Consider the following 69,971-nt stretch of genomic DNA (forward strand, 5'->3'; position numbering starts at 1 on the left):
CGTCGAAACGTGGCGCAGCCCAACAAGTTTAAATGGGCCGGCCCAACTAAAGGCCCACAAGATTTTGCGGACCATAATGGGCCGGCCCAGCTAAAGGCCCATGAGATTTTGCGGACCATAATGTGCTGGCCCAGCTAAAGGCCCACAAGATTTCACGGGCCATAATGGGCCGGCCCAGGTAAAGGCCCATAAGATTTTTGTGTGCCATAATAGGCCGGCCCAGGTAAAGGCCCACAAAATTCTTGCGGATCATAATGGGCCGGCCCAGCTAAAGGCCCACGAGATTTCGCCGACATTAATGGGTCGTCCCAGCTGTAGGCCCACAAGATTTTGAGGACCTTAGTAGGCCGGCCCGTTAACTGGCTGCCATGTTTTGGGCCAAATGTCGGCCCATATTTGATATGGTCTATTAATGGCCTGCCACGCTCCGGGCCTAATAGTGGCCCATATGAGATCCGGCCTGTTAAAAGCCTACCACGTTCTAGGCCAAATTACGACCCAGATCAGGTTCGGCCCTTTAAGAGGTTTTGGGCCTAATTATGGCCCATATTAGATTCGGCCCGTCAACTGGACACTATGCTTTTGGGCCCACTTGCTAAAGGCCCACTTAGTAATTCGGCCTGATATTAGTTTTGGCCTGTTAAGGGCCCGTTTAACATTTCGGCCCTATATTAATTTCAGCCTGTTAAAAGCCCGTCATATAGTTGGGCCTAACTACGACCCGGTTTGCATCCGGCCTGCTCGCAGCCGATATCTGATTGGGCCAAACAAGGACCGAGACAATTTTTTGGCCTGTTAAAAGCCCGTGATTTGATTCGCACAATCATGGGCCGGGGTTCATTTCGGGCGGCTGCCGGCCCGTGAGCTGATCGGCACGTTTCAGGCCCAACCTACATCGTGATTGCATGATGGCCCGATTATGTACCGTAATTTTATGGTTTGGTCGGTTTACTGTGAAGACAGGATATATATACAGTAAAATAACTGCAGCATCGTGAATAATAAAAAACCTATACTATACAATAAAGAAATTACGGCATATTACATCCACTAGGCATCAAAGTTCGCCACTATGACAATAAAGCATAAGCAGACAGCAGATTACATACACTGGGCATCAAAGATCGCCACCACTGCAAATAAACACGCCGACAAAAAAATATACAAAACCGACAACACTTCAATAGAGTTCAAGAAAGGTTAGCCCTGCTGGGGAGCTGCAGCGCAAGCAGCTGAGCAAGATGATGAGACTGCGCTTGTTCAACACTTATATTTCTTCACTCTGAAAGATAAACAAGCAGACAGATGACAGGTTTTGTACATAAAAGTATCAGTGCTGACAATTCATCACATTTCTTACTGATGAATAAAGTGACACAGTTTAAATTTGCATTAACAAAATATGGTATTGTTCAGGTCAAGACATGGCAGGAAATGACATTGTGAAGGAGTTGGCAGCTTCACAACACCACTGGATTACAGATCAAGAACTCATAAGTATCAATGGTTAGTGTGCTGTCAATTTATACCATTTCAGATTGGCAAATAAAGAGACGGTTTAAATAATAGTAGAATGATATGACATTTTTCATAGTTAAGACATTGCAGAATATGACATTGTGTTGTAGTGGGTAGGTTCACCACACCACTGGATTACAGATGAAGAACAGAAGCATACATGCAGTGCAAAATAAGATCACTTGCTCTGTATAGTTTAATTTACATGGTATGAAGAAGGAACTTGGTTGTACAACTGAAAACTTAAATTGAGAAAGGACGAACTTTTGTTTATGAACTACATATAATAAACTTTAAACAAGCAATTTGATGCAAACACCAAAAATAAACAGCTGTTCTAGTCATGCCTAACCAAATATATACAACAAAGTTTGAAGGCTTGAGATGGACAAACTTACATTATTGGTGAAGACAAGCTCTATAAAGGCCATGTCCATGCTGATGGGGGGCAATTCAAGAAGTTTACCACAGAATCTTCTTCAAAAGCATTGCCTTTATTCTACATTTTGTTAAGAGTAAATATAGATGTGATAATAAACGAAAAAATGGAGAATATTTAAGATAAGATGAAGAGTGATGCTACAGAACCAAGTAGCTATAAATGTAAGTGCAGCGATACAGGCAAAAGGTACAGCCAAGAGCAATGCACAGCTAAACTTCTTCAGTACCAACCTTATGGTAAGAGTAAATATAGATCTGATGTGTAGAAAATGGAGGGCAAAGGAAAATAAGCTGCAGAGTGATGGTGCATGAACAACTACCTGTCATTATAAGTACACTGATAAAGGACAGCATGTACTTACAAGAACAATGCAGAGCTAAAAAACATTGGCATTGGATATATTCTACACTAATGTAACCATTCCTACAGATCAGATAATTTGGGGCGAACAATTGATAAGCAAGCTATCATGCATACTGTTGTCACATAATGAACCAGGTATGTATGCAAGTACAGTGATACAGGACAACAGGTACTTACAAGAGCAAAGCAGCGGGCAGCATATTTGTGATATCCTGTCGTTCTTGTCAAACCGGAATTCTTCTTCGAGCAGATTTCCTGCAAAGAAGATCTGTAAGGCACATGCGAAAAAGTAGAAGTTCAAATTGTCATGTGATTTCATAGACAGTAACTCATCCTGGGAATGAGACCAGTGCATAACAAGGTTTTTCCATTCAATGTCTTCTACATTTAGCATAGGAGACTTCACCGGAAATTCATTTATAGACTTGCCATCAAAGTGTGATTTCCTCAGGTAACACCGATACTGCCGCAATGCTTCCTTGAAAAGCACAAGCAAGCTTTGTTCGTCATGACTATCCAGATTGACCCTCGCCTAGTTATAACAATGTAATGTAAATCATTGATGTGTTCAATCAGCAGAAAACAGGAAAATAATAGCCATGAATAATAGCACTTACACGTAAGTTGGACAGGAAGATGTGAAAATGGTGTTTGTCTTCACAATAATCTTCCCATGATGGGAATATATGCACGTAGTCCCTAACAACATTGAAAGAATTGTCTTTTAAATTGGGAATAAATGGAATGGGGTTCTAATCTACAGGAATTGGCCGTCTCTGCAGTTGGGATAGGTCTTCGGCCGGTGGACTTGCTGTACTTTTTGCTGAAGTGGGATTTTTCTGTGGTACAGCTGGTGCTATGGCAAATGAAATCGGTATACCTTTTGCTGGAGTGCAGGTCCTGTGTGGTGGGGCTAGTGGTGTGGCCAGTGAAGTATGGGTACAGTCTGCTGGAGTCGGTCCTATGTTTTGTGTCACTGGTTGTACAGCCAATATAAGTGGGGTGCTATTTGATTTCTCCGGCACCACCACGTTTTTCAAGGACTTTGCTGGTGCTCCTTTAGGTTCGGCAATCACCCTCTTCCTTTTTGATGTATGATGCACAAGAACAACATTTGAGTGGAAAAACATGGTATGATGACAGATGGAATATGTATTGATAATGGATGGGCATGGCATCTCGACATATATGATGAGTAAACTAAGCAGATGGCAGTGCAACAAAGTAGAAGAAATGCAAGACAACATATGTAAGATACTCGCAATCAATAAAACATTGCCAAATTAGAATAGGCACCTTGATGGGTGAACAGGATAGGCCATCTGCCTTTGACTCCTCGAGGTTAGAATAGTCATTAGGATGATATTCTGAACAAGAATCAACAGGTGGGGAGCGTATGAGTTTCATTGCATCCAGAATGGCACTCAATGCCTTGGTGCCAATTTTGTAAGTCATTGCAGTGTTTAGCTTCAAGAGTGGACTGCTGCTAGTGCGACACAAAGCAGCTACACAGATCATAGTGTAGATATAACGGGAAAACCTTAAGCATCAGAGTAAAATCAGCAAAGTGGAACTTGCTAGAATATATGTGCTAGTATTGCCGGTACGGCTAGAAAGGCTTCGGATACCAGCTCTCTTCAAGTGAAGGTGCGGTACTGTTAATATCAATGTAAATCTCAAAGGCGACACAGCTCCCCGCATTTCCTTGCTATTCTTATAGGATTCAAGTGGGCAGGCCACTACAAATCCTATTCCTATGTTTACAAGATCCTACGAATCAAAGAGGCTCAAAGTGTCCATCACAACCGACCGTATAGACCCCTACACTGCAAATGTCCTTGCTCATCTTCAGTACAAGGAACATACTATACTACTATCATACTCCCTCCGTTCCAAAATATAAGTCTTGGTAGAGATTTCCACTATGGATCACATACAGATGTATCCAGGTACATTTTAGAGTGTAGATTCACTCATTTTGCTCCATATGTAGTCTATGGTGGAATCTATACAAAGACTTGTATTTAGGAACGGATAGAGTACATATTAAAGAAGAACGGAAGAGGAACATGGTAAATAAGAGCAAGCAGATTTTGGATAATAAAATGTTGATTGCGCAGTGCCCACACATGATGAACCAGAGCGTATTAAGAATGCAACTCCTAGCTGTCTCTCGACCATTTCAGGGGGTTGGATGAAGATCCTATGTCTCCTAACCCTTCTTCTTCCTCGTCTCTGATTCTTCCCATACAGAACACCGCACGGGCCACCGGCTGGACCACCGGCCCCCACCGCCTGTGTTCCTCCGCCACCCCCACCCCCACCCCCACCCCAACCCCCACCCGCGTCGAGTTTTCTTCGTTCGGCAAGGCCCCACAACCACCCGAGCCCCTTCGATCGCACCGGCGAACTCCGGCGAGCTCTGAAAAATCGACTGACCCAATTTTGAAATTTAGTCTACCGTGATTTAACTAGTGTGGAATATAAAAGGGAAAACCATAAGCATTGCGAGTATGGTGTTGAGCGTGCCATGGCGGATCTGAAGGTGCAAACCGGACAAAGGCAACTTCGCAACCAAGACAAGAAATCAGAGTAAAGCAGTGGCGATCTATTTTCTTGCTGCGATAAATAAGTTGAGCAGATACGAAATAGTACCGCCTCTGGTGCGGCGCCGTGTAGGCTTCTGCTGAGAATTTGATGGTGGTGCAGTAGCGATGGCTGTCGGCGGCGTGGAAGCAGATCTAGGAGGGTAGATGGTGGCGGCGGGGCGCGGTGGACGAGACGGTTGTAGGAGCGGCGCCGGCAAGGTGGACGACGGCGGGGATGAAGCTAGAGGACGGGATGCAAGGATCCCGGCCCGAAGCCGTGAATGAGAGAGGTCGATCTCTTGTAATGGACGGCGGCGTCAGGGTATCAGCTTCGGCATGGTGGAGGAGGACGGCGGTGGATGGGGTGGTGGACGGAGGAGGGTGGGGTGGAGAGGGTGTTTTGGCGCCCACGGAGTACGAATGGGGAAAAGGGAGGTAGAGAGGAAGGGGGGAACCATGTATTCAGGGCGCGCTTGTCTCAAATGCGAGGAAATTTACAAACTTAGCCCCCGTTTCAAATTTCTACTACATCACAGCAACACTAGTCGGTCGGGGATAGGACGGTAATCTCGCATACACCAAATATTTGCCGACGAGAGTTTGTTTTTGGCGCCCACCGTGTATGAATATGAATCGGGGAGGGAGTCGATTTCGGCCGAGGACACACTGTGTTTTGGCGCCCACCGTGTATGAATCCGGGTGAGAGGCGGTTACGTCACGTTTGGGTGAAATTACAAACCTACCCCTACCGAAACCTATAGAAATCCAGCATATAGGCTTTGCGCAGGGATAGGCAGCAGTGATTTCCATCTCGCAGATTTTGGTTCCGGGCGGTTACTGCGACTTTCCCCGCTTCATTCAAATTTTGCAGAGTGCACGTTTACCGTGCCAACTCAATTCGAATCCTGTTTGTATTCTATTTTTTCGGGCGGGATCCATTTTCAATTGGAATTACATTCTATATACATCATTTTTTATATATACTTTCAAAAGCACAACACCATTTATACATAAATATGGTTTACAAATGGCATGATCTCAGATTCATAAGGTTGTGTCCATCAATTTGGATTTTCAAATATTTGAAACCACTTTATGTTGAAATCCAATGTATGCATTCCTCGCTAACTATCTCCAATTAATGTGTGTTTCATGCGGGTTTTTTTACTTCTCAAACATGTATAATGTGTTTCACACACGCAACATATAGTGTAATCCCGTTTAGACATTAATTGCATATAAACCATGCATTGTTTGTAATTGAAGAATCTATGGATCACCAATATTGATAAACTATATAACATTACACGTGTGCCCAAATTCAAATGAATATGCTTGTTTGATACACCAATTTGCGTTATGATATTATCGATGTCGTGATCTCCAGTTTAAATATTTGAATCCCCTTTAATCCAGATATTCGTCTCATATAGCTATCACTCATGCTTATATAGGACTATCTCTCTGGACCTATACGCGTTCATCGTCTCTCAGGTATCTCTCGTGCTACCTGTATGTCGACAATGATCTTTTATCTTCGTAACACATTGACGGTACTCTCTCCCTCGACCTTCATCACTCTATCTCTCTCTAAGTCTATCTCGCTCCCTGCTATGTGTCTCTAACTATGATTCTCCATTTGGAATCTCTTTCTCTCACACAAACACAGAACTTTGTCTCCCGGGGTCTCATTTCTCTGTACTATTCCCATGTGTGCCACTCGCACACCCCTCATACAGAGATGTCTTTCGCTCCTTAGATATGAGAACCTACAACTCTTCCTCATCAATATCTCTTTCTCACACACAAATACAAACTCTGTCTCCCAGGGTCTCATATTTCTCCATTGTTCTTTTGTATGTCGCTCACACACACCCTCTCTCCCTAGAGATATCCTACGTTCCCTCGTATGTCTCTCTAGCTATCACTCTCGTTGTGAAATATATTTCTCTCTCGCAGACACAAAACTCCGTCTCTCTGGATCTCATTTCTCTCTGATATCTGTTTGTAGGTGACTCACACGCACCCTCTCTCTATCTCTCTCACACCCACACACATAACCCAGCCTTCTGATCCACTCGACTCCTATCTCTAACGCACACTAGCTAGCATCTTTATCTTTCTATTTATCTGTTTCTCCATCAACCTTCTTTCTCGCCCTCACTCTTGATTCCTATCACGCACACTACATATGTTTCTCTCTACATGCAGTCAAGTGCCCTCTCACACACATATATAACTTCACCCTTTGAACCACCCGACGGTCATCTCCAACACCCAAACTAGCAGATGTCCCTCTAGCTAGCATCTCCATCTCTGTATCTATCTGTAGTTTCTCCATCAACATTTCTTTCTCGCACGAAGTCTTGCTTCCTATCACCCACACTATATATGTCTCTCCATACATATGCGTTTATAGGTTGGTCTCTTTTGCACAATCGTTGCGCCTCACTCCCTCTGCTCGCCATAGATGCATGCTCCTGCCCACGCCACTATCTCTTAAAGACAAAAACACATGCTCAATTGTCGGGACTTCTTCCACGCATTCTCACATGCATGCATATTGCCATACCGATCCGTATGTCCCATGTCGTTGATCTTATGACTTATGTCTTCTTTCTTTTATCTCGATCATGCGCGCGCACACACACACACATTCCACGTATACATGTATACCTCTCACACATGCACGTTCAAGGTCTCTATGTCTCCATACGTAGTTAATTGCCCTCAATCCTAACGCCACATCGAATCGTTCTCCTCTTTTGTGCACATAACTTCCGCCTGGATGGGTAAAACACACACTCACACTTAACAATCTCCTTCTAGCTACCACCCCCCCGCCCCCGCCGCCTCTCACTCTTCCCCTATATCCCCGAAACCAATAAGACCATCCCTTAGTTTAATTCCCGCCTACATGCACCATCAATATATAGTAGTCTTCCTCGGTGTCTCTCGAACAAACACGTTCTCTCGAAGTCGACTCCTCTCACGCGCACACACCTTCTCTCCCCTCTCTACATGCATTTTCTCTCTCGCACCCCATCGTTGGTGGCCTCTGCCATACACATCACCTCTCTATGATGAAAGCCATGCACACTTAAATTACATCCGCCATAGAGGACCCCGCGACACACACACACACATGCACGCACCCCCCCCAACACACACACACACACTAAGATTCCATCTCTCTCTCTCTCTCACACACACACACACGCGCGCGCGCGCAAGCACGCACGCCCGCCCCCCCCCCCCCCCCCCACACACACACACTAAGACTCCATCTCTCTCTCTCACACACACAAACTAAGACTCCATCTCTCTCCTCTCTCTCTCTCTCTCTCACACACACACACTAAGACTCCATCTCACACACAAATGCTCCAGGCGGAGCATTTGTTCCTACCACCCTTCATCCAACCTTACCCGTATGATAAACAATCACCTTTATTTACTTGCATAACATGGACAAATTCCACTTTACTTTAGTAGTCAGCAAACTTATCATTTGTACCCTTATAAAAAATGAGTTGGTGGTGATGGTGTGCCTGCCATCTTGTAATACAGACCGTATGATCTATATCTGAGGATAGAAAGCAAACTATGATAATTTTACAAAAGATACCGGCACCTCTCTCCACATCATTATCTCTCGCAACCTCATTGCTCAGCAATTAAAAAGGAATAAGTCTCTGGAACAATCTAGCATGCATGGTGGCCGCTGCCGCCTGCCGGCATCGTCCATCCCCATGCCTCCACCCATTCCGACCACCAGTCACCACCACACTCCACTCCTCCTCGCCTTATCTCTCATCTTTCATTTTTTCGATGACATTCTTGAGATACCAGTTTTCCAATAAAATTCTTGAGATATCACTAGTTTTTACACATGGGATTACTCCTGCATGGGTCAATCACAACAGGTGTTCTGTAAAAAAATGCATATTGATGTTCCGTGCAATGCATGAGAATCTTGCTTGTAATTATATAACGCAAATCACGAGCAGGAAGTGACATTTTTTTGACACAACCACGTTAACATGGCCACGTAAATCACTATCTAAAGTAAATACCATTATACTTATATCCCGATGCAAAAGGTTGAGTACATGTCCGAAGAGTAGAGTCGCACACACGCACTCTGTCTTTCAGAATCTCTCTCTCACACACCAGTTACGTGACGCCCACTTAAGCAGACATGTATGTTACAATTTGTGCACCCGCGGGTACACGTGATGCTGCGCATTTATTTAAGCCAGAAGGCGAACCCAAATAGTAGCTGCATTCATTCCCCTCCCGCCGCCTCTTCTCTGGTCGCCGTCGCCCGGTAGCCATGGGCCGGCCGAAGGTAACAACATACGCCATACTCCCGCCGGAGTGGCGCTTTAATATGGAAATTTTAGTGGTCATGCATGCATCTTTTTGTGCTAGCACTCCTATATAAGGGTTGACCGGTCACTTCCCGCGGACGTGCGCGGGCGGTGGAAGAGGAAGGAGAAGGGAAGCGGGCTGTGGAGTAACGTTTTTACCACAATTTCTTAAGAAACTAAGTGCAATAATTGAGTAGTTTTGCAAACTACCAGTACTACACCTGAAACGGTTCAAAAGCTATACTCCCTTGCCAGCACGCGCTTCCCGCGTGAAACGGTCAGCGTCCCCCTGGAGCGTCAGTGCCGCATTAATGCCCGGCTAGAGCGGAGGCGGCCTCTCACTGGCGCCGGCTTTGAAGCGGCGCGACGGCCGAGAGAGCGTCGCTTCCCGGTGCACGCGACTGCTCCGCGTCGAGACTGGCCATAGGCCCTGTTTGGATCCATGGGTTAGAGTTAGTTTGAGCTAGTTGGGGCTCAAATATCCCTAAACTATCCAAGCATGAGGGTTTAAATTGGAGCAAGTTGCACCGAACCCACCAAAAAAAACTATCCCACCCAAGAGGTGCTAACTGGAGATAGTTCTCATTGGACCACTGAAAAATCACCTTTCTCTCTCCATGAAGTGCATTTATTGTCAATCTAACCCTGTCACCCAAACACCTCTTTGGCTACAGTTAGTTCAGGGTTAGTCATGAGTTAGTCTAACCTCTAGCTAAGTTAGAGTATCAAACAGGAGCAGTATAGGACATGCAAGTTGCTCAAAGCATACAGGCAAATTCGTACGTGAAAGGAATTTTTTCTTTTGAAAACGGAACGTGAAAGGAACTTTTTTTAGAATGCTCTTGGCATGTCGCTAACATGTGATAGTTAACTGACCTCAATAGATGGCAGAAACGCCAGCCCGCCGCACTTTGATAGAGACAAGGAGGGAGAAGCCATACAGGCTGCTGGATTACTAGAGATAGGTGTCGCACGGAAGCCAAGAAATATGGTGATAGCGTGGGTTAGCCATGTACTAGTATGATACTACACTGGGCTGCCGTGTTTCGTACTCTTCTAGTCCACTGTGGAGATGATTGGTTAATTTTATATCGCTGAATAATATTAAATATTATGAGTGCAGACGCTCCACCACGAGGTTCCTTGCTCCTTCTCGGTCGTCCGGAATCTATGTTCTTCCAATCTATTTTTTTACGTGAGCTTTGTTCATCCTTTTGCCAACACGCGAGACATCTAGCATCAAGGTGCACGTGTTATGCAAGGATCGTTCCATCTATATGAAGAACACGTGGGACTGGAACTATGAGACGAACATGTACCCAGGAGTGGAGTACGAACCTGAGTAATGTAGCACAGTAAGTGAAGTAGAAAGGCACAAATGGTATGAACATGCGTGGCATATAGGGTGTGTTTGGTTGCGTTCTCGTCTCAGCATAGTTGTTCCCTCTTCATGCATGCTCAACTCAACACCCCTCTTCATGCATGCTTCTAGTGTATTTGTGCTAAACTAGTGTGGACTCATGCACCCTCCATACACTCTACCAAACACCCAAAAGTAGGTCGAGAAGGGAACTCTTGGGCAGCATTTGTCTCTTACTACGTACTACCACTAAATGTTGTACGTGCAATGCACGGTGATGTTATGGAGTACGTGCCTAAGTACTCTACTACTACTATATTAGTTGGAGGCACATATTAACTTTTATATTTGTTTACGTGTATGCCCCGAGACCTTCCAACTAGACGTGTCTTTGTCTCTAGGTCGCACTTTGTATCGTTCATAGCACTAAGTACTACTACGTGTGGTCTACGACCCAGAAGTGGAAGAAGTGGAGACGCTCTACCATGCTGTTTTTTTACGCTGGGCTCTACCATGCTGTTCATGTCCCACTCCTTTCGCTGACGTGTGGGACATCCAGCACGTGCCGTGTTTGGCACCCTTCGTCGTAAGAGTTGAAACGCTAGCATTCATCGGAAATAAAAAATAATTATAAATCGGCAGTGATACTATTTTTTTTGCGAACCAATCGGTAGTGATACTATACCATGCGGTTTCCTTGCTCCTCCATATCGGAAAGAATACTTCTGTTCGCCAACATGTGGGACGTCGACCATCCTGGTCCACTTTCCATGCACGCAGAACTCCAAGGGAGTCACCCAGGTTGTCGCGTCGCAGTAACAATGACTAATGAACCGTCAAATCACAGGCCCACTTCCCACTTTGAAGTTGCTTGGACGAAGGAACCATCATGACTTCGTTGAATTCCGCTTCTTGAAGAAAACTACTGTACCAGCAGTACTGCTAGCTACACTAGTTACTCCAACAGAGGCCTCCTTTCGTTCATAGGATAGGAATAGGAAAATCATAGGAAGTGAGATGACATGCATCTCAATTCCTATAGAGAAAGAGATGCCATTTGATGCTTAGGATAGGAATTTTTTCATTTAGTCTAGGCTAATGTACTGGTAATTTGCTCTAGAAACTACAGTAGTAACTAGTAGTACTGGTACATGCTCGTACTCAGACACACACACACACACTAACTACTAGTACTACTACTTCTCACATGCTGGCCAGACGCCGTCGTTCTCCTTCCCGGCTTTGTCGGCGACACCCCACTGTGCTTGGATCTCCGCCGACCTCTCCGCAGCAGCACGTGCGTCCTTTTCTTTCTTGCGGCGGCGGGCCTCTCTTTTCTTGAGTGCTTTCTGACTTTTCCGCTCCCTCTGTGCGGCTTTGGCCGTCTCTTGATCTACCGCCCATTCGGCCTTGGCATCTTCAAATTCCTCCCACATAGTTGTGAGGTCGCGAGCGGCGATGAACTTGGCACGGCGGGATGCCATCGCTTCCCTACCATTTTGTGTGCGGTCATGGGTGGCAAGGAACTCGGTGCAGCGGGATGCCATCGCTGCCTTACCGGTTAGTGTGCGGCGCGGTGGCATGAACGACGCTTGGTGAGAGCTCTGGGGTGGAGTAACCGGACAACCGCATAGTGCATTGGTTTGTCAAGAGCTCAAGGATAGAAGACAAAGCAAATTTGGATTCCCCTTCAATCCTGGTCATTTATTACCGAGTAAAATGCATTGGCGGTCATCGAACTTGTCTTGATAGCTCACTTTGATCATTGTATACGAGATATGGTGATTATACGGTCACTGGCTCAGCGTATAGCTCCGTATTTGTCTGGTTGACCAGTCAAACAGTCCGCATGCGCCTCATCAGCTCGTGTTCTTTATCTATCTACGCAGGCCTACCTGTCAATGGATAAAGAAATACTGTAAAAAAACAAAATTATGCTAGAGTCCAGACCGCTTCCGAAGCCCGCTCTCACCGCCCTGGCCCCTCAAGACGCCAGCTGCCCGCCGCATGCATGCATAGCAAGTAGTACTCCTTATGTGGAGGAGAGAGAGGCATTGACAAAGTCAAGGAGTGGGCTTTGCAAGAGCCCATCTCCACACGTGCTCCTAGGTATAAAAAAATAATTCTAAAAAAATGCATAAAAAACAATTGTGTCTTAAAAAAAGAAAGGTAAAAAACATTTGAGAGGAAATAGATAGAGAGAAAGTGAGAAAAAGCTGTAACCTGGCAATTACATGAGGAAGGAGGGAGTGGTGCACATGCCAAGTTCACTGGGATGCGTGTTTCACACTCCTCCATCGTAACAGTGGAGACAATAGCTTTCATCAAAAATAAACAATGAATACTCGTTGCTCGTCCTCTATATCGGAAAGAATACTTTCATTCACTGACATGTGGGACGTCGACCATCCTGGTCCACCTGCCATGCACAAAATTATCCTAGTCTACCCCGGTCGTATCGCAGGCCCAACCTTTCCCACTGTAAGTTGTTCGGACGAAGCAACCATCATGACTTCGTTGAATTCCGCTTCTTCAAGAAAACTTACTGTACCCGCAATACTGCTACCACACGCGAAGACTGGACAGCACTGTACCACGTCATATCACTGAAACCCACTAGGGCAAACTAGCCCGCCTAGGTCATCTATTTTGGAACGGAGGGAGTACGTCTCTGCACTGCGATGATTTTGTGTTGCACGTCATATCACTGAAACCCACTAGGCCAAACTAGCCCGCCTAGGTCATCGATCGCTAAGCCTACAATTTTAGGAGTCTTCCCTGCCTCTGTGTCGTTCCCTTCCTAGGCCTCGCCGTCGTCCACCGCCCTGGTGCTCTCGGCGCGGCCTGGTCAACGTGGTCAACGACCGAGATGCATCTGAAGTGGATTGTACATGGAGAGGCCGACAGTTGGGTCCATGGCCACACGCAAGGAAATGCCTCCTTATTACGCGCAAAATAATGATTCCTCCCCTGACATCAGGGACCTACCAAAAGGGCCTCTGTATTTCGTGAAAAAAATGTTACCGCCGCTGACAGCTCGGACCCACCAGCTATATCTTCGCAGGCAAGGAAGTGCCTCCTTATTACGCTCAAAAAAATGAATACCCCTTGCTAGCTGGGACCCACCTTGGTGGGAGGCTGACTTGTGGGCCTACTAAGTTGACGGGGACGGAGGGATTTGTCAACTTAGTCAATATGCATGATTCTAGATACAGTGACCGTACGATGTCCATCCAACGGCCGTAGTGCTTCTTCAACCTCTGGTCTTCTTGCTCCAGCCGCCCAAATCAGCGCCGGTCGTGCCTCGTGCTCCTGCCTCCCGTGGCCGGCTATGATGCGGCGGAGGCCTCACCGCCCCCTACTACTCCCACCGCTGGCCAGGCCATCCCTCTACTCACCCACACCCCCTGTTATTCTGCGGCGACGGCAGCCTCACACTGCAACAAACCAGTGAACCCTCGTACTCCTCTACGCATGGGCATTCACTGCCGCGTCTTCCCCGGCTCCGCGTCGTCCCCTTCCTAGGCCTCGCCGTCGTCCACCGCCCTGGTGCTCTCGGCGCGGCGTGGTCAACATGGTCAAGGAACGGCTTCCATCAGACGTGGACTGTACGTGGAGAGGCTGACAGCTGGGTCCACGGCCGCAGCAAGGAAGTGCCTCCTTATTACGTGCAAAATAATTATTCCTCCACCTGACAGCGGGACCCACCGGACGGGCCACCGTATTTCGTGAAAAAAACGTTTCCCCCTGACTGCTGGGACCCACCAGCTACATCTTCGCACGCAAGAAAGTGCGTCCGGGCAAGAAAAATGATTTGCCCCCTGACTGCTGGGACCGACCAGCTACATCTTCGCAGGCAAGGAAGTGCCTGACAGTCGGGACCCACCTGGTCGAAGCGTACGTAGTGTTGTCATTCTGGTCGCGAACGTGTACGTACATACATGTCGTAGTAGAGGCGCGCACGTGTCGTAGTAGAGGCACGCACGTAGCATTTACACGTACGTACAGCGGCCATGGTGCAAGAAAGAAAATACGGCCACGTATGTGTACATACGGGCGGGGTCTCGAAAGCCTACTTGCGCATACGTACGGCGAGGGCTCGTGTACATGGCTGGGTCGGAATGGAGAAACAACGTCGTCGTCGTGTTCATGGGGAGGCAACGGAATGCGTCGTGTTCATGGGGAGGCAACGGAATGCGTCGTGTTCATCGGGAGGGCTTGGACGGAACAGGCGATGGAAACGAGGCCTGGCGTATCGCAGAATGGAGGAAACGGCCTTGTGTTCGACCGGCCATGTTCGAAACGGGATCCTGTTGATCGGGAGGGGTCTGGCGTACCACAAAATGGAGGAAACGGACCTCCTACGGTCGAAACGGGGGTCCTATTGATCGGGAGGGGTGTGGTGTACCGCAAAACGGAGGAAACAGACTTGTGTTGGAGCGCTACGGTCGAAACGGGGGTCCTGTTCATCGGGAGGGGTGGGGCGTACCGCAAAACGGGACTCCACGGGATACTGTTCATCTCCACCATCAACCTCCTCCAGCCTCCACGGGCTCCTGTTCATCCAGCCTCCACGGGATCCTGTTCATCCAGCCTCCACCGCGCGCTACTCCACCGACTACTGTTCAACCACCCCTCCACCATCTACTCTTCATCCAGCCCTCCACACCACGGGGTCCTGTTCAACCACCCCTCCACGGGCACCCCTCCATCGTCTACTGTTCATCCAGCCCTCCACACCACGGGGTCCTATTCAACCACCCCTCCACCGTCTATTGTTCATCCAGCCCTCCACACCACGGGGTCCTGTTCATCCACCCCTTCACGGGCACCCCTCCACCGTATACTGTTCATCCAGCCCTCCACCACACCACGAGGTCCTGTTCATCCAGAGGCAACACCACCGCTCACTATTCATCCAAACCCCCCCCCCCCGCAACGCTCACTGTTCATCCCATCGATCGGCTTCAGTTAGCAGCAGTAGCGAAGGAATCGCTCGATCGGGTTCAGTTAACAGCCATCGATCGATCGCTCGGGTTCAGTAACGCGTAGCCTGCAGTGCAATCGCTCGGGTTCACTTTAGTTAGAGCCCAACGCCTCGCTCGGGTTCAGTTAGAGCCAACGCCTCGCACAAAAACGCGTACGTGTACGAGAGAAACGTGCATCGCTCGGCCCCCGACCTCCCACCGTAACCGGGAAATCCCCGAAATTCCCCCCCCCCCCTCGCTTCTACCATGGTTTTTTCCGTCATGGACGGCCCAAAGAATGTCATGCAGCTGCGTCTCCGGCCCGCCCAGGACGAAAAGCCCATTTTCTGTCATGATTTTTTGTCATAGAAGTAGGAGCCCACCACATCTATGATGATACCGGGTTTTGTCACAATTATCGTCATGGAAGTGTCATATGTATGACAGAAAAAAAATCGTTCGGCCCAAAATGTCACGGATGTGTCTTTTTTTGTAGTGGTGAGTGAAACCACTTCCGCTAGTCCTCAAGGGTCCAACCATATCCAAGCCCCACACGGAAAATGGCCAGATGAGTGGAATGGTCTTCAGGGATGAGGCGGGTCTATGAGACATGTTGGAGCAGAACTCGCAACCTTCACACTTATCGACTATTTCCTTTGCCATTTCATTTGCTCGCGGCCAGTAAAAACCTGCTCGGTATGCTTTGGCCACTATTGTCCGTGAGGACGCATGGTGACCACAGGCCCCCGAGTGGATATCATTGAGAATCATTCAACATTCTTCAGGGGTAATGCATCGCTGAGCAACTCCAGTCACACTTTCTCTGTACAGTCGACCGCTTATCATGGTGAATGCTTTGGATCGACGGACGATCTATCGCACTTCATCTTCGTCTTCTGGCAGCTCTTTCCTGAGAATATATGCGATGTACGGTACAGTCCAATCAGGAATGACGGGCAAAACTTCCATGACTAGGTCGACCATAGCCGGGACTTCAACTTCAATCGGATCAGTGGAACTCTTAGGTTGTGGGGGTTCTTCCATGAAGGGATCTTGCTGGACTGATGGTGTGTGAAGATGTTCTAAGAACACATTGCTGGGAATGGGCCCTCGCTTAGAACCTATCTTAGCCAGGTCATCTGCTGCCTGGTTCTTTAGTCGGGGAATGTGGCGGAGCTCTAGACCTTCAAACTTGTTTTCTAACTTTCTAACTGCATTGCAATAGCCAGTCATACCCGGGCTTCTGACATCCCACTCTTTCATCACTTGATTAACCACCAAATTTGAGTCGCTGAAGACCATTAGGCGACGGACGCCGAGTGAAGTGGCCATTCGCAATCCGTACAAAAGAGCTTCGTACTCAGCCTCATTGTTGGAGGAATCAAAGTGAATCTGAAGGACATAAATAAGTTTGTCACCTCGCGGGGATACCGGAACAACTCCAGCACCAGAACCACTCAACATTTTGGATACATCAAAGAACATAGTCCAATGTTCCGACTAGACTTGAGTCGCTTGTTGCTGATCAACCCACTCGACGAGGAAATCTGCTATTGCTTGGGATTTGATTTCTTTCTTTGCCTCGAACTTGATATCCAACGGAAGGAGTTTAATCGCCCACTTTGCCACTCGACCAGTTGCATCTGTGTTGTTCAGAATTTCTGACAATGGAGCGTCGCTGACGACTGTGATGGAGTGATCTGAGAAATAATGTGCCACCTTCTTTGCAGTAAAGTAAATTCCATAGACCAACTTTTGGTAATGCGGATACCTCTGCTTGGATGGAGTTAAGACTTCAGAAATATAGTACACTGGGCGCTGAACTTTATAGGTTTTACCTTCTTCTTCCCGCTCGACCGTGAGTACTGTACTGACAACTAGTCCAGTGGCTGCAATATAAAGCAGCAAAGGCTCCTTGCTAACTGGAGCAGCGAGCACCAGCTGGGTGGAAAGCAGGGTTTTGAGCTCTGCAAACGCTGTGTCAGCTTCAGGAGTCCACTCGAACTTATCAGATTTCTTCATCAATCAGTAAAGAGGTAATGCCTTTTCACCGAGACGAGAGATGAACCGACTCAAGGCGGCCAAACAACCAGTAAGCTTCTGAATGTCGTGTATGCGCACAGGGTGTTTCATTCGGAGTATTGCGCCGACTTTCTCTAGGTTCGCGTCGATACCTCATTCGGAAACAAGGAAACCGAGTAACTTGCCACCTGGAACTCCAAATGTACACTTCGACGGGTTAAGCTTGATATCATATCTTCTTAGATTGGCAAAGCTTTCAGCGAGGTCAGTCAGTAGGTCGGAACCTTTATGTAACTTAACCACTATGTCATCCATGTATGCCTCCACATTCCGACCGATTTGAGTGAGCAGGAACTTCTGTATCATGTGCATGAATGTGGCACCAGCATTCTTGAGACCAAAGGGCATGGCAACATAGCAAAAGTACCCGAATGGGGTGATAAAGGTTGTCTTTATTTCATCGGGCCCATCCAGTCGGATCTGATGATACCCGGAATATGCGTCCAGAAAGGACAGTTGCTCACATCCCGCAGTCGAGTCGACTATTTGATCGATGCAGGGTAGAGGAAAATGATCCTTCGGGCAGGCCCGATTGATGTGCTTGAAGTCAATACACATACGGAGTGAATCATCCTTCTTGGGAACCATGACGACATTGGCGAGCCACTCGGAGTGGTAAATCTCTCGGATGAACTCGGCTGCCAGAAGCCGAGCCACTTCTTTGCCAATCGCCTTTCGCTTCTCCACAGCGGACCGTCGAAGATACACTTTCACAGGTTTAACTTTTGGGTTGAGTCGCAAACGATGGTCAGCCAGCTCTCTGGATACACCTGGCATGTCAGAAGGTTTCCATGCAAAGATGTCCCAGTTCTCACGGAGGAACTGGATGAGCGCTTCTTCCTATTTGATGTCGAGTGTTGTTGATATATGAGTCGGAGCAGCATTGGGATCAGTCGGGTGAATATGAACAGACTTTGTTTCATCAGTCGACTTAAATGCAGACTCTGAAGCAGGCTTCTTAGCTCTCAACAAATCACTCGGATCTGCTGTCTTCTTGTATTCTTCCATTTCAATTGCTGCCATCTGTTCATTGGCAATCTTTGAGCCCTTCTGGAAGCACTCTTCTGCTCGCTGCCGATTACCAGTGACTGTAATCACGCCCCTAGGGCCAGGCATCTTGAGCTTGAGATACACATAACATGGTCGAGCCATGAAACGGGCATACGTAGTTCTGCCCAGGATAGCATGATAAGCACTGTGAAAATCCACGACTTCAAATGTCAACTTTTCCTTCTGGTAATTCTTTGAATCGCCGAAAGCCACATCAAGGGTGATCTAGCCGAGTGAATCGGCTTTCTTCCCAGGTATAACTCCATGAAACCGCATGTTACTCTCACTGAGTTTGGACATCGGAATGCCCATCCCTCGGAGGGTCTCAGCATACAAGATGTTCAATCCGCTGCCACCATCCATCAAAATTTTGGTCAGTCAGGTGCCTCCAACGACCGGGTCGACCACCAATGCTTGCCTCCCAGGGGTGGCAACATGCGGCGGGTGATTCGACTGGTCGAATGTAATGGGAGTCTTTGACCATTTCAGATACGTCGGTGTTGCTGAAGCAACCATGTTCACTTCCCTGTTGATGACTTTCAGTCGACTTTTGCTTTCAACATCAGCAAAAATCACCAAAGTGGAATTGATACTAGGAAAACCATCATCATCCTCTTCCTTGTCTTCATCTTTATCAGACTCTTTTTCCTTCTCACTGGGTTGCTTTTCTCTGAACTGTTGTATAAGGACTCGGCACTGCCGAGTGGTATGCTTAGGATAGATGAGATTTCCCTCTTCGTCCTTCTTGATGTGAATGTGACATGGTAAATCCAACACATCGTTACCGGCTGCATCTTTCACCTTCTTAGGGGTGCAGGGCCCTTCAGGTTTTCCTTTAGCCTTTCCTTGGGTTGTGACTGCAACATCTCCAGGTGTTGCAAGCTCTGCTTTGCGCTTCTACTTCCGATTGGAATTTCCTCCTCCGGTGTCCTGGCCGACCGGTTTATTCTTGCCACTGCAGAGTCGGTCTTCTTCTTCGCCATTGGCGTACCGAGTGCCTATCTCCATCATTCGAGTCAAAGACATGTCTCCTGTCCGACCGAATTTCAGGTTGAGCTCCTGGTACCGAACGCCCTCCTTGAAGGCCCACACTGCTTGATGATTAGACACATTCTCTACAGTGTGGTGTAAAGTGGTCCATCTCTGGATGTAATCCCTCAAAGTTTCATTCGGCTTTTGCACGCAGTGCTGCAATTCAGTCAATCCTGCTGGTCGTTTGCACGTGCCCTCAAACATTCTGACATACACTCGGGCCAACTCTTCCCAGCTGAAAACACTGCCTGGAGCCAACTGCTACCTCTTGAGCACTGCGCTGGTTTTCCCTTGAAGAGGAAAGGGTGATGCAACAAAGTAGCGTAAGTATTTCCCTCAGTTTTTAAGAACCAAGGTATCAATCCAGTAGGAGGCCACACACAAGTCCCTCGTACCTACACGAACAAATAAGAACCTCGCAACCAACGCGATAAAGGGGTTGTCAATCCCTTCACGGTCACTTACGAGAGTGAGATCTGATAGAGATGATAAGATAATATTTTTGGTATTTTTATGATAAAGATTAAAAGTAAAGATTGTAAAATGAAAGGTAATAGAAAATAGCTTGTTGACGGAAGATTAATATAATGGAGAATAGACCCGGGGGCCATATGTTTCACTAGTGGCTTCTCTAAACATAGCATAAGTATTACGGTGGGTGAACAAATTACTGTCGAGCAATTGATAGAAAAGTGAATAATTATGAGAATATCTAGGCATGATCATGTATATAGGCATCACGTCTATGACAAGTTGACCGACTCCTACCTCCATCTAGTACTATTACTCCACACATCGACCGCTATCCAGCATGCATCTATAGTATTAAGTTCATAAGAACAGAGTAACGCATTAGGTAAGATGACATGATGTAGAGGGATAAACTCAAGCAATATGGTATAAACACCATCTTTTTGTCCTTGATGGCAACAATACAATATGTGTCGTTTCCCTTTCTGTCCCTGGGATCGAGCACCGCAAGATTGAACCCAAAGCTAAGCACTTCTCCCATTGCAAGAAAGATCAATCTAGTAGGCCAAACCAGACTGATAATTCGAAGAGACTTGCAAAGATAACCAATCATACATAAAAGATTTCAGAGAAGAATCAAATATTGTTCATAGATAGACTTGATCATAAACCCACAATTCATTGGATCTCGACAAACACACTACAAAAAGAGTTACATCGAATAGATCTCCAAGAAGATCTAGGAGAACTTTGTATTGAGATTCAAAGAGAGAGAAGAAGCCATCTAGCTAATAACTATGGACCCGAAGGTCTGAAGTAAACTACTCACACATCATCGGAGGGGCCATGGAGTTGATGTAGAGGCCTTCCGTGATCGATGCCCCCTCCGGCGGAGCTCCGGAAAAGGCCCCAAGATGGGATATCTTGGGTATAGCAGGTTGCGGCGGCGGAAATAGGGTTTCGTGGTGCTCCTGGTTGTTTTCAGGGTAGAGTATATATAGGAAGAAGAAGTAGGTCGGTTGAGCCACGAGGGGGGAGGGCGCGCCCAGGGGGTAGGCGCGCCCCCTGCCTCGTGGACTCCTCGTTTGTTTCTTGGCGTCCACTCCAAGTCCTCTGGATCACGTTTGTTCCAAAAATCACGTTCCCGAAGGTTTCATTCCGTTTGGACTCCGTTTGATATTCCTTTTCTCCGAAACACTAAAATAGGCAAAAAAACAGCAATTTGCACTGGGCCTTGGGTTAATAGGTTAGTCCCAAAAATAATAGAAAATTTTAAAATAAAGGCCATTAAACATCCAAAACAGAATATATAATAGCATGGAACAATAAAAAATTATAGATATGTTGGAGACGTATCAAGCATCCCCAACCTTAATTCCTGCTCGTCCTTGAGTATGTAAATGATAAAAACAGAATTTTTGATGTGGAATGCTTTCGAGCATATTCTTCAATGTAATTCTCTCTATTGTGGCATGAATGCTCAAATCCGAAAGATTCAAGATAAAAGTTTAATGTTGACATAAAAATAATAATACTCCAAGTATGCTAACCAAGCAATTATGTCTTATCAAAATAACATAGCCAAAGAAAGCATATCCCTACAAAATCATATAGTTTGGCCATGCTTCATTTTCGTCACACAAAATACTCTCATCATGCACAACCCCGATGACAAGCCAAGCAATTGTTTCATACTTCGCCTTTTCAAACTCTTTCAACTTTTACACAATATATGAGCGCGAGCCATGGACATAGCACTATGGGTGGAATAGAATATAATGATTGAGGTTGTGTGAGAAGACAAAAAGGGAGAAAGTCTCACATTGACGTGGCTAATCAATGGGCTATGTATATGCCCACCATTTGATGTCAATGCAAGGAGTAGGGATTGTTGGGGAACGTAGTGATTTCAAAATTTTCCTACGCACACGCAAGATCATAGTGATGCATAGCAACGAGAGGGGAGAGTGTGATCTACGTACCCTTGTAGACCGAAAGCGGAAGCGTTATGACAACGCGGTTGATGTAGTCGTACGTCTTCACGGCCCGACCGATCAAGCACCGAAACTACGGCACCTCCGAGTTCTAGCACACGTTCAGCTCGATGACGATCCCCGGACTCCGATCCAGCAAAGTGTCGAGGAAGAGTTCCGTCAGCATGATGGCGTGGTGACGATCTTGATGTACTACCGTCGCAGGGCTTCGCCTAAGCACCGCTACAATATTATCGAGGATTATGGTGGAAGGGGGCACCGCACACGGCTAAGAATATGATCACGTGGATCAACTTCTGTGTCTAGGGGTGCCCCCTGCCCCCGTATATAAAGGAGCAAGGGGAGGAGGCCGGCCGGCCCGGCGCGCCAAGGAGGAGTCCTCCTCCTAGTAGGAGTAGGACTCCTACTAGGAGGGGGAAAGAAGTGGGGAGGGAGAAGGAAAGGGGGGCGCCGCCCCCCTTCTCCTAGTCCAATTTGGACCAGGGAGGAAGGAGGCGCGCGGCCCACCCTGGCTGCCCCTCTCTCTCTCCACTAAGTCCCATATGGCCCATTACTTCTCCCGGGGGGGTTCCGGTAACCCTCCGGCTCTCCGGTTTTCTCCGAAATCACCCGGAACACTTCCGGTGTCCGAATATAGCCATCCAATATATCAATCTTTATGTCTCGACCATTTCGAGACTCCTCGTCATGTCCGTGATCACATCCGGGACTCCGAACTAACTTCGGTACATCAAAACTCATAAACTCATAATATAACTGTCATCGAAACCTTAAGCGCGCGGACCCTACGGGTTCAAGAACAATGTAGACATGACCGAGACACGTCTCCGGTCAATAACCAATAGCGGAACCTGGATGCTCATATTGGATCCTACATATTCTACGAAGATCTTTATCGGTCAGACCGCATAACAACATACGTTGTTCCCTTTGTCATCGGTATGTTACTTGCCCGAGATTCGATCGTCGGTATCTCAATACCTAGTTCAATCTCGTTACCGGCAAGTCTCTTTACTCGTTTCATAATACATCATCTTGCAGCTAAATCATTAGTTGTAATGCTTGCAAGGCTTATGTGATGTGCATTACCGAGAGGGCCCAGAGATACCTCTCCGACAATCAGAGTGACAAATCCTAATCTCGAAATACGCCAACCCAACATTCACCTTTGGAGACACCTGTAGAGCTCCTTTATAATCACCCAGTTACGTTGTGATGTTTGGTAGCACACAAAGTGTTCCTCCGGTAAACGGGAGTTGCATAATCTCATAGTCATAGGAACATGTATAAGTCATGAAGAAAGCAATAGCAACACACTAAACGATCGAGTGCTAAGCTAACGGAATGGGTCAAGTCAATCACATCATTCTCCTAATGATGTGATCCCTTTAATCAAATAACAACTCTTTGTCTATGGTTAGGAAACATAACCATCTTTGATTAACGAGCTAGTCAAGTAGAGGCATACTAGTGACACTCTGTTTGTCTAGGTATTCACACATGTATTATGTTTCCGGTTAATACAATTCTAGAATGAATAATAAACATTTATCATGAAATAAGGAAATAAATAATAACTTTATTATTGCCTCTAGGGCATATTTCCTTCAGGGATTGCCATGCAACGGATGCACTAGAGCTATAAATATATGAAAGCTCATCAAAGAAAACTAAGTGGGTGTGCATCCAACTTGCTTGCTCACGAAGACCTAGGGCATTTGAGGAAGCCCATCATTGGAACATACAAGCCAACTTCTATAATGAAAAATTCCCACTAGTATATGAAAGTGACAAAATAAGAGACTCTCTATCATGAAGATCATGGTGCTACTTTGAGGCACAAGTGTGAAAAAGGATAGTAACATTGTCCCTTCTCTCTTTTTCTCTCATTTTTTTATTTGGGACTTCTTTTCTCTCTTTTTATGGCCTCTTTTTTTCGTCCGGAGTCTCATCCCGACTTGTGGGGGAATCATAGTCTCCATCATCCTTTCCTCACATAGGACAATGCTCTAATGATGATCATCACACTTTTGTTTATTTACAACTCAAGAATTACAACTCGATACTTAGAACAAAATATGACTCTGTGTGAATGCCTCCGGTGGTGTACCGGGATTGCGATGAATCAAGAGTGACATGTATGAAAAATTAAGCATGGTGGCTTTGCCACAAATACGATGTCAACTACATGATCATGCAAAGCAATATGACAATGATGATACGTGTCATAATAAATGGAACGGTGGAAAGTTGCATGGCAATATATCTCGGAATGGCTATGGAAATGACATAATAGGTAGGTATGGTGGCTGTTTTGAGGAAGATATAAGGAGGCTTATGTGTGATAGAGCGTATCATATCACAGGGTTTGGATGCACCGGCGAAGTTTGCACCAACTCTCAAGGTGAGAAAGGGCAATGCACGGTACCAAAGAGGCTAGCAATGTTGGAAGGGTGAGAGTGCGTATAATCCATGGACTCAAAATTAGTCATAAAGAACTCACATACTTATTGCAAAAATCTATAAGTCATCAAAACCAAGCACTACGCGCATGCTCCTAGGGGGATAGATTGGTAGGAAAAGATCATTGCTCGTCCCCGACCGCCACTCATAAGGAAAGCAATCAAAGAACACATCATGCTTCAAATTTGTCACATAACGTTTACCATACGTGCATGCTATGGGACTTGCAAACTTCAACACAGGTATTTCTCAATTTCACAATTACTCAACTAGCACACCTCTAGTATTACCACCTTTATATCTCAAAACAACTATCAAGCATCCAACTTCTCTTAGTGTTTAAAATTTATAACCAAAGCAAATTATCATGCTGTTCTAAAGGACTCGCAAAATAATATAAGTGAAGCATGAGAGATCAATTATTTCTATAAAATAGAACCACCGCCGTGCTCTAAACGATATAAGCGAAGCACTAGAGCAAAATTATCCAACTTAAAAGATATAAGTGAAGCACATAGAGTATTCTAATAAATTCCAATTCGTGTGTGTCTCTACCAAAAGGTGTGTACAGCAAGGATGATTGTGGTAAACTAAAAAGCAAAGACTCAAATCATACAAGACGCTCCAACAAAACACATATCATGTGGTGAATAAAAATATAGCTCCAAGTAAAGTTACCGATAGACGAAGACGAAAGAGGGGATGCCTTCCGGGACATCCCCAAGCTTAGGCTTTTGGTTGTCCTTGTATTTTACATTGGGGTGCCTTGGGCATCCCCAAGATTAGGCTCTTGCCTCTCCTTGTTCCATAATCCATCAAATCTTTACCCAAAACTTGAAAACTTCACAACACAAAACTTAAAAGAAAATCTCGTGAGCTACGTTAGTAAAAGAAAACAAACCACCACTTCAAGTTACTGTAATGAACTCGCTCTTTATTTATATTGGTGTTAAACCTACTGTATTCCAACTTTTATATGGTTCGTAAACTCTATTACTAGCCATAGATTCACCAAAATAAGCAAACAACACACGAAAAACAGAATCTGTCAAAAATAGAACAGTCTGTAGTAATCTGTAGGTTTCGAATACTTATGGACCCCAAAAATTCTAAAATAAATTGCTGGACGTGAGGAATTTATCTGTTAATCATATTCACAAAGAATTAACTAAATATCACTCTCCAGTAAAAAATGGCAGCAAATCTCGTGAGCACTAAAGTTTCTGTTTTTTACAGCAAGATCGCGAAGACTTTCCCCAAGTCTCCCCAAAGGTTATACTTGGCACAAACACTAATTAAAAGCATAAAACCACATCTAAACAGAGGCTATATGAATTTTTATTACTAAATAGAATCAAAAAGCAATAAGCAAAAATAAAATTGGGTTGCCTCCCAACAAGCGCTATCGTTTAACGCCCCTAGCTAGGCATAAAGGCAAGGATAGATCTAGGTATTGCCATCTTTGGTATGCAATCCATATGTAGCTCTCATAATAGATTCATAAGGTAATTTAATTTTCTTTCTAGGAAGGTGTTCCATGCCTTTCCTTAATGGAAATTGGAATCTAATATTCCCTTCTTTCATATCAATAATTGCACCAATCGTTCTAAGGAAAGGTCTACCAAGAATAATAGGACATGAAGGATTGCAATCTATATCAAGGACAATGAAATCTACGGGCACATAATTCCTATTTGCAACAATAAGAACATCATTAATTATTCCCTTAGGTTTCTTAATGGTGGAATCCGCAAGATGCAAGTCTAAAGAACAATCATCAAATTCACGGAAACCTAGCAAATCACACAAAGTTTTAGGAATCATGGAAACACTAGCACCCAAATCACATAAAGCATAGCATTCATGATCTTTAATCTTAATTTTAATAGTAGGTTCCCACTCATCATGAAGTTTTCTAGGGATAGAAACTTCCAATTCAAGCTTTTCTTCATAAGATTGCATTAAAGCATCAACGATATGTTTAGTAAAAGCTTTGTTTTGACTATAAGCATGCAGAGAATTTAGCACGGATTGCAACAAGGAAATATAATCTATTAAAGAACAATTATCATAATTAAATTCCTTGAAATCATAGTGGGTTCTTTGCTATTTAAAGTTTTGACCTCTCCCATCCCACTTTTATCAATTTTTGCATCAAGATCTAAAAACTCCGAATCATTGGGACGCCTTCTAACTAAAGTTGACTCATATCTAGTCCCATCATTATCAAGATTCATATTGCAAAACAAAGATTTAATAGGGGACACATCAATAACTTTTAGATCTTCATCCTTATTACCATCAAGTTCTTCCTGTTTGGTGGCCATCTTATTAACTAAGGTGGCTTGCTTATCCGAAATTTGGGCTATTAAGTTTTCAAGATGAGCAAACTGAGATTTCAAACCATATAATTCTTTAGACATATCATCGAGCTCTTTATTCATGTACCCTATAAAAAGTTTTTGTTCTTTAAGCTCGTTTCTGAAGAAATTATTATGCTCAAACTGCAAGGACATAAAACTTCTAACGTTGTTTTCAATTTCTTCCAACCTTCTAAGATGAAGATCAAAACTTTTCGATAAGGCCATCACGGCACACAACCAACCCAACACACAAGCAAACAAGAAATAAGCAAAAAGAGACGAACTAGAAAAGAGAAGGGGAACAGAAAAAGAGGGCGAATAAAACGGCAAGGGTGAAGTGGGGGAGAGGAAAACGAGAGGCAAATGGCAAATAATGTAATGCGAGGGTTACGAGTTTGTGATGAGTACTTGGTATGTCTTGACTTGTGCGTAGACTCCTCGGCAACGGCGCCAGAAATCCTTCTTGCTACATCTTGAGCACTGCGTTGGTTTTCCCTTGAAGAGGAAAGGGTGATGCAACAAAGTAGTGTAAGTATTTCCCTTAGTTTTTGAGAACCAAGGTATCAATCCAGTAAGAGGCCACACGCAAGTCCCTCATACCTACACAAACAAATAAGAACCTCACAACCAACGCGATAAAGGTGTTGTCAATCCCTTCACGGTCACTTACGAGACTGAGACCTGATAGAGATGATAAGATAATATTTTTGGTATTTTTATGATAAAGATTAAAAGTAAAGGTTGCAAAATAAAAGGTAATAGAAATAGCTTGTGAAGGAAATATGCCCTAGGGGCAATAATAAAGTTATTATTTATTTCCTTATATCATGCTAAATGTTTATTATTCATGATAGAATTGTATTAACCGGAAACATGATACATGTGTGAATACATAGACAAACAGAGTGTCACTAGTATGCCTCTACTTGACTAGCTCGTTGATCAAAGACGGTTATGTTTCCTAGCCATAGACATGAGTTGTCATTTGGTTAACGGGATCACATCATTAGGAGAATGATGTGATTGACTTGACCCATTCCGTTAGCTTACCACGTGATCGTTTAGTATGTTGCTATTGCTTTCTTCATGACTTATACATGTTCCTATGACTATGAGATTATGCAACTCCCGTTTACCAGAGGAACACTTTGTGTGCTACCAAACGTCACAACGTAACTGGGTGATTATAAAGGTGCTCTACAGGTGTCTCCGAATGTACTTGTTGAGTTGGCGTATTTCAAGATTAGGATTTGTCACTCCGATTGTCAGAGAGGTATCTCTGGGCCCACTCGGTAATGCACATCACTATAAGCCTTGCAAGCATTGTAACTAATGAGTTAGTTGCGGGATGATGTATTACAAAACGAGTAAAGAGACTTGCCGGTAACGAGATTGAACTAGGTATTGAGATACCGATGATGGAATCTCGGGCAAGTAACATACCGATGACAAAGGGAACAACGTATGTTGTTTTGTGGTTTGACCGATAAAGATCTTCGTAGAATATGTGGGAGCCAATATGAGCATCTAGGTTCCGCTATTGGTTATTGACCGGAGATGTGTCTCGGTCATGTTTACATACTTCTCGAACCCGTAGGGTCCGCACGCTTAAAGTTCGGTGACGGTCGGTATTATGAGTTTTTGTGTTTTGATGTACCGAAGGTAGTTTGGAGTCCCAGATATGATCACGGACATGACAAGGTTTCTCGAAATGGTCGAGACATAAAGATCAATATATTGGACGACTATGTTCGGACACCGGAAAGGTTTCGAACATATACTGGAGTACCAGGGGGTTACCGGAACCCCCCGGGGGGCTTAATGGGCCTACATGGGCCTTAGTGGAAATAGAGGGCAGCAAGGGAAGTGTGGCCCCCCCCAAGGCCCAAACCGAATTGGTTTAGGGCAAGGGGGCCGGGCCCCTCTTTCCTTCTCCTCCTCTCCCTTTCCTTCCCCCTCTCCTATTCCTACTAGGAAAGGGAGGAGTCCTACTCCTAGTGGGAGTAGGACTCCCCCTCTTGGCGCGCCTCTCCCTAGTCGGCCGCCTCCTCCCCTTGCTCCTTTATATACGGGGGCAGGGGCACCCCATAGACAAAACAATTGATCATTGATCTCTTAGCCGTGTGTGGTGCCCCCCTCCACCATAATCCACCTCGATCATATCGTAGCGGTGCTTAGGCGAAGCCCTGTATCGGTAGCATCATCATCACTGTCACCACGCCGTCATGCTGACGAAACTCTCCTGTGAAGCTTTGCTGGATCAGAGCTCGCGGGATGTCATCGAGTTGAACGTGTGCAGAACTCGGAGGTGCCGTGCGTTCGGTACTTGGATCGGTCGGATCGTGAAGACGTACGACTACAGCAACCGTGTTGTGCTAACGCTTCCGCATTCGGTCTACGAGGGTACGTGGACACACTCTCCACTCTCGTTGCTATGCATCACCATGATCCTGTATGTGCGTAGGAATTTTTTTGAAATTACTACGTTCCCCAACAGTGGCATCCGAGCCAGGTTATTACGTAGATGTTATATGCACGAGTAGAACACAAGTGAGTTGTGGGCAATACAAGTCATACTGCTTACCAGCATGTCATACTTTGGTTGGGCGGTATTGTTGGATGAAGCGGCCCGGACCGACATTACGCGTACGCTTACACGAGACTGATTCTACCGACGTGCTTTGCACTCAGGTGGCTGGCGGGTGTCAGTTTCTCCAACTTTAGTTGAACCAAGTGTGGCTACGCCCGGTCCTTGCGAAGGTTAAAACAACACTAACTTGACGAACTATCGTTGTGGTTTTGATGCGTAGGTAAGAACGGTTCTTGCTCAGCCCGTAGTAGCCACGTAAAACTTGCAACAACAAAGTAGAGGACGTCTAACTTATTTTTGCAGGGGATGTTGTGATGTGATATGGTCAAGACATGATGCTATATTTATTGTATGAGATGATCATGTTCTGTAACGGAGTTATCGACAACTGGCAGGAGCCATACGGTTGTCGCTTTATTGTATGCAATGCAATCGCCCTATAATTGCTTTACTTTATCACTAAGCGGTAGTGATAGTCATAGAAGCAATAGTTGGTGAGATGACAACGATGCTACGATAGAGATCAAGGTGTCGCGCCGGTGACGATGGTGATCATGACGGTGCTTTGGAGATGGAGATCAAAGGCACAAGATGATGATGGCCATATCATATCACTTATATTGATTGCATGTGATGTTTATCCTTTATGCATCTTATTCTGCTTTGTTTGACGGTAGCATTATACGATGATCTCCCACTAAATTTCAAGTTAAAAGTGTTCTCCCTTAGTATGCACCGTTGCCAAAGTTCGTCGTGCCGAGACACCACGTGATGATCGGGTGTGATAAGCTCAACGTTCATCTACAACGGGTGTAAGATAGTTTTACATGTGCAGAATACTCGGGTTAAACTTGACGAGCCTAGCATATGCAGATATGGCCTCGGAACACTGAGACCGAAAGGTCGAGCGTGAATCATATAGTAGATATGATCAACATAGTGATGTTCACCATTAAAAACTACTCCATTTCATGTGATGATCGGTTATGGTTTAGTTGATACGGATCACGTGATAACTTAGATGATTAGAGGGATGTCTATCTAAGTGGGAGTTCTTAAGTAATATGATTAATTGAACTTAAATTTATCATGAACTTAGTACATGATAGTATTTTGCTTGTCTATGTTATTGTAGATAGATGGACCATGCTGTTGTTCCGTTGAATTTTAATGCGTTCCTTGAGAAAACAAAGTTGAAAGATGATGGTAGCAATTACACGGACTGGGTCCGTAACTTGAGGATTATCCTCATTGCTGCATAGAAGAATGACGTCCTCGAAGCACCGCTAGGTGTACCACTCGCGCCGGCAACTGCAGACATTGTGAATGCCTGGCAGTCACGTGTTGATGACTACTCGATAGTTCAATGTGCCATGCTTTACGGTTTAGAACCAGGACTTCAATGACATTTTGAACGTCATGGAGCATATGAGATGTTCCAGGAGTTTGACAACCCACAAGTATAGGGGATCGCAACAGTTTTCAATGGTAGAGTATTCAACCCAAATTTATTGATTCGACACAAGGGGAGCCAAAGAATATTCTCAAGTATTAGCAGCTGAGTTATCAATTCAACCACACCTGGAAACTTAATATCTGCAGCAAAGTGTTTAGTAGCAAAGTAATATGATAGTAGTGGTAACGGTAGCAAAAGTAACATTTTTGGTATTTTTTAGTGATGATAACAATAGCAATGGATCGGTGATAGAGAATTATGTCGGATGCGATCGATCATGTAACAGACATAACCTAGGGTGACACAGAACTAGCTCCAATTCATCAATGTAATGTAGGCATGTATTCCGAATATATTCATACGTGCTTATGGAAAAGGACTTGCATGAAATCTTTTGTCCTACCCTCCCGTCGCAGCGGGGTCCTAGCGGAAACTAAGGGATATTAAGGCCTCCTTTTAATAGAGTACCGGACCAAAGCATTAACACATGGTGAATACATGAACTCCTCAAACTACGGTCATCACCGGGAGTGGTCCCGATTATTATCACTTCGGGGTTGCTGGATCATAACACATAGTAGGTGACTATAGACTTGCAAGATAGGATCAAGAACTCACATATATTCATGAAAACATAATAGGTTCAGATCTGAAATCATGGCACTCGGGCCCTAGTGACAAGCATTAAGCATAGCAAAGTCATAGCAACATCAATCTCAGAACAAAGTGGATACTAGGGATCAAACCCTAACAAAACTAACTCGATTACATGATAAATCTCATCCAACCCGTCACGGTCCAGCAAGCCTACGATAGAATTACTCACGCACGGCGATGAGCATCATGAAATTGGTGATGAAGGATGGTTGATGATGACGACGTCGACGGATTCCCCTCTCCGGAGCCCCAAACGGACTCCAGATCAGCCCTCCCGAGAGAGTTTAGGGCTTGGCGGCGGCTTCGTATCGTAAAACGTGATGAATCTTTCTTCTTTATTTTTTTCTCCCCGAACACGAATATATGGAGTCAAGGTTGAGGTCGGTGGAGCTCCACGGGGCCCACGAGGCAGGGGGCGCGCCCCCACCCTCATGGCTAGGGTGTGGGCCCCCTAACCTTGATTCTTTGCCAGTATTTTTATTATTTCCAAAAATAATCTCCGTGGAGTTTCAGGTCATTCTGAGAACTTTTATTTCTGCACATAAATAACACCATGGTAATTCTGCTGAAAACAGCGTCAGTCCGGGTTAGTTCCATTCAAATCATGCAAGTTAGAGTCCAAAACAAGGGCAAAAGTGTTTGGAAAAGTAGATACAACGGAGACGTATCGGAGTTGAAGTTAATATTTCAAGCAAATGCCCGGATTGAGAGATATGAAGTCTCCAATAAGTTCTACAACTGCAAGATGGTGGAGAATAGTTCTGTCAGTGAGCATATACTCAGAATGTCTGGGTACTGCAATCACTTGATTCAACTTTGAGTTAATCTTCCAGATGATAGTGTTATTGACAGAATTCTTCAATCACTGCCACCAAGCTACAAGAGCTTTGTGATGAACTATAATGTGCAAGGGATGAATAAGACAATTCCCGAGCTCTTCGCGATGCTAAAGGCTGTAGAGGTAGAAATCAAAAAGGAGCATCAAGTGTTGATGGTTAACAAAACCACCAGTTTCAAGAAAAAGGGTAAAGGGAAGAAGAAGGGGAACTTCAAGAAGAACGGCAAGCAAGTTGCTGCTCAAGAGAAGAAACCCAAATTTGGATCTAAACCTCAGACTGAGTGCTTCTTCTACAAAGGGACTGATCACTGGAAGCGGAACTGCCCCAAGTATTTGGCGGATAAGAAGGATGGCAAGGTGAACAAAGGTATATGTGATATACATGTTATTGATGTGTACCTTACCAGAGCTCGCAGTAGCACCTGGGTATTTGATACTGGTTCTGTTGCTAATATTTGCAAATCGAAACAGGGACTACAGATTAATCGAAGACTGGCTAAGGACAAGGTGACGATGCGCGTGGGAAATGGTTCCAAAGTTGATGTGATCGTCGTCGGCACGCTACCTCTACATCTACCTTCGGGATTAGTTTTAGACCTGAATAATTGTTATTTGGTGCTAGTGTTGAGCATGAACATTATATTTGGATCTTGTTTGATGCGAGACGGTTATTCATTTAAATCTAAGAATAATGGTTGTTCTATTTATATGAGTAATATCTTTTATGGTCATGCACCCTTGAAGAGTGGTCTATTTGTGTTAAATCTCGATAGTAGTGACACACATATTCATAATGTTGAAGCCAAAAGATGCAGAGTTAATAATGATAGTGCAACTTATTTGTGTCACTGCCGTTTGGGTCATATTGGTGTAAAGTGCATGAAGAAACTCCATATTGATGGACTTTTGGAATCACTTGATTATGAATCACTTGGTACTTGCGAACCATGCCTCATGGGCAAGATGACTAAAATGCCGTTCTCCGGAACAATGGAGCGAGCAACCGATTTGTTGGAAATCATACATACTGATGTATGTGGTCCAATGAATATTGAGGCTCGCGGCGGGTATCGTTATTTTCTCACCTTCACAGATGATTTGAGCAGATATGGGTATATCTACTTAATGAAGCATAAGTCTGAAACATTTGAAAAGTTCAAAGAACTTCAGAGTGAAGTGGAAAATCATCGTAACAAGAAAATAAAGTTCCTACGATCTGATCGTGGAGGAGAATATTTGAGTTACGAGTTTGGTCTACATTTGAAACAATGTGGAATAGTTTCGCAACTCACGCCACCCAGAACACCACAGCATAATGGTGTGTCCGAACGTCGTAATCGTACCTTACTAGATATGGTGCGATCTATGATGTCTGTTACTGATTTACCGCTATCATTTTGGGGTTATGCTTTAGAGACGGCTACATTCACGTTAAATAGGGCACCATCTAAATCTGTTGAGAGGACTCCTTATGAACTATGGTTTGGCAAGAAACCAAAGTTGTCGTTTCTTAAAGTTTGGGGCTCCGGTGCTTATGTGAAAAAGCTTCAACCTGATATGCTCGAACCCAAGTCAGAGAAATGTGTCTTCATAGGATACCCAAAATAAACAGTTGGGTACACCTTCTATCACTGATCCGAAGGCAAGACTTTTGTTGCTAAGAATAGATCCTTTCTAGAGAAGGAGTTTCTTTCGAAAGAAGTGAGTAGGAGGAAAGTAGAACTTGATGTGGTAACTGTACCTGCTCCCTTATTGGAAAGTAGTTCATCATAAAAACCGGTTCCTGTGACACCTACACCAATTAGTGAGGATGCTAATGATGATGATCATGAAACTTCAGATCAAATTACTACCGAACCTCGTAGGTCAACCAGAGTAAGATCGGCACCAGAGTGGTACGATAATCCTGTTTTGGAGGTCAAGTTGCTAGACCATGACGAACCTACGAACTATGAGGAAGCTATGATGAACCTAGATTCCACAAAATGGCTTGAGGCCATGAAATCTGAGATGGGATCCATGTATGAGAACAAAGTGTGGACTTTGGTTGACTTGCCCGATGATCGGCAAGCCATCGAGAATAAATGGATCTTCAAGAAGAAGACAGACGCTGATGGTAATGTTACTGTCTACAAAGCTCGACTTGTTGTGAAAGGTTTTTGACAAGTTCAAGGAGTTGACTACGATGAGACCTTCTCACCTGTAGCGATGCTTAAGTCCGTATGAATCATGTTAGCTATTGCCGCATTTTATGACTATTAAATTTGGCAAATGGATGTAAAGACTGCATTCCTAAATGGATTTCTGGAAGAAGAGTTGTATATGATGCAACCTGAAGGTTTTATCGATCCAAAAGGTACTAACAAAGTGTGCAAGCTCCAGCAATCCATTTATGGACTGGTGCAAGCCTCTCAGATTGGAATAAATGCTTTGATAGTGTGATGAAAGCATATGGTTTTATACAGACTTTTGGAGAAGCCTGTATTTACAAGAAAGTGAGTGGGAGCTCTGTAGCATTTCTAATATTATATGTGGATGACATATTATTGATTGGAAATGATATAGAATTTCTAGATAGCATAAAAGGATACTTTAATAAGAGTTTTTCAATGAAGGACCTCGATGAAGATGCTTACATATTGGGCATCAAGATCTATATAGATAGATCAAGACGCTTAATTAGACTTTCACAAAGCACATACCTTGACAAAGTTTTGAAGAAGTTCAAAATGGATCAGGCAAAGAAAGGGTTGTTTCCTGTATTACAAGGTGTGAAGTTGAGTAAGACTCAATGCCCGACCACTGCAAAATATAGAGAGAAAATGAAAGGTGTTCCCTATGCTTCAGCCATAGGCTCTATCATGTATGCAATGTTGTGTACCAGACCTGGTGTGTGCCTTGCCATTAGTTTAGCACGGAGGTACCAAAGTAATCCAGGAGTGGATCACTGGACAACGGTCAAGAACATCCTGAAGTACCAGAAAAGGACTAAGGATATGTTTCACATTTATGGAGGTGACAAAGAGCTCATCGTAAATGGTTACGTTGATGCAAGCTTTGACACTGATCCGGAAAATTCTAAATCGCAAATCGGATACGTGTTTATATTGAAAGGTGGAGCTGTCAGTTGGAGCAGTTCTAAACAGAGCGTGGTGGCGGGATCTACATGTGAAGCGGAGTACATTGCTGCTTCGGAAGCAGCAAATGAAGGACTCTGGATGAAGGAGTTCATATCCGATCTAGGTGTCATACCTAGTGCATCGGGTCCAATGAAAATCTTTTGTGACAATACTGGTGCAATTGCCTTGGCAAAGGAATCCAGATTTCACAAGAGAACCAAGCACATCAAGAGACGCTTCAACTCCATCCGGGATCAAGTCCAGGTGGGAGACATAGAGATTTGCAAGATACATACGGATCTGAATGTTGCAGACCTGTTGACTAAGCCTCTTCCACGAGCAAAACATGATCAGCACCAAGGCTCCATGGGTGTTACAACCATTACTGTGTAATCTAGATTATTGACTCTAGTGCAAGTGGGGGACTGAAGGAAATATGCCCTAGAGGCAATAATAAAGTTATTATTTATTTCCTTATATCATGATAAATGTATATTATTCATGCTAGAATTGTATTAACCGGAAACATGATACATGTGTCAATACATAGACAAACAGAGTGTCACTAGTATGCCTCTACTTGACTAGCTCGTTGATCAAAGATGGTTATGTTTCCTAGCCATAGACATGAGTTGTCATTTGATTAACAGGATCACATCATTAGGAGAATGATGTCATTGACTTGACCCATTCCGTTAGCTTAGCACTTGATCGTTTAGCATGTTGCTATTGCTTTCTTCATGACTTATACATGTTCCTATGACTATGAGATTATGCAACTCCCGTTTACCGGAGGAACACTTTCTGTGCTACCAAACGTCACAATGTAACTGGGTGATTATAAAGGTGCTCTACACATGTCTCCGAAGGTACTTGTTGAGTTGGCGTATTTCAAGATTAGGATTTGTCACTCTGATTGTCGGAGAGGTGTCTTTGGGCCCACTCCGTAATGCACATCACAATAAGCCTTGCAAGCATTGTAATTAATGAGTTAGTTGCGGGATGATGTATGACGGAACGAGTAAAGAGACTTGCCGGTAACGATATTGAACTAGGTATTGAGATACCGATGATCGAATCTCGGGCAAGTAACATACCGATGACAAAGGGAACAACGTATGTTGTTATGCGGTTTGACTGATAAAGATCTTTGTAGAATATGTGGAAGCCAATTTGAGCATCCAGGTTCCGCTATTGGTTATTGACCGGAGACGTGTCTCGGTCATGTCTACATAGTTCTCTAACCCGTAGGGTCCGCACGCTTAAAGTTCGGTGACGGTCGGTATTATGAGTTTTTTATGTTTTGATGTACCGAAGGTAGTTCGGAGTCCCGGATTTGATCACGGACATGCCGAGGAGTCTCGAAATGGTTAAGATGTAAAGATTGATATACTGGACGACTATGTTCGGACACTGGAAAGTTTCCGGAAGGTTTCAGACATATACCGGAGTACCGGGGGGGTTACCGGAACCCCCCGGGGGGCTTAATGGGCCTACATGGGCCTTAGTAGAAATAGAGGGCAGCAAGGGAAGTGTGGGGCGCCCCCCACCCCCCAAGGCCCAAACCAAATTGGTTTAGGGCAAGGGGGCCGGCCCCTCTTTCCTTCTCCTCCTCTCCCTTTCCTTCCCCCTCTCCTACTCCTACTAGGAAAGGGAGGAGTCCTACTCCTAGTGGGAGTAGGACTCCCCCTCTTGGCGCGCCTCTCCCTGGTCGGCCGCCTCCTCCCCTTGCTCCTTTATATACGAGGGCAGGGGCACTTCATAGACACAACAATTGATCATTGATCTCTTAGCCGTGTGCGGTGCCCCCCTCCACCATAATCCACCTCGATCATATCGTAGCGGTGCTTAGGCGAAGCCCTGCGTCGGTAGCATCATCATCACCGTCACCACGTCGTCGTGCTGACGAAACTCTCCTATGAAGCTTTGCTGATCGGAGCTCGCGGGATGTCATCGAGTTGAACGTGTGCAGAACTCGGAGGTGCCGTGCGTTCGGTACTTGGATCGATCGGATCATGAAGACATACGACTACATCAACCGCGTTGTGCTAATGTTTCCGCATTCGGTCTACGAGGGTGCGTGGACACACTCTCCCCTCTCATTGCTATGCATCACCATGATCCTGTATGTGCGTAGGTATTTTTTTGAAATTACTACGTTCCCCAGCAGCTTGTTGAAGGAAGATTAATTTAATAGAGAATAGACCCGGGGGCCATAGGTTTCACTAGTTGCTTCTCTCACGATAGCATAAGTATTATGGTGGGTGAACAAATTACTGTCGAGCAATTGATAGAAAAGTGAATAATTATGAGAATATCTAGGCATGATCATGTATATAGGCATCACGTCCGTGACAAGTAGACCGACTCTTGCCTGCATCTACTACTATTACTCCACACATCGACCGCTATCCAGCGTGCATCTAGAGTATTAAGTTCATAAGAACAGAGTAACGCATTAGGTAAGATGACATGATGTAGAAGGATAAACTCAAGCAATATGATATAAACCCCATCTTTTTATCCTCAATGGCAACAATACAATACGTGTCGTTTCCCTTTCTGTCACTGGGATCGAGCACCGCAAGATTGAACCCAAAGCTAAGCACTTCTCCCATTGCAAGAAAGATCAATCTAGTAGGCCAAACCAAACTGATAATTCGAAGAGACTTGCAAAGATAACCAATCATACATAAAATATTTCAGAGAAGAATCAAATATTGTTCATAGATAGACTTGATCATAAACCCACAATTCATCGGATCTCGACAAACACACCGCAAAAAGAGTTACATCGAATATATCTCCAAGAAGATCAAGGAGAACTTTCTATTGAGATTCAAAGAGAGAGAATAAGCCATCTAGCTTATAACTATGGACCCGAAGGTCTGAAGTAAACTACTCACACATCATCGGAGGGGCCATGGAGTTGATGTAGAGGCCCTCCGTGATCGATGCCCCCTCCGGTGGAGCTCCGAAAAAGGCCCCAAGATGGGATCTCTTGGGTACAGAAGGTTGCGGCGGTGGAAATAGGGTTTCCTGGTTGTTTTTAGGGTATATGAGTATATATAGGAGGAAGAAGTAGGTCGGTTGAGCCACGAGGGGGAGGGCGCGCCCAGGGGGTAGGCACGCCCCCCTGCCTCGTGGACTCCTCGTTTGTTTCTTAATGTCCACTCCAAGTCCTGTGGATCACGTTTGTTCCAAAAATCACGTTCCCGAAGGTTCATTCCGTTTGGACTCCGTTTGATATTCCTTTTTTGCGAAACACTGAAATAGACAAAAAGAACAGCAATTTGCACTGGGCCTTGGGTTAATAGGTTAGTCCCAAAAATAATAGAAAAGTGTAAAATAAAGCCCATTAAACATCCAAAACGGAATATATAATAGCATGAAACAATCAAAAATTATAGATATGTTGGAGACGTATCACCAACTGATTCAACCAAGCTCTAGCTGGTCCTTCAAGCATCAGGGGAAGATGCTTCATGGCAACTTCATCATTTCCTCCACCGATCTGCACAGCCACTCGGTAATCTTCAAGCCAGGTGTCAGGCTTTGATTCACCAGTGAACTTACTGACCCCAGTCGCCAACCTGAAGTTGGGAGGGATCTCTGCAACTCTGATGGCTCTGCTAAAACACTCGGGACCAGAAACATGAACTCTGTTTACAGTCGGGCGATCTCTGTCTTGCCCTTCCCTTTGTGCTCAATTCCTGTCCACTAGACCTTGCACCAAAATTGACCTTGCGTCAAACCCTGGCTCTCTTGGGTCGACCAGCCTTCTCCGCTCTTCGTTGTACGTGCGCCTATCATCATAATGCCGGGGCACGTACGATTCACCCCATAGAGGGGTTGTAGGCACTCGACGGTGGTCATCGCGGTCGAGCCAACGATCATATTGCTCATGATTCCGACCCAAATACTGCCCTTGACGATGCCCACGTCCCTCATGTCGCGGAGTCGGTCTTGGGCTATGAGCCGACTGGACGGCATCAGCCACCACATACCTGCTATGGATCATGTTGCGCGACTGAGAACTGCCATGTTCTGCTCTCCTGCTACTCGGAGCAGCGCTCTGATCTGCATTAAACCTCTACCAGCTTCCGACTGGGACAGCTAAATGGATTCTGCTATACGGGCCGCATTAGTAAGATTCTGAATCGGAGTGCGGTATACCTGTGGTTCCGATGGAAATAATTGCCGCTGTCGTCGGCTGGACTCGGGGATCTGCCGCTGAGCATGCTCGTCGAGTGAACACTGAAGATTCTCTAGTCGAGTGCGCTCAGCCAAAGTGGCTAAATGCACTGCCTCCAAGGCCCGAGCCTTATAGGTCTCTCCAACAACGGGCGTGTGTAGGGCCTCCATATTGCGGTGGTGAAGTTCCTCCCTCTGCTGATAAGAGAGAGTTTTAGGCTGATACTCTTCATGAATACGCGACGGCTCGCCGCCACCATCATTGTCGCCGTTGCGATGCATGCTAGGCGGGCTGCGGGGCTTGTCGACCATCAGGACTTCTGTCGCGGGGTCGCTGCTGTCGCACTCGGACAAGGTCTCGACGAAGCCAGTCGATAGGTCGAACGGGCCGTAGAGAGATTCGTCGGGCTCAATTGTCGCGACTTGAGGGGTGGCCGACTGATGTGCCACCGCGTGCTTCACCCACCGCTGAAGCCACGACCGACCGGATCGCTTGTAACGGCGAGCAGCGGGGAGCAAAGGTACTGCGGGTGCCGACCGATACTGGGTCGATGGCTGCCGCAGTAGGACGCCGCGAACGCACGCACGAAAGTGCGTCGCTCCACGGACGAGGAGCGCCTCAACGTTGAGAGGAGCTTCCTGAAGCCAAGTGGAGTCGTCGGCGATGAAGACGAGCGCGCCGAGACGGATCTCACGGCCCTCAGCCAAACCTCCGCCGGAAACCATGATGAAAAGAGTCGAAGAAAACTGCAACCTCACCGGAAAGTCGCTAAGACACCTGCCCCACGGTGGGCGCCAACTATTGTGGTTCTAAGTCTGACAGTAAAGTAGGGGGGTAGGAATGTAGAGGCAAGATCCTAGCTATGATGAGATTGTGCATGCAAGATGTACGAGTTCAGGCCCTTCGCGGAGGAAGTAACAGCCCTACATCTCGGTGCCCGGAGGCTCAGTCGATTGGAATATGCGTGAAGTTATAGGGGGTGTGAACCTTTGTGCCAGAGGAGGGGGTGGCTTATATAGTCCTCAATTACACAGGGTTTAAGGTACATAAAGATGGGGCGTTACTGATAACGCCAGCCATAAAGATACATGAATGACTATTAAGTCTATAGAGTAACGCCTGACCATTGCCATACAGAGTGACTTTAGATCTTCTATCCGTCGAGTGATTCTTGTTACGGTCGAGTGAGTACTCCTTGGTCGAGTGAACTTGAATCTTCCGAGTGGAATGTTTATGGTCGAGTGAATGATTGTATCCCTCGAATGCTTCTGACTTTAGGTCAATGTCCTTGGGGAGGGTGTCTAGGTCAGGCCTATTACCCTACCCTAGGTACATGTCGTCGTCAACAATGACGTATTTTTCGTAATTAAGCATGACTTCTTATTCTTTTGCTTCAACTTATAATTTTAATTTTTACTATTCTACTAGCGTATCCCCTGCCATGCAAGAATTTTTGTCTTGGATAAGATTGGTTTCAGTACTATGGAAACTATGGACGTAAAGAGAGTTCACTTGAGGACTGAGCATGGTTATACTTTTACCGCAAAATTATACAATGCAGACACCTACACCTATTTTGAATGCAAAAATTGAAGAGCACTATACAAGGCTTATGCATTTGAGCCTGATATGCTTATCACCTTTGATATTTGTCCGAAAGATGATATTGAAGGTAATATCGACATCTGAGTCGATGTGTAGACGCCTCTAGTTCTACCATTATGTGAGTTTCTCAACCATATTTATGTCTTGGATATTGTTTATTCAAAAATAGTTGACAACTATAATTTCTATTGACAACTTATTTCCATTCAAGCAAACATGTCCGGCGCTTGGTATACATGACCTACTACTGTCTCGGGGCTGAACTAAACTGTGAGGAGATAAGTCATTATGCTTTATGGCTTGAGGATCTCGATACGGTCAAGACAAATTATTTTCATGGACTTGAAAATCTCAGTACTCAAAACGTGCGACCAATAGTGTTCGCATTGAACTACGGTCACATCTATTTAGGAAAGATGGTAAGATTTTTACTATTTATCCCCAGACATCTTTTGCATACATTATTTTTTAAGCTAAACTTCATTGCTAAGTATGTTACTACGATGTTCTTCAACAGGGACTCCCGATGATAGTTGTGCCTCATTGGATCGAGACTAAAGGTTGCATGTCCATGGTTAGCTTACGACCAAGACATCCTACATTGCACTTTAGTGCATTCAGGATTTTTAAAAGCGAGCAAGTCTTAATAGTCAAAGACTGGAGCAAAATTGTGAAGGATCGCAGAGAAGTACTAGGGGGCGGCAATCAGAAGCGCAGCCCACAATTAGGAGATAGGTTCATCTGCATGCTCCAATATGATGAAGCAGGAGTGCTACACATGTTCTATGCTATTTTATCCGAGAGAGAGCAGCAGGAGTGATTAGCTAGCTAGAATGAGTTTGAAGATGATGATGTGCTACACTATGACCATGATGATTAAATAGCTAGTGTTGGTGGTAATGACTATGATGATTATTATTAGCTAGTGTTGGTGGTGATTAGATAGCTACACTATGACTATGATGATTAAATAGTGTTGGTGGTAATGACTATGATAATTATTAGCTAGTTTTGTTGGTGATATTATGCAAGAGTTTTTATATTAATATGATGATGATGTTGATCATTATTATCATGATGATTTGTTATTATGATCATGATTAGTTATTATATCATATGTGGAAGGAACGCGGATTAGATTCATGTGGATGGATCAAAAGTGACCAAAAGTTAAATTAGTAGGATCGTCGTCCTAATTCAACTTTTGATTCATCCAAATGAATCTGATGCATGTTTCTTCCTCACAATGATATATTACTTCATCATGGACATCATGTACACTAAAAAATAGAATAGTGGTAGCGCGGGTGAGCAGAAAACGCTACTACTAGTTACATTAGCAGTAGTGCCTATATGGACGGCGCTACTGCTAAGTAGCTATAATAATAGCGCTGGTAGGAACGCGCTACTGCTAAGTGTTAGTTGTAGCGCCGTATCAGTAGCGCAGGTCCCCGCGCTACTGATAGCCGTCAGACCCGCGCTGTTGCTAGGCTTTTCCCTAGTGATTTTGTGGCAAAAGCAAAATAATTTTATTTCATTTTTGCCATTCTTGGCTTTTCACATTTATCACAACTGGCACTCTCAAAATTTTGCTTTTGCCACGGGAATGGGAATTGTGATAATTGTCAAAAACTAAGAGTGGCAAAAGTGAAATGTCAAAATCTAGAGTGGCATAAGAAAAATTGGCGAAATCTAGAGTGGCAAAAACAAAATTTTCCCAACATAAATAGCATAAAAATGGAAATTATCATGCATGTTCCCATGATGAGGCCGTGAGGCGGGCCTTCTTATATGAATGGTAGCATATTGAGGTGGATATTTTCCATGCATATTACATGCTTAGGTGTCATGTTTGCATGTTGAAGAAATATGTTATTGAGGTTAACTATTTAGATATACTCGAACATAAAGACACGTACATACACACACCCCTCCTAATTAATCCCGATGTGGTGTAGGAAACTCACATAGACTTTCTAGAGGCTATGGGACAGCCAGCACAAATGCATTGTATCATCTTGCCATAAGAAAAAATAATAACCTTCTCAAAGGATATCTTCTAAGAGCATAGATTGTTTTTTCGATAAACAGGGGATCGCCCCCGGCTCCATTTCATATAGAAAGAAACCACAGTGTGACAAGTCTTACAGAATCAAACACCACCCAAAACAGATTCAGGAAAGAGAAAACATCTCTAACTAGCCACACCCACTCTCCAACCTAGTCAACATCAAGACATAAGTATCATAGGCATTACATTACAATAACCACTAACACCACGCAAAGAGCCCAAACACCAGGTTGCTCTAGACAAGAGGCTCCCACCCAAGACTGACCACATGGATACTGTCAGCTTCCTCTGGGTGTTGCAGTTGATAATCAAGGGTAATCCTCCCCCCATGAGCAGCATTCACCGCCACCTTCCAGAGGCCATCTTCACTCTTGTCCTCAAACCAGTTACGACAGATCATCCTGGATCCAGCATCAGTGGTTTTCTCAACCGTTCCCAGATCAGCTCCTGAAACTCTTGCATTTTTCCCCTGGAGATCTTGGAACAGCTTGGTCCAGTCCCTAAGATACCTGGAAACCACGCCTAGCACCTTCTTCAGGGAAATCCAAGAGCATCTGTTAAAGACAACAGAATTCTTAAAATTCCACAACCCCCACAGGACTGCAGAGGTCACAACATTCAGCTATTTGCATTTCTTACCGCACAACCAAAACCTTGCTACAGACTCATATCCATTCGCATCAAAATTAAAGACTGTTTTCACCTCAGCCCACACCAGCCTAGCTACCAAACAGTTAAAGAGCAGATGATGCACGATTTCAAATTCTTTACAAAACACACACTCTAGAGGTCTTGCTATACCTCTTTTCCTAATATTATCACAAGTCATGATTTTATTCTATGAAAAAAGCATAGGAAACCTTGTACTCTAGGTGGTATTTTCACACTCCAAACAGTAGGTAGATAGGTTGAATCCCCCTAAAATTGATAATGGCATAAAAGGATTTAGAAGAGTAAATCCCTTTAGACCCATATTTTCAGATTAAGGAATCTCTCTCCTGACTAAATTTAGTCAGGGAGAGGATATCCACAAGCTCATACCACTGAGACATCAACTCATCCGAGAAGGTTCTCCTAAAAGTGCATTTGAGCTCCTGCCCATCCCAAATCTCAGCAATGGTCCGATTTTTCTCATTTACCAAGACATACAAGTCCCAGTATTGAGTAGCTAGAGGGGTATTACCATACCAGGTATCTTCCCAAAATCTAACCAGCTTACCATCTCCTACATTCCATTTATATCCTACCCTCACAGCTTGCAAAGACCACAAAAAACTTTTCCAAAACTAGGAAGGATGTGGGTCTCTACAATAGAAAATGTTTGGGTTCTTAGTATTGTATTTGTTATCAATGGTTTTCCTCCACAAGGACCCCTCTCCAGCTATGTATCTTTTAACCCAAGACCCAATCAGGCAAAGATTCATATCCTGAAGATTCGGGACCCCCATGCCCCCAAACTCCTTCTTCATACAGATAGATGGCCAGTTAGCTAGATAGATTTTGTGAGCACCTTCAGTGTCACTCCACAGACAGTTAGCCATATGGGAATTGATTAGATTCAAAGCCCATTTAGGGAATTTAAAAAAGGACAACAAATACAGTGGGATGCTAGCTAAACAAGTTTTAATGAGTGTAATCTTCCCTAAATAAGAGAACAACTTCCCTCTCCAACCTGCTATTCTAGCCAAATTCTTATCAATCAGTTCCTGCAAGTCTTCCCTACTCAGTTTCTCAAAATGCAATGGGATCCCTAAATACTTGATTGGGAATGACCCAACCACACATTGGAAAATATCAATGAACTCTTCTAACTCATGGGGATCAATATTAATGGGGACTAAGGCACTTTTGTGATAGTTGATCCTCATTCCAGAGACCTGTTCAAAGCAGGTAAGAATCCATTTAAGATTTAAGGCTACTCTACTACTTTTTTCTAAAAACAGCAGGGTGTCATCTGCATACTGCAAACACGTCACCCCTCCAGGCATCAATTCAGGGCATAGCCCTTTAATTAAACCAGAGTGGGAACCCTTAACTAGCATCTTGGAGAAGACATCTACCACTAAATTAAAAAGCAAGGGCGCTACAGGGTCTCCCTATCTCAATCCTTTACCAGTTAAGAAGAAATCACTTTCTTCCCCATTCAGTTTGACTCCAACAGAGCCTCCTTGGGTAATACTTTTAATCCAACTTATCCACCTGGTCCCAAATCCTCTCAGAGCCAACATCTCACAGAGGAAATCTAGAGGAAATCTAGATTAACCTCTCAGAACAATCTTAGCATAGATTGTTGATCAGTATTTTGATCGCCTCAGAGTCTTTTTTTCTCTTTTTACTGCACCAAGGTATAGTTTCGGTCTTATTTGACTTTGCTAGTTGCCGGTGTGATTTTTGTATGTGCGCGTTGGTGCTGGTTTTGTGCATCCTAACTATGCAAAGGTCGGATGTGATGCTCGTTGTGTTTGTATCCCCTTGAGGCTTCATTTTGAGTTAATAAAATCTACCCTTTGTTGGAAAAAAAACTTCTAAGAGCATATATTGCTCTAGCCTACATAGCCATTCCAAGCGTTGGACATGGAGTTTGGATGCATTGGGCTTCACAAGTCCTGGACAAAGCTAAAATCACAGGCCGCTACTATTTAACATGGACCAGTGGCAGGCCCAAACCTGAAGCGAAAATCGGCAAAATCTGTCAGGACAGCTCATAATGGCCCATGTCAACCAGTGGGCCCGTATCTACGAGTCGTGCGTGGACAGCGACAGGTCGAGGCTGATCCGACTCCCCGACGACGACGACGACGACGAGGCTGTCGACGACGAGAGCAGGCTGCTCTCGGCGCCGCCGCCCCCGGCGGGGCACAGGGCCAGCGCCAGCGACAGCGAGCAGCCACCGTCGCGTTCGCCGGCCAAAGTCAAATTCGTGAATCCGGCGTCGACGACGTTGCCTGGCGGCTCGAGTCTGCACGGACAGACACCGTCGGTGCGGCTGGCCGTGTATGCGGCCGGGCGGTTAGGAGGCATGCCGACCTGCATGGCACGAACATCATTAGATATTCTTTACTTACTCTTCTGTAATAAGGTCAATAAATCCGTTCGGCTCTCGGCAAATGCAAGTGCAGCACTGGATTCAATCGCTCTAGATGTACATTGATTTTTGAAACAAGATATATAGAGACATTGTCACATTGGCATGCTTGCTGGTAAGCAGAGTGCACGTGCGTACCTCAATAGGGTAGCCATCGCAGCAGGCAGCACGGGGACGGGGAGGATGACGCCCCGGAGCCACCAGGAACCCCAAGAATTCGAGCGTGGAGGCGGCGGCGAGTTCGCCATCGCGGTGCAACCTTGTTGTAGGCATCCAGGGCTCTCGCCGATGCTTCTGCTTCTGCTTTATTCCCAGCGGCATCGAAGGGCGGGGCTCCACCAAACGAGCCGCGGCCATGGGTGGCGCTTGAAGCACGGCATGCGCCTGCATCATATCCATACGCACGTAGTAGTGTCCACCTGCTGCCGCCGGTACGTGGCTGGACGACGACGACATGCCCCTACCCTCGCATATTCCTCCTCCTTGCACTCTCAGCAGGCTCGTGGGGCTCGCGCTCACCTCCTCCCTTGTCTCCGTCTCAGATGCCCTCCTGTTAATTATTTGGTTGTAGCGAATTAAGTTTCTTACATAGTAATTATATTACTATAAAGTTGTACTAAAACAGCGACTATTGAATATCGATCGAATAGAGTACCGATTATCACTAAGATCTATTTCCTCCGTTCCAAATCACTCGTCGCAGAAATGGATGTATCTAGAATTAAAATACATCTAGATACATCCATACCTGCGACAAGTAATTCGAAACAGAGGGAGTACAATGCTGCCCGCACATTAGTAAATTGATCAGTGATATGTAAATATCTCGATATAGTATAGGAAAGGGGTTATGGATAATCCCACATTCCCACAAGAAAGTGTATGCATGTGTACTGCTAGCTTTCCAACGGAACTCGACCGTTGGCGGTCTTGCTCGGCAAAACTTCCAAATATACTTACACGAGCACATCGCGTGCTCGGTCGGTCGTATTTTAACAATTGTAGGTACACCAAGTAGCTTGGAATATAGTACTGGTGTCAGCTCAAGATTCGAGGAGAAAAAGTGGCGCAAAAATGGAGTTCTGGTCTGAAGTGTCGCCATGCATGCATGCATTATTCATGCAGTGACTCATCAGTCATCATCACAACTGAGCCTAGCTAGCTAGCTAGGTACGGCCGGAGTGCCATGAAGAGAAAATAAGAGACAGATTGAATGAACAACCGGGTGAACAAGAAAAAGGAGCATGGAAAAGGTGGTGACCTTTTCAGTTGCGGGTGGAGCGGCAGCGTCGTCGGCTCCTTTCTAGGCTTTGGCGAGCCGTAGCCGGGGACACGGCACTCCCCATCATCATCGGTGCAGACTTCCATGGCTCCTCCTGTTGAGCGTGTGTGCTCCTCCTGGCCCGACTGTTGCACTTGCTGCATCCCTGCTCGATCCGCCACAACATGCATTGGCAAAAAGGAATTACTCAAGTGTGGAGCACAGTAGCTGCATGCATGCATGCACCGGTACGAATCGATAGCTTTGGCTGTGGCGGAGAAGTGTGCCATGCATGCATGTCACCCATGCACATGTACACACAGACTAATATGCGTCATCAAAGTGTACTACACAAAGACGATTGCATTTAACCTACGACTATCAAGTTCGAAAAGTGTTTCACTTTGTTGCGAGTTGTGCTGGGTAATTCGTTGTACGTACAGCAATTTTCGGATGCTCTGCCCAACAATCAATGGTCCCCGTGGCGATTTCTTTTTATTCAATTATTAATTGTGCTTGCTTTGGTAGTTTGTGTTAGCTTTGGAAAATATGTAACGTTGGACAGCAGATGAGCAGAAGTAACGGAAATCCTATAGAGCACATGTGCAACTATGCATATGTGGCCATATATTCATGCATGTAAATGTATACCTTGCATTCCAAGATCATTCCTCATGTTCCTGTACATCTGCTTCAAACCACCAGGCAGCATCAATCATCAGTACGGGATCCAACTCAGAAGAAGAAGAAGAAGAAGAAGATGCCGGGCAAGCTCATGCATGCGTGTACAAGATCCATGGGTATATGGGTATAAGCATGTAGCTAGCTAGGATTGGATTAACAGACCTGCAGATGGCTTTTGACATGAGAAATGGTGAGCCCTCCCACCCCCATCACCTGCAGAACCCGCTTCGGAGTCGCCCCTGCAATGCATGCGCGCGTTAGATCGATGCATGCGCACGGCCAAACATCAGAACGATCGAGCGAGCGAGGGCGTACTGTCGTGGCCTCCGAGGCTGTGAATGGCGTGGACGAAGCAGCGGTGCAGGGCGCTCGTCCACCGGAGGCGCGGCACCTTGGACCTGTTGTACTGCCTCACCCCGCCGCCGCCGCCTCCGCCTCCGCTCCCCTCCCTGGTTGTCCTAGGCGCCATGGTCGCCGATCTGGCTCAGCTTCGAGCTTAGATTATCTCAGCCAAAACACCAGCCGACGCAGCAAAGATAGTATGCTTTGCCTGCCCGCAGGAGCTGAGCCCGTGGTCGACCATGAGGGCCAGCTTATATACCGCTCCAACTAAACACCTCGGCAGCTCTCACAGTCACAGGTAGCTAAGCTACCCAACCAAGGAGAGATGTACGGAGGAGTGTTGAATGCTGCTGCGTAGGAGAGCAGAGAGCGGGGGGAGGGAGAACAGGAAGAGACAAAAGGTTGGAGACAAAGGAGGGGTTTCAGATGCGTTGCAGGGCATATGCCTGCTGCCATGCATGCCACTGCCATGGGGAGGGGATAATTATGAGATGGGCGCAGCGCTGTTGACCCGAGCGAGGAGGGACGAAGACAGGGATGCATGAGCGGCAGTGCCAAAGCTAGTTTTCCGCCTGCCTTGTGTTCCCACTGACACGCACCTGCCTAGCTTGTCCTCTCTCCCTCCTCTTGCATTCTCTGCTCGCTTGCTACAAGTACTCCCTCCGTTTTTATTTACCTCGCACGTTAGCTTTGTCTCCAGTCAAGTTTTCTAATTTTTGACTAAAATTTATGTAAAAAATATTAGCATCCGCAATACCAAATCGGTACCATTAGAATCATCATTCAACATATTGTCATATCATAAATATATATATATATATACATATATATATATATATTTGTTATTGTGAAAATTTTGATTACTTCCGATAAATTGGGTCAAACTTTATAAACTTTGGCTTAGGTCAAAACTAATATATGGAGTAAATAGAAACAGAGAGAGTACTTACCTGTGGACATGGGCAGCTTGTACATATTCATTCCGTTCCAAAATATCGATCCCCCCTCCCCCATGGATCATTCCCTCTGAATCGACCGGCAAACAACACACAAAGTTGGCCGAGCATATTAAGAGAGGCCCCAGGAATCCATAATTAAACTTAAAGTGGTGGTCCTAATAGTTTGCTTTTGATATTTGAAGTTATAGGTTTATCCTAAGTCAAACTTGTTTAGGTCTGACCGAGTCTATAGAAAAATATACCAACATCTACAACATCAAATTACTTTCATTAGTATATTTTCATACTATATATATTTAATATTGTCGATATTGGTAATTTTTTCTATAAGGTTGATCAAACTTAAGAGAGTTCGACTTCAAACTTAAGAGAGTTTGACTTCGAACATACCTAGAACCCCAACAAATTTGAACATAGGAAGCATATAGTTATCCGCTTTTACAAGACGCGAAACTTGCGTTAAAGGGTCTGATCCACCTCACGAGACACCTTACAGATGGCTAGTTCTCACGAAAACACACGTTTACTGAAAAAGAGGGTAGTATGCCAAGTTATCAACACACTCGGTACCCCGCAAAAAAAATTCAACACACGCGATGAACACCACGAGAGAAGCTGGAATAGATATGCCTTGAGCTTGCTGAAAAATCACAAGTGGGTGGGGTGGTGCTTGTAGCCTTGTAGTTGTAGGTTATAGAGAGATTATGCAGATGCGAAAGGATGCGTCGAATCGGAACAACCTAGCTAGAAAAGCTCAATCTTGTCACCGACCGTGACCCATGTGTAGTACGAGATTGAGTTGTTTGTGCACTGAATGACTGAAGTAGTGCACATATGGATGTATGCACGTTTGTGACTAGCTAGCTAACTGCAGAATTTTAGCCCAGGTGGAATAAAGTGAATGCAGGTACGGTTTGATTAGTCAGAAAGGTGCATGGTTGATTAGTCGTAAAAGGACTTGAAGGATTTGATCTCTGAATTTGGACTGAAAAATAGTATAGTACCAATCAATTGCAAAAAAAGCTAGTCAACTTTTTTTTCCTTTTTTAGTCTTGGGAAAACCGAAAGGTTAGCTATCACACAAACCTAGTGAGTCTGTAGTTGAAAGGGGAATGATAGACTGAATTATCATCAGCTAGCATCAACAAGAACATGATGGAGATCAGGTGGCATCATCACTAATAGCATAACTTATCATCGCATAGGCGATTATATATGCAATTAGCTGTGGTCTAAGAGGAGAAAAACAAATTACAGATCCAATCAAGTCGAAGATGTTGAACGGCGTCATTGAGTGCGTTTTCCTCGAGAGCTCTGACCGCCGGATCTCTCCTACAGTCCTACTTACCACTCGAAGCGGCCGTGCCATTTCCATGGAAAGTTTCTAAAGGAATTTGAATACACTGGTCATGGGTACGTGCAGTCGACAAGGAACAAACTGAATAGAAGAACCATGAAAAGCGTACTACAACTTTTGAGATCTTTCAAAGGAAGGAGAAGGAAGGAGGGAGCTTCAGCAGGTGATGGGCACGATGTACAAAGACAGAGAGAGAGAGAGAAAGAGAGATAAGTGGGGGGAACAGGAGGCGTTGCAGTACAGGAGACAGCGGCGCCATCATTTCATGCAGGGCAAAGCAAGCGGATCATACGGATCATCATGGCCTCGCGCCCTACACCCACTGATCCTCTATGCCACTGCCAACACCCACCGTCGATTCCTAGCTAGCACTCCTGCGTACGTAGCAGGGGGGCCAACCGACCATGAAAAAGCTTTGCATCGATCAGTCTAGCCAACAAGCTCACCACGAATCTGCTGCTATTTCCTCATCAGTGGCAAAAACGAGCACACAAATTAACTACTCCCCCTCCATCCTATAATATAAAAACGTTTTTTACACTAGTTTATAACACGGAGGAAGTAGCTAGCTAGTTGCATGCATGATTTACCCGCAGAAAAAGTACTCCTGTACAAGTACACCCTCTGTTTTCAAACATAAAAGACGATTTTGGCAGTTTAAACTAGACTGCCAAACATGTTACATTTAGTAACGGATGTACTATTTTCTTTTTAAAAAAACGGAAGCAAAATTTTTGCCTCATCTCATTGATAAAGAGGAAGAGAATGGGCGGTTAATTAGCAGAAAACCAGACGAAAACCGAGGAGGTAGACGATCTGAGACACTGCGTGGGCGGAGCTGAAGCGGCTGTGCCGGGGCTGTGTTGCAAATGGGGATGGTTGCAGGCATTGACCGGCGCACGCCATGGAGCACGTACGTACGTTCGCCATGACTTGATGTCTCTGCATGCGCCGTCTGCGTGCACATGCATGCATGGATGGACCAGCCAGCACTTGATCGCACGTCGACGGAACACGTTAAACTTGTGGTACGTGCGTGCGTATGTAGTACTACTGTGTGGTGACTACTCTACAGTACGCGTAGCAGCCGGCATGTGGCAAAGGAAGCAGGGCATGTATCGATCGATCACAAGCTAGGCTGGCAACCGTAGGGGCGGATGTGCATTAATTACCGGTGGCGCGCACAGCAGGAAAACGTTCGCCCCATACGTTTTTTTTTTTGAAACTGGAACACCTTGCATTCCAAAATTACGGTGGACCGACCAAATCGGCGGCCACAGCACGGGTTACATCGACGGAGAACTCCGAAAGCCAAATAGACTGGCCATACGTTTTTTCTTTTCTTTTTTTGAGTTGGAATAGTTGCGTTTCTATTCAAATCACGGCAAATTCCGATGCTACCTCTTAGACAATGCACTCTGGTGGCACCTGGAACCAAGTCTTATACGAAGCTTATTGACGCAACCTTCCCTAACTAAAACATGAGCCGCGCTATTTGCAAAGCGACGCACCCGGCATACCTTAAACTCGTCAAGAGTTTGAAGATGTGTTTTGATCTCCTGAACCACATGCCCATACGCTGACAGAAGACAGACACTTCTCACGCTCAGATATCTTTCTTTGCCACCACCTGTGAATCTGTCTCCGGTAATAATCTCCTCACGTTGATCTCTATAGCAAGCTTGATAGCCCAGCGACAGGCTAGTAGTTCTGCAAGCTCCGGATAGGCGACCAAAGGGAAAAAATGGCACGCTCCCGCTAAGAAGATCCCATCGTGGTCCTGAGAACCGTGCCTCCGCCACCGACGCCTAATGCTTTAGACATAGCCTCATCACAATTTGCTTTCACCCAGCCAAAATCAGGCATGTCGCAACGTTGAGTTGTAGAGCACCCCCCCCCCCCCCCCCCCCCCCCCCCCCCCCCGCGGTCTCTCCTTGATGCTCTCCCACTCCTCGGTTAGCCTCATAAACCCTCTCTGCTATACTTCTGGTCTCCTCAATTTCCCGGTCATATCAAGCATTGTTTCTAGCAAGCCACAATTTTTGACTAATCTATTTTTAACTTCTAATTAGAGCGGGGAATCATTTCAATTAGAAAATTTAGCAAGTCCATGAAAAACTGCAAAACAGGCCTGGCGTACTCCAAATGCCCTCTCCACATCCTTTCTAACTGCTTTTTATCTTTGGACAAAATGAAACATTTTCTGATCAACTGGCTCAGAGATGATGGTGACAAAAGTAGCTCACGGAGAATAATATTGTCAATCAGATAGTAGTCTATCTTGTATTCATGTCCATTGACAGTACAGTTGCAAGGAGGAGGTTTCTCTTCAGTCAGCCTTGCCAGCAATGAAGACCGCTATAGCGATGTCATTGTGAAACCCGGGCATTGCCAAAGAAAGCTTGTACAATCCAGAGATCATGTGATGCATTCAGGAATGATGATAGGCTTCTTAACATGACCTTGATATTGCCCGTGTAGAGCTTTTGGACAGTTCTTCCACTCCAGTACATGCAGTCAAGAGATCCAATCAAACCTGGCCACCCTCTTGCTTCGGACATTGCAAGAGCCTCTTGGTGTCTGCTACAGTTGATTCCCTCAAGTACCGAGGTCCAAACACCGAGACCATCGCGGTAGCAAATATGACTATAGCATCTCTGCATTTGCTCTCGGGCATTCGAAGGTATTTGCCCACGAATCTGCGGGCATGGCATATGGAAGCATCCGCAATGATCTCGTGCACTTCTGATATTATAGAATCCGATCCTTCCAACGGCATCCTTCTTTAAGATGAAGTAGTCTTCAAAGGACCGGACACCATGCTAGAGATGATCAAAAACATTTTTTCGCATCCAAAAAAGCCGACGAAAGTTGTCAGCAAATAGGGCATTGGGGCCAAATTAGTCGTCCATCAGCGACAAATGGCCCGGTGTGGTGTTCCGATTAAATACTCGATGACCCTTGGTCGATCCCTTGGGTTTGAGGTCCGCTTTAGAGATGCGCCAGGATCCAACCCAAAAAAATTGCCATGTTTTTTTAACATAGTACAGAGCAAGCGCTCATACATACGCGTATACATTCACTCCTATGAACGCGCATACACACTCTATCCCTATGAGCACCTTAAAAAGACTGGGCCGGCATATCATCTTAAGAATTACAAAGTTGTCGTAGGCGCCTTGTCGTCACGGGAATGTCTTCTCCCACTGAAAGCGCATCGCCGGAAATCCTGAAATAAATCCAGAAATAATGCGAGCATCAAGGTTTCCTGGTGGGTTCGGATACCATTGTTTCTCTAACCATCCAACCACATATTGGTTTGCAAATTGCCATGTCGTTATTGGATGGAGGAGCGGGCGAGTAGTTGAGGCCTGAGAGAGAATGATGAGATGGATGACACGCGGAACAGTGACGACGCGCCGGAAGGACACGGTCGGCCTCTCTCACGAGAGCAGTAAGTGGCGGCATGATTGCGCTGCGAGGGGGGCAATGCCGCATGCAGTGGGCATCCATCCATCCATCCAATTTGCCGTTCCCTGCCTCGCTCGCCCCCACGACCACGCCATGATTCCTTCTGTCTCCCCCGCGCCCATGGATCTTCCGTCCGTCCGTCGTCCGATGCGCACGCACGCACGCACGCACGCTGCCTCTAGTCCTGGCCGGCCGGCTGGCTGGCTGGCTAGCTAGATGCTGGAGGATGGATGGAACATGTGCCCGTCTCTGTTTTCTCCGTGTGCCATCATCATTCCCCTGCCCTGCCCTGGCATGCATGCCAATGTCGCCGCCGCCCCTGCCTGCCACGCTGCATGTGTCCGCCCAGTGCACGCATATGCCGCTGCAGCGGCGCCGGCGCTCGTTCTCGTTTCATTGCCAAGGACGTCGGACGTAGGGTGACCAGGATTTGAGACCCGTCCGTCTCTCAAGCTTGCACTAGGCGATGGCATTCAAAATGGCGCTGCTCACTGGCAGACATGCAGCTAGTCAGGATCAAACATTACAGGGCTACGGGCTTGGTTCCGTTTGTCAGCGCAGTTTCACAAAAGACATTATGCCTGCGGACATTTGATGATGTCCATAGGTGATCCGCGTTGGCGTTGGAGTCGAGACCCGTCTCTGAAACTTGCATCCAGTGGGCAAAGAATGGCATGGCTCACTGGCCCAGACATGAAAAACTAGTCACGCCACCGACTGAAAAGAAACAAGGCCCGTGCATGGTCACAGGCTCAGAACAACATTTGGCCACGATAACCTCACAAGGTTTAGCGGAGTACAAGCAAAGATAATCATCTTATGACAGAGGCACTACTACATCAACGTAGCTGGCTACATAAGCAGACATCCATGCATTGCATTCAAAACTTCAAGGTGTCATTTCACTCAACGAGTATAGACATCTAGTTCCTTATTGCATCATCACACTTAACAAGAAGAAAACTGGTAGGTGCTCGCACCAAAAGAGAAAAAAGGCAGGAGGAAACAAGACGGGAGTTAATTCAAACAGAACACATGTTTTGTTCATACAAGAACAACATTGATGATCCTTGCAAGCACCGCGCCCTTCGAGCTCCCATGACCAACCCATCCTGCGCATCCAAAAGGAATCCATTGATCAATAGAAATATGATGGCTGAGTGATAAATATGCGCCACAGAAAAGTACTCCCTCTGTAAACTAATAATAAAACCTTTTAGATCATATCAGATGGAATGAAGTGTCTGGCATGAAAGGAATATAACAGAAGCAAAGACTACCAGGGGAAACAGCGTCGCATTTTCTGACCCTGCTTCAGGCCAAAACGGATAGGGAAGAAAGAAACTCTTGTTCCCAAACGTTAACCATCAGACGGGCGTAGTGATGAATTTACATGGGAGACAAACCCCTCAGAAGGCCATTGTCATTTAGGAGAATGAGATAACAGAGCAGCACCTATCAATTTTGGCCTGAAGGCACTGACCCCGCATACCCGAAATGAACAGTCAAAGGCGACAAAACCTGATGGACAGCATAGAAAGGATTGCAAATGCCAAAAACCTTCACATCAAAATGTCATGATGCACTAAGTCCGAAGGCAAGAGTACCCCACATACAGTGTAAGTGCAGGGATTCCTTTGCAGTTATTATTAACGGAACAGATGAGCCTTGACGAGCCAAAGGACACTGGTTGTAGTATGCCATTATACTCTGTCCTTTGTTTCTTGCTGTCACAGGCTGCAAACAGAATCATCAGACAAGATTGCGGAACTGCTAAGAAGACATGATTTACAGTGGACGGTTTGCAGCCATATGGGCTAGATCAGACCAAAAGATTCCTTGAATATCACATCCGTTGTGTTCTCAACAAGTCACGGGTAAGCATAGAACTCCTGATGCAAATGTAAGGTAAAACTGAAGTCTATTTCTTTGAACAAGATCTCATGATGGTTTCTTGCATGAGTTAGACAGGTTACTCTGTGTGCAGGGATTCCTTTGCAGTTACTATTAATGGAACGAAATAGCCTGGACCACCCAAAGGACACTAGTTGTATGTACAAAATTATTCTGTCCTTTGTTTCTTGTTGTCACAGGCTGCAAACAGAATTATCAGACAAGATCGTGCATGTAACTGCTAAAAGGACAAGATTTACAGTGGACAGTTTGCAGCCATATGGGCTAGATCAGATCCAAAAGATTCCTTAAATGTCACATCCATTGTGTTTTCAATATGGCACGGGCAAGCAAAGGACTCCTGATGCAAATGTAAGGTAAAACGTAAGTTTTTCTTTGAGCTAGATAAAACTAAAGTCTTTCTATGAGCTAGATCTCATGATAGTTCCTTGCATCAGTTATACAGGTTACTCATGTTAAGTTGGAAGTACAGGGATTCCTTTGCAGTTACTATTAACGAAATGAATTAGCATCGACCACCCAAAGGATACTAGTTGTACGTATACCACAGGCTGCAAACAGAGTTATCAGACAAGACCATGGAACTGCTAAAAAGACATGATTTACAGTGGACGGTTTGCAGCCATATGGGATCAGATCCAAAAGATTCCTTAAATATCACGAGACATTCGTGATAATTTCAACATATCATGAGTGGGCAAAAGACTTGACTGAGTGCAAATGTGAGGTAAAAGTGAAGTTTCATATATGTCCATTTCTTTTGAATTCCATCTTATGATGGTTTCTTGCATGAATTAGAAAGGCTACCCCTGTTAAGCTTAAGTTGAACAAGCTTCTAAAAAAAAAAGCAAGCGACTTAGCAAGAAGCAGACAGAACTAATAACTAATTGTACAGAACAAATATGAATCATCACCACAATATGCTCATTTCCGAGATTTATCATATGTGGTAGTGCCAAGCTACGGTGTTTCGCATTTGATTAACAAGTTCAACAGGTGGCAATTTTTCAGTGTAAAAATCTAAATCATTAAACGGATATGACAACATATTTGCAGAAAGAATAAAAAATATAGGGTCGAAGGACAATTTTCTTAGTCTCCATCAATAGGTCACATTTTGCAATACCATCCAGTTAGTGATTTACTAGCATCTACACTCCATTCAATAGATGGAAACATAAACAGGGATCTTTTTAGCGTCGTCCATTTCAATAGAGAGATTAAAAACTCTAGCATTCGTATAGAATCTGAAGGTTGATTGCATACCAACTACGGAGTATGAAGTAAATGAGGTTTCGAAAAGTAATGTAGGGCAGATGCATTAGGTGTATTGAATTCAAGGAAGAACAGTAAGTGTGAGAATGGTCTGGGATGCTGAATGTAACCAGAAATCAACAGATATATGTACTGGTTTTTAAATAAAGTTGTGCCTTTAACCTATTCATCAAGCTGGTTAGATAACAATATGATTTATGAACTCAAGAAGACTGAGGTATATTTCACGTAGACTATTGAATTGATTAAGTTGATAGAACAAACGGTTCACTATAGTTAAACACGATGCATTTCACAGTCGGTGGCAGATCTACCACTGGGGCGAGCTGGGGTGGCCGACCCAGGTCGCCGTAGCCAGAGCAGAGACCTCTCCCTACCTATTCTTGCGCTGGTTCTTTCAGATTCCTCCGGTAGCGAACAGCGGTGCTGCTGTTTGCCTGTTTATGTGACCTCTGCGCATGAAGGGGTATGTGAGGTTGAGGGAGAGAAGGTATTTTGGGCTTGGGCAGGAGCGATTGAACTTAAGGCCCAACGTGGATCGGACAAAACATCCACATGCAGCCAGGCAGCCACCATGGACGGTCTCTCAAAAAATGCCAGCATCGAGAGAAGGTATAGAACGTAGCGCTATTTGTGAGGCACACAAGCTAGTAAAATTCTGGCACTCAGATCAAGATCGTCATATTTGGCTAGGGGTTCCTCATGATCCATTTGCATCACTGCTATAATTTCTTTCGATTAATAAAGTTTTCAGCAGGTTCGCTAAAAAGAAAACCAGCCACCTCTCCCCAAAATCATCCTTCCTGAGTCGGCCAACTTCCCGAGCCCTAATCCACTGTTATGCGCCGCCGCTCACCGCTCCGTGCGGCGCTGCACCCTCCTGCTGCTCCATGCCACTCCTGCCTGCTGCACCACCACCTGCTCCGGGCCACTGCTTCCTGCACCGCCCACTCCTTGTCGTATTGTGGCATCAAGCGAGCATTTCAAGTGTCAATAGTATGTTAGTAGTTCTCATGGTTGTTTTATGCCTTTTCATGTTTTTAGTAGTTGAATTTCATGATTTTTGCTTGAGTAGACATGCATTTGTAACTTAAAATTTTAGACCCTCCTGCTGCTCCATGCCACTCCTGCCTGCTGCACCACCACCTGCTCCGGGCCACTGCTTCCTGCACCGCCCATTCCTTGTCGTATTGTGGCATCAAGCGAGCATTTCAAGTGTCAATAGTATGTTAGTAGTTCTCATGGTTGTTTTATGCCTTTTCATGTTTTTAGTAGTTGAATTTCATGATTTTTGCTTGAGTAGGCATGCATTTGTAACTTAAAATTTTAGACCTTAAATGTTTCGCCACGGCTAAGCTCAACAGGAAATGCATACTTGAGATCAAATGCCAAAAGATATAGGCAGCTTTTCAATATACTGGCATACAGCAAGGCCAAATGAAAGAATGAAAAGGGAAAAAAGGTCTCACAGAGACTGAGACAGTAAGGTAGCAAGTTTGTGAATGAAGCTTTGTTTTCTAATTCAACATATAACCAGAACAGATACCCCCTCTGCTGCCAAGACCAGTCTAAAATTTTAATGCTTCACTGATGCCACGAAAAACATATATTAAAAAGAATTCCAGAATAGATTATGAATTAGCTTTGAAGCTCTACAAAAATCCACAGGCCAAACAGCAGGAATTCATGTTAGCTTTATTTACACCTATGTAACCCTTTTTCGCATTTCAAAAGCTCTATAGCCACAAAATATTCACATTTGACAACTCAAAAAGTATAAACCTCCGAAATGAATAATTCACAGGCCAAACACACAGGGATTCGGGTAGGCCTTACACCAGTGTAATCAATCCCATTTTGCACTGTCAAAGCACTGTAAGGTCGAAACATTCACAATTCACAACTCAAAAAAGTATAAACCTGCAGAATAAAAATAGAAATGGACGGAGCAACAGCGAAATGCAAGGATATGGCATGAAAGCGGATCCCAGATCCCCTGCCTACATCGGTTTACAGATCTAGACTCTAAACGTTTGTCAGCATCCCGTGAATTTGAGTCGAACCCGACACAATCGTCTCGCAATCAGCTATAGGGGTCAACCACCCTACCGCAAACCCTAGCTATCCATCGAACTCCACCCAATCAACCTAATTAATGTTGACGCAATGCCTGGAACGGAAAAAGAAACGGTGGGGAGGAGCGGGCGGCTCACCTGAATCTGACGGATCAGGCGAGCTTGGCGGTGGAGGGGGCAAGGGGCACGCCGATGGTGACGCTGCCCTTGACCTTGGCGCCCGCCTGCGCCTCGCGGATCTTCTGCATCTGGAGCATCCGCTCCATGACGAGCTCGTACTGGCACTTCTCGTAGGAGTGGCGCTCGGGCTCGCACTTCCAGGGGAGGTAGAACTCGGCGACGCGGCACTTGTTGAGAGGGATGAGGAGGTGCGCGCACTGGTCGCGGTAGGGGATCGGCAGGCGCGCCTCCGCCATCTCCGCCTGGGTCGCGATCTGCGGCTTCGAGGTGCCCAGCTGCACGCCGGCCGCCGCCGCCGCCGCCTCCATCTCTCACCTTCTTCTCTCTTCTCCGGCGAGGTCGCCGATGGGCTGTGCGGGTGCGGGTGCGGTGCGGCGTCTGGTTCGGGCGAGAGAGTGGTGGTGGGTTCCCGTCGCTCTGGAGTTTTGGACTGTGGGTGTTGTTGGTCTGGGTTCGGGCGGGCTTGAGTCGGGGCCTGCGACTGGGAGTTCTTCTAGGCCGTTAAGGAGCTCCTTTTGCATCTCTACCGCGGCCTTTTAACGGTTGCATGTATTTTAAATAATTTGCCTAAATGTCTCAAAAAAATATTTGCATAAAAAATACTGGAGTATTAAAATGTTTTGTTGTCAAAATGTTTTGCGCTATATTTTGGTTTGACTAGGTAATTGCCCGTGCGTTGCAATGAGTGCATAGTGTCAAAAACGCTCTTATATTTATGGGATGGAGGAAGTGGTAGATTAGGCTATGACTGCACATCTATTATTATATTTTATGCTAATATCTTAGCAAGTTTCTATGCAATCACCATGATTTACCTGTCATCTTATTGTTATAAGCACTTACTAGGTAAGAACTTATTGACGTACGAAAGAAAATAAATCACTATGATTTATCTGCCATCTTATTGTCAAGTAGTCTCCATGTCCCATAATATAAGGTGGTATTACATTCAATATGTGAGTATATTAGATTTAATAATGTCTTATATTATGAAACGGAGGGAGTATAGTTTTGGTAAAAAAAAGTCCTGACTTGCCAAAGAAAATATAATTTAATTGTGATAAGTTGGGACGATTGAGTCGATTTTTAGGAAAAATAGATGAGAGAAAAATCAAAGATGGGGGAATAAATCAAAAAAGAGGATGGAAGGGGAACATACATAAAGAGATTCGACGAAGGAAAGGGTGAAATGGAAACTTTACATTCTTTTTAAGTAGTGTAATATAATAAAGATTATGTTGTGTAGAACATGAATATTTAAAGTAATAATATTCGAGCTAAAACTCAACATACATATGATTTATTGTGTTTGATCATATCCATAAATTCAAAGATTTTGCTAAACTTTTTTATGAATAAGAGCATTGTATTTCCCCACTTTATGCTTAAGTTGCCCTTTCCCACTTGGAAGAGATGCTACATGCTAGAACTTGTATTTAATTGCCAGCTAGAACTATAACAAGTTATCAAGATTGTCTCTTTGGTTTCATGAAAAGATTTATTTCATTACATAAATCTCATGTTGTGGTTAGAGACATTCATGATTTTTCTTAGAAATAAAGGAAATGCTACCGAAATTTAGAGTGGTGTGGTAGCATCGTCAGGTTTGCTCAAAATCTGGGGTGTCACATCTCGGTTTCAAGCATGTGTTGGATCGCCTGTATGCTCCCTTGCTGGCATTATATACTCGACGCTGCTAAGCTTACATTACTTGGGACATGCCGTGGTGGGCTTTCTCCACTAGTCCGCCTTGACCCTGGTTCCTCTCCTGCTGGCTCTGCTATCCAATCTCCATAGCATACCTAGGTCTTCCCAACTCTTGGGGTTAGCCCGATAGTGGTGGTCCTTATGGAACCCAAGGACACGGGGACATGATGATCGTTTCCTCGTCAATTAGTCCCTTGAGACATGTTGATATTAATTACCGAATCTACCTAGGAGATTAGGGTACACTTTCGTATCCCACACAACCGACTCTGATATGACCAGGGAGCTCCTGAAATGAATATTCCACCCATTCGGCAAGGCTATCTCGTCCACTTGGGGGTACGCAGTGATGCCGAAGAACAACCGGAAACTGTCCTTGAGCGAGTCGCCTAGACATCCCCAACCCATAAGGCCAGCCAGTAATTCATAGATCCATTGATGTGCTTAGTCCCCGATATAAAGAGGTGTTTAATATGCTTTGGGCCCCATTTACAAAATGGGAGCCCCAAATCACTATATCAACAAAATAATGTCACGATCCTGCGGGTATTAAGCTCGAAGCATATTGCCCAAAGGCCTTTGCTGGTCGGAAGCAATTTCCCATACCCACTTAAGGAAGAGAGCCTTATCCATCACCTTGGAGTTAGTGATTCACAAACCACCAAGCTCCTTAGACTTGCACATGGCCTCCCATTTGACCATGTGATATTTCCGTTTGAGCCTGATTCTACCTAGAAGAAGGTGGGAAGGCCCCTAAATTTTTAATTTTTTTGTTTCAAAGCGGACCCCACAAATTTTAGGGAGTTCAGTTAAGGAGATGGTTTGGGGAGTTAGGTTTTACGGAAAGGGCCAATGATTCTCGAACATTTGCAATTAACATGCAAAAAAGTGTGTAAATGACTCCATAGTAGCTCTTCTACCATTGATATTGCCATCCAAGGAGAGCCTTGTTTGACAATGTAGGTTGGACATGAAGATTTACAAAGACACAATGTAGAAGATGGTGGAATGGGGTGATGTGTTATCCTTTAAAATGGTTTGGAGAAACACGATGGACTGCGCCAGCGAGCAATAGACATTTTACTATTTAGAAGATAAGCAATGAAAGATAGGTAGGGGGATGTTGTGACAAGGCAAAGAATCAGAGGGGAAGGTACACACAAAATCAGATCGGGTTATCTCTATTGCAAAGTATTTTCCTTGTATGAATTATCAGAAATTAGCACAACACAATCCATAATTTGCAAGATTTCTTGGATCATTGAAACCAAAGGGAATGAAGTACCTCTGACATATTATTATATTAGATGAAACTCGTGTGGATGTGCCTCACATGGCTGTGTACCAAGAAACTAAAGTCACATACACCAAATAAAATATTTCTAGCAAGTATATCTTTTGCAAGGTCATTAGCATTCAAGCGGTACGCGCCGTACGTGCTTAGATCGTTTTCCTCTCATCCTGGCGACTAGAACCCTAGCCGCCGCCAAGAGGCCAGTCTTCCAGCGCCGTCCTCCGGCGGCTCCTCTCCTCCGGCACCCTCGGTCGTTGGTGGTGAGAAAGGTCTCCGGATCCACGTGTGTGGATCGTTTCTACTCCCTTGTAGTCTAGGTTTTAGATTGTTCATCATCTTGGCTTCGGCGGCGACGATGAGGACATTGAATAAAGATTCTTCGGATCCTTTTCTGACGAGGCCATCGGTCCTATGGTTAGGGATAAATTTGGAATCCAGTTTGTTCAAGCAAGGATGGCGTGGCAGCGGCGACATCCTTGTGATGGACCTATGTAATCGGGCTCCGCCGTTGCGACGGCATTTGCTCCAGTGTCGGCGCGAAGCTTGGGAGGTAGTCCAAGAGCGGATGTAGATTGTGGTCTACATCAACGACATATGGAAGATGGAACATGTGTTGGTTCGTGGTTCGTGGATGGCAGGTATTGTTTCTTCTTTCGACATCTTAGTCGTGGTGGGGTGCCAGATCTGGAGTTCGATGGCGTGTCTGGGGTGTTGCCCCGGTCTGATTCGTTCAACCACAAGGGCTTCACTTTTGGTGAGCCAGCTTGGAGGTCCGCAAAGCTGCATATCAGTGATGGAGCCAAGTCGAGCTCGGGTTAGGAGGTGATTTGTCATTCTTTTCTTTGGTGACTGTTGTGGTGGTGCTGGAGGCACATGACGGGCGTTGGTGTCAAGCTCAGAGATGTTCTGCTATCTTTTCAATTTTATCATGTCGGTCGCTATGTGACTTGTACTATCTTTATGATATGAATGAGACACGTATTAACATGCAAAAAAAGGTCATTAGCATTCCATCTTCCTGCCGAACTTGAAAAAAATACCAACTCCCCCATGATAAAAAATCATGATAAATGAAAAAAACAAATTTGTATAGAAGTACTCTAATATTAATCCTATATATGCCCTATGAAAATTCACAGTCCGCAAAATATGACAAGTCCACAACATAAGGATGAAATAGTAGCCCATGTTATTTTGAGTCATATTTTCCTACACCGCTAGTAATGTGAAATGTTGATCGAATAGAGTAGTATTTCAACAAGATTCGTGCAATGAACTTTTTTTATAAAACTTCCGATCTATTCATTAACTATCAAGGTAACAAAGAACAACAACAAAAAATTACATCCAGGTCCGTAGACCACCTAGCGATGACTACAAGAACTGGAAAGCCAAAGGCATTGGAGCGCCGTTGTCATTGTCCCTCCCTCATTGTAGCCGAGCAAACATTGTTGTAACAGACAATCGGAAAGTCGTCGTGTTAAGGCCTCATAGCACCAGCGCACCAGAACAACAACCACCAACATTGAAAAGAAGCCTAGATCGGAAGAATCCAACCTGCAAACACATAGACGCAGACGAACAAAGACCGGATCGAAGCGGATCCACTAAAGACAAACGATGATTGGATCCCACGAGATCCGCCGGGGACACACCTCCACACACCCTCCGACGATGCTAGAAGCATCGCAGACACGAGGGCTAGGCGGAGAGGACCTTATTCCATCTTCAAGAAGGCGCCTCCGCCTCGTCTTTTTGAGCATGGCATAAACCCTAACAAAACTCCAAAAAAACACCTAAAAACGAAGCCATCCCGCCAACAAAGGCCAAGATCCACTGCATCTCCATGATCCAAGGACCATAGGAGACGAGGCGGACCAACGGCGGCGCCGTCGAGAGGCAATGAAACCCTAGCTAAGAGGTCGTAGGAGGAAGTAGTGAAGGGGTATTCGTGCAATGAACTTTGTTTGAATTAGAATGATCGAATCTCCTGATCGATGGTTACAAGCCCCCTTTTATATGTCCCTAAGAGACACGACGATCCCTCGAGGAGGCGTCGGTTCCAGGAGATCGAAGGGAGGCGTCGGTTGCGGGACAAACCACAACGACGGTTTGGGCAAGGGGAGATTTTCCCCTAATTACAGAATTATTTTTAACACTCCCCCTAATCTACGCTTGACCATGTAGATCATCTTCACGATTGTCCGGAAAGCTCTATCATCTCAAAAGATTCTCCTTCAAAAGTTCTTCATAAAATCTTTGATGAGACCCTGAAACATATACTCACAAAGAAAGATAGCATAATGTGATGTCATTAAAATGAGTATATCTCAAGAAGAGACTCCCCCTGACACCTGCAAGTCCCTAAGTCTTCGCATACCAATTCCATGAACACATTTCTGGAATGTAGAATTTGGTAGAGACTTGGTAAATAAATCAGCAAGGTTGTCGCATGATTTGACTTACAGAATGCTTATTTCCCCGCTTTTCTGAAGATTATGGGGGGAAAACCATTTAGGAGAAATATGCTTGGTGATATTACTCTTGATGTATCCTGTTTGCATCTGCGCAACACAAGCCGCATTATCTTCATAGATAATTTTATCGAACCCATTCCACATGACTATTGTATGTGGTTTATCATTCTGCGAAGCCATACACAGTCGCATGTTGCTTCAAATAATGAAATTATTTCAGAATGATTGGTAGATGTTGCCACCAGAGTCTATTTCAAAGACTTCCATGATATAGCAGTGCCACCATGTAGGAACACGAAGCCGGTCTGAGATCTGGCATTATGGGGATCATACAAATAGCCGGCATCTGCATATCCAATTACATCAGAGTCCTGATTTTTCTGGAACTGGAAAAATAGGCCAACATCCTTTGTGCCTTGGAGATATCGAAAGATATTCTTCACTCCAGACCAATGACGTTTGGTGGGAGCTGCGCTATGTCTAGCAAGTAGATTCACTGCAAATGCAATATCAGGTCTTGTGCAATTTGCAAGATACATAAGCGCTCCAACAGCACTAAGGTATGGAACTTTAGGTCCCAACACCTCTTCTCCATCATCCCTTGGTCTGAACGGATCTTTCTCTATGTCTAGAGATCGAACCACCATGGGAGTTTTAGATGGATAGGAATTGTCCATATTGAATTTCTCCAATATTTTCTGGATATAGGCAGATTGGTGTACGATCATTCCTGAGGGAAGGTGCTCAAGTTGAATACCTAAGAAAAATTTGGTTTTACCCAAATCCTTCATCTCAAATTCCATCTTTAGGTGATTGCGTGCTTCATCAATGTCTGGTGTGCTGCCGATGATGTTGAGATCATCAACATACACAGAAATGATGCAAAATCCTGTAGAGGACTTCTTGATGAAAACACATGGGCAATCAGCACTATTGGAGTAACCGATAACCCACAAGTATAGGGGATCGCAACAGCTTTCGAGGGTAGAGTATTCAACCCAAATTTATTGATTCGACACAAGGGGAGCCAAAGAATATTCTCAAGTATTAGCAGCTGAGTTGTCAATTCAACCATACCTGGAAACTTAGTATCTGCAGCAAAGTGTTTAGTAGCATAGTAATATGATAGTGGTGGTAGCAGCAACAAAAGTAAAGACAGCAAAAGTAATGTTTTTGGTATTTTGTAGTGATTGTAACAGTAGCAGCGGGAAAGTAAATAAGTGTAAACCAGTATATGGAAAACTCGTAGGCACCGGATCAGTGATGGATAATTATGCCGGATGCGGTTCATCATGTAACAGTCATAACATAGGGTGACACGGAACTAGCTCCAATTCATCAATGCAATGTAGGCATGTATTCCGTATATAGTCATACGTGCTTGTGGAAAAGAACTTGCATGACATCTTTTGTCCTACCCTCCCGTGGCAGCGGGGTCCTATCGGAAACTAAGGGATATTAAGGCCTCCTTTTAATAGAGAACCGGAACAAAGCATTAGCACATAGTGAATACATGAACTCCTCAAACTATGGTCATCACCGAGAGTGGTCCCGATTATTGTCACTTCGGGGTTGCCGGATCATAACACATAGTAGGTGACTATAGACTTGCAAGATAGGATCAAGAACTCACATATATTCATGAAAACATAATAGGTTCAGATCTGAAATCATGGCACTCGGGCCCTAGTGACAAGCATTAAGCATAGCAAAGTCATAGCAACATCAATTTCAGAACATAGTAGATACTAGGGATCAAACCCTAACAAAACTAACTCGATTACATGATAAATCTCATCCAACCCATCACCGTCCAGCAAGCCTACGATGGAATTACTCACGCACGGCGGTGAGCATCATGAAATTGGTGATGGAGGATGGTTGATGATGGTGACGGCGACGAATCCCCCTCTCCGGAGCCCCGAACGGACTCCAGATCAGCCCTCCCGGGAGGTTTTAGGGCTTGGCGGCGGCTCCGTATCGTAAAACGCGATGATTTCTTCTCTCTGATTTTTTTTCTCTCCGAAAGCAAATATATAGAGTTGGAGTTGGCGTCAGAGGGCATCCAGGGGGCCCATGAGGTAGGGGGCGTGCCCTAGAGGGGGGGCGCGCCCCCCACCCTCATGGACAGGGTGTGGGCCCCCTAGTCTTCATCTTTGACGAGGATTTTTTATTATTTTTTCTAAGATGTTCTGTGGAGTTTCATGTCATTTCGAGAATATTTGTTTTCTGCACATAAAACAACATCATGGCAATTCTGCTGAAAACAGCGTCAGTCTGGGTTAGTTCCATTCAAATCATACAAGTTAGAGTCCAAAACAAGGGCAAAAGTGTTTGGAAAAGTAGATACAACGGAGACGTATCAACTCCCCCAAGCTTAAACCCTTGCTTGTCCTCAAGCAATTCAGTTGACAAACTGAAAGAAAGAAAGAAAAACTTTTACAAACTCTGTTTGCTCTTGTTGTTGTAACTATGTCAAGCCAGTATTCAAGTTTTCAGCAGAGATCATAACTAACCACATTTGCAATAATTCTCAGGTCTCATAATTACTCATATCAATAGTATAATCAACTAGCAAGCCATAATAATAAATCTCGAATGACAACACTTTCTCAAAACAATCATAATATGATATAACAAGATAGTATCTCGCTAGCCCTTTCTGAGACCGCAAAACATAAATGCAGAGCACCTTTAAAGATCAAGGACTGACTAGACATTGTAATTCATGGTAAAAGAGATCCAATCATAGTCACACCCAACATAGATTAATAGTGATGAATGCAAATGACAGCTGTGCTCTCCAGCTAGTGCTTTTTAATAAGAGGGTGATGACTCAACATAAAAGTAAATGGATAGGCCCTTCGCAGAGGGAAGCAGGATTTGTAGAGGTGCCAGAGCTCGGTTTTGAAATAGAGATAAATTGTATTTTGAGCGGTATACTTTCATTGTCAACGTAACAAATAAGAGATGGCGATATCTTCCATGCTAAACACATTATAGGCGGTTCCCAAACAGAATGGTAAAGTTTATACTCCCCCTCCACCAACAAGCATCAATCCATGATTTGCTCGAAACAACGAGTGTCTCCAACATACATCAGGTCCCAGGGGGAGTTTTGTTTGCAATTAATTTTGATTTAGTTTGCATAAAGCATGGGAGTGGGCATCCCGGTGACCAGCCACTTTCTCGTGAGTGAGGAGCGGAGTCCACTCCTCTTGAGAATAACCCGCATAACACGGAAGATAAGGACAACCTTGGTTGATACATGAGCTATTCGAGCATACAAAACAGAATGTTTATTTAAAGGTTTAGAGTTTGGCACATACAAATTTACTTGGAACGGCAGGTAGATACCGCATATAGGAAGGTATAGTGGACTCATCTGGAATAACTTTGTGGTTTAAGGGATTGCATGCACAAGCAGTATTCCCGCTTAGTACAAGTGAAGGCTAGCAAAAGACTGGGAAGCGACCAACTAGAGAGCGACAACAGCCATGTACATGCATTAAAATTAATAAACATTGGATGCAAGCATGAGTAGGATATAATCCACCATGAACATAAATATCATGAAGGCTATGTTGATTTTGTTTCAACTACAGCGTGAACATGTGCCAAGTCAAGTCACTTAAATCATTCAAAGGAGGATACCACCCCATCATACCACATCATAACCATCTCAATAGCATGTTGGCACGCAAGGTAAACCATTATAACTCTAGCTAATCAAGCATGGCACAAGCAACTATGATCTCTAATTGTCATTGCAAACATGTTTATTCATAATAGGCTGAATCAAGAACGAGGGGCTCATCATATTTACAAAAACAAAAGAGGTCGAGTTCATACCAGCTTTTCTCATCTCAGTCAGCCCATCATATATAATCATAATTGTCTTTCACTTGCACGACCGAACGATGTGAATAATAATAAGAGTGCACGTGCATTGGACTAAGCTAGAATCTGCGAGCATTCAATAAACAGGAGAAGACAAGGCAATATGGGCTCTGGGTTAATTCAACAATAATGCATATAAGAGCCACTTCAACAATTTAATTATGGTCTTCTCCTCCTGACCCCCGAAGAAAAGAAAAGAAATAAAACTATTTACATGGGAAAGCTCCCAACAAGCAAAAGAAGAACGGAAAATATTTTTGGGTTTTCTTTTTAATTACCACTACTACAGCAGAAAAATAAACTACTACTAATTTTTTGGTTTTTCTTAAGGTTTAACAAACACACAAGAAGAAAGCAGGAAAAACAAAATAAACTAGCATGGATATTACAGTG

The 69,971-nt window shown here is 44.8% G+C and overlaps 2 protein-coding genes and 1 pseudogene across 2 annotated transcripts; 1 reads left to right on the top strand and 2 right to left on the bottom strand.

Moving 5' to 3' along the window:
* The first annotated feature begins 32,464 nt into the window (after window positions 1–32,464).
* Window positions 32,465–39,846, top strand: LOC147973657 (uncharacterized; annotated as a pseudogene).
* Window positions 39,847–45,988: 6,142 nt separating this feature from the next.
* Window positions 45,989–49,410, bottom strand: LOC125506326 (uncharacterized). Its single transcript, XM_048671169.2, has 6 exons — window positions 48,943–49,410; window positions 48,790–48,866; window positions 48,595–48,631; window positions 47,944–48,109; window positions 46,821–47,232; window positions 45,989–46,624 (listed from the first exon to the last, which is right to left on the bottom strand). Exons 1-6 carry the CDS (start codon window positions 49,094–49,096, stop codon window positions 46,334–46,336), a joined length of 1,137 nt encoding a protein of 378 aa, XP_048527126.2. The 5' UTR covers window positions 49,097–49,410; the 3' UTR covers window positions 45,989–46,333.
* A 6,203-nt stretch (window positions 49,411–55,613) lies between these two features.
* LOC125511320 (NADH-ubiquinone oxidoreductase B18 subunit) lies at window positions 55,614–60,664 on the bottom strand. The gene is made up of 2 exons (XM_048676664.2): window positions 60,159–60,664; window positions 55,614–55,868 (listed from the first exon to the last, which is right to left on the bottom strand). The coding sequence occupies exon 1, from the start codon at window positions 60,506–60,508 to the stop codon at window positions 60,173–60,175; it is 336 nt and encodes a 111-aa protein (XP_048532621.1). The 5' UTR covers window positions 60,509–60,664; the 3' UTR covers window positions 55,614–55,868; window positions 60,159–60,172.
* Between the last annotated feature and the right edge of the window lie 9,307 nt (window positions 60,665–69,971).

This window comes from Triticum urartu, chromosome 5A, assembly GCF_056163025.1.
Source record: "Triticum urartu cultivar PI428250 chromosome 5A, HENAU_Tu73, whole genome shotgun sequence".
Classification (NCBI taxonomy): Eukaryota; Viridiplantae; Streptophyta; class Magnoliopsida; order Poales; family Poaceae; genus Triticum; species Triticum urartu.

Excerpts from the sequence above, each read along its gene's own strand:
- LOC125511320 (XM_048676664.2), bottom strand. The coding sequence starts at position 60,508 with ATGGAGGCGGCGGCGGCGGCGGCCGGCGTGCAGCTGGGCACCTCGAAG.
- LOC125506326 (XM_048671169.2), bottom strand. The coding sequence starts at position 49,096 with ATGGCGCCTAGGACAACCAGGGAGGGGAGCGGAGGCGGAGGCGGCGGC. Across the intron at positions 48,632-48,789 it reads ATGTCAAAAGCCATCTGCAG|ATGTACAGGAACATGAGGAA; the intron begins GTCTGTTAATCC and ends GGTTTGAAGCAG. Across the intron at positions 46,625-46,820 it reads GCGATGGCTACCCTATTGAG|GTCGGCATGCCTCCTAACCG; the intron begins GTACGCACGTGC and ends CGTGCCATGCAG.